At 38.1% G+C, this 70,046-nt stretch overlaps 6 protein-coding genes and 2 pseudogenes across 16 annotated transcripts; 3 read left to right on the plus strand and 5 right to left on the minus strand.

Moving 5' to 3' along the window:
• Positions 1 to 4,079: 4,079 nt before the first annotated feature.
• Positions 4,080 to 7,630, minus strand: LOC125203759 (putative pectin methyltransferase QUA3). The gene is made up of 7 exons (XM_048102196.2): positions 7,095 to 7,630; positions 6,417 to 6,620; positions 6,128 to 6,338; positions 5,788 to 6,049; positions 5,260 to 5,634; positions 4,951 to 5,046; positions 4,080 to 4,605 (listed from the first exon to the last, which is right to left on the minus strand). The coding sequence occupies exons 1-7, from the start codon at positions 7,515 to 7,517 to the stop codon at positions 4,383 to 4,385; spliced, it is 1,794 nt and encodes a 597-aa protein (XP_047958153.1). The 5' UTR covers positions 7,518 to 7,630; the 3' UTR covers positions 4,080 to 4,382.
• A 406-nt stretch (positions 7,631 to 8,036) lies between these two features.
• On the minus strand, positions 8,037 to 11,710 carry LOC125203760 (COP9 signalosome complex subunit 1-like). Its single transcript, XM_048102198.2, has 6 exons — positions 11,194 to 11,710; positions 9,989 to 10,309; positions 9,496 to 9,612; positions 9,304 to 9,389; positions 8,685 to 8,919; positions 8,037 to 8,613 (listed from the first exon to the last, which is right to left on the minus strand). Exons 1-6 carry the CDS (start codon positions 11,578 to 11,580, stop codon positions 8,437 to 8,439), a joined length of 1,323 nt encoding a protein of 440 aa, XP_047958155.1. The 5' UTR covers positions 11,581 to 11,710; the 3' UTR covers positions 8,037 to 8,436.
• A 9,057-nt stretch (positions 11,711 to 20,767) lies between these two features.
• Positions 20,768 to 22,701, plus strand: LOC125203767 (uncharacterized; annotated as a pseudogene).
• Positions 22,702 to 23,296: 595 nt separating this feature from the next.
• Positions 23,297 to 25,414, minus strand: LOC125203601 (peroxisomal membrane protein 11C-like). 3 transcript variants are annotated; one of them, XM_048101989.2, is made up of 8 exons: positions 25,247 to 25,414; positions 24,648 to 24,853; positions 24,396 to 24,470; positions 24,238 to 24,312; positions 24,085 to 24,165; positions 23,921 to 23,995; positions 23,641 to 23,814; positions 23,297 to 23,552 (listed from the first exon to the last, which is right to left on the minus strand). In XM_048101989.2, exons 2-8 carry the CDS (start codon positions 24,834 to 24,836, stop codon positions 23,517 to 23,519), a joined length of 705 nt encoding a protein of 234 aa, XP_047957946.2. In that variant the 5' UTR covers positions 24,837 to 24,853; positions 25,247 to 25,414; the 3' UTR covers positions 23,297 to 23,516. The 3 variants fall into 3 exon arrangements, with proteins under 3 accessions (XP_047957946.2, XP_088916402.1, XP_088916401.1); XM_089060276.1 differs by having other exon boundaries at positions 25,376 to 25,399; XM_089060275.1 differs by having other exon boundaries at positions 25,357 to 25,377.
• Positions 25,415 to 28,081: 2,667 nt separating this feature from the next.
• LOC125207083 (uncharacterized) lies at positions 28,082 to 32,074 on the minus strand. Of its 4 annotated transcripts, XM_048106287.2 has the most exons (3): positions 31,664 to 32,074; positions 31,106 to 31,191; positions 28,082 to 30,038 (listed from the first exon to the last, which is right to left on the minus strand). In XM_048106287.2, exon 3 carries the CDS (start codon positions 30,009 to 30,011, stop codon positions 28,329 to 28,331), a length of 1,683 nt encoding a protein of 560 aa, XP_047962244.1. In that variant the 5' UTR covers positions 30,012 to 30,038; positions 31,106 to 31,191; positions 31,664 to 32,074; the 3' UTR covers positions 28,082 to 28,328. The 4 variants fall into 4 exon arrangements, with proteins under 4 accessions (XP_047962244.1, XP_047962247.1, XP_047962246.1 ...); XM_048106290.2 differs by lacking the exons at positions 31,106 to 31,191; positions 31,664 to 32,074 and adding an exon at positions 30,844 to 30,978; XM_048106289.2 differs by lacking the exons at positions 31,106 to 31,191; positions 31,664 to 32,074 and adding an exon at positions 30,709 to 30,848.
• Positions 32,075 to 36,621: 4,547 nt separating this feature from the next.
• On the minus strand, positions 36,622 to 37,975 carry LOC125208355 (uncharacterized; annotated as a pseudogene). Its single transcript, XR_016133067.1, has 4 exons — positions 37,903 to 37,975; positions 37,457 to 37,689; positions 37,285 to 37,373; positions 36,622 to 37,219 (listed from the first exon to the last, which is right to left on the minus strand). The product of XR_016133067.1 is annotated as an uncharacterized LOC125208355 (transcript).
• A 12,762-nt stretch (positions 37,976 to 50,737) lies between these two features.
• Positions 50,738 to 55,434, plus strand: LOC125204621 (N-acetyltransferase). Of its 2 annotated transcripts, XM_048103329.2 has the most exons (14): positions 50,738 to 50,845; positions 50,922 to 51,023; positions 51,095 to 51,151; positions 51,274 to 51,338; positions 51,439 to 51,536; positions 51,687 to 51,738; positions 51,849 to 51,941; positions 52,195 to 52,305; positions 52,644 to 52,962; positions 53,574 to 54,040; positions 54,132 to 54,241; positions 54,520 to 54,578; positions 54,658 to 54,845; positions 54,956 to 55,434. In XM_048103329.2, exons 1-14 carry the CDS (start codon positions 50,791 to 50,793, stop codon positions 55,142 to 55,144), a joined length of 1,965 nt encoding a protein of 654 aa, XP_047959286.1. In that variant the 5' UTR covers positions 50,738 to 50,790; the 3' UTR covers positions 55,145 to 55,434. The 2 variants fall into 2 exon arrangements, with proteins under 2 accessions (XP_047959286.1, XP_088916502.1); XM_089060376.1 differs by lacking the exons at positions 50,738 to 50,845; positions 50,922 to 51,023 and having other exon boundaries at positions 51,110 to 51,151; positions 51,263 to 51,338.
• A 231-nt stretch (positions 55,435 to 55,665) lies between these two features.
• PRFB3 (peptide chain release factor) lies at positions 55,666 to 58,360 on the plus strand. 4 transcript variants are annotated; one of them, XM_089060469.1, is made up of 7 exons: positions 55,839 to 55,962; positions 56,095 to 56,172; positions 56,372 to 56,589; positions 56,744 to 57,013; positions 57,122 to 57,334; positions 57,714 to 57,897; positions 57,975 to 58,360. In XM_089060469.1, exons 3-7 carry the CDS (start codon positions 56,374 to 56,376, stop codon positions 58,262 to 58,264), a joined length of 1,173 nt encoding a protein of 390 aa, XP_088916595.1. In that variant the 5' UTR covers positions 55,839 to 55,962; positions 56,095 to 56,172; positions 56,372 to 56,373; the 3' UTR covers positions 58,265 to 58,360. The 4 variants fall into 4 exon arrangements, with proteins under 4 accessions (XP_047958801.1, XP_047958800.1, XP_047958802.1 ...); XM_048102844.2 differs by lacking the exon at positions 56,095 to 56,172 and having other exon boundaries at positions 55,666 to 55,962; positions 56,372 to 56,556; XM_048102843.2 differs by lacking the exon at positions 56,095 to 56,172 and having other exon boundaries at positions 55,667 to 55,962.
• Positions 58,361 to 70,046: the final 11,686 nt, after the last annotated feature.

The raw sequence follows: 70,046 nt of genomic DNA on the forward strand, positions 1-70,046 counted from the left end.
ACACAAACACAAGGAACAATAAAACAGGTAGCTGATGTAATAATGATGCTTAACAAAAATTTTGCAAGAACATACGCACACAATAAGAAACCATTGAACTACACACATTAGATTAGTAAAGAAGCAATTTTGAAAAGATTTTCGAGCAGTAAAAGCAAAGAGTTACGAACCGTGAGTGTGAGCAAGAGCAGAATCAGAGTGATTGTTGGACTGATTTTGATTTTCCTTCTTCTTGGCAGATTTTCGCTTCTTCGCACCTGATGGCATAATGATCGGATTAGATGAAATCTACCAGCCGAATAATGACATTTTATAATTTCCAAGTATAGCTTTGCTAACGCTGTGTGTTGCTATGGTTTTGATCTGAGAAAGTTGAATAATGATGACAGTAAACAAGACAAGGTTGGAGAATATATGGGAGAGAACAAACTGTTGGGGATGATGCATTTTGGGGGTGATTCTGATCATATTGGTTGGATATAACGTAGCCCGATTCATGAACTGGTTGTTGTATCTGAATCTTACTAGCATTTTGATCACCTGATTTCAGTTCAGCTTGATTTATTAACTAAAATGTTGGTATATGAGGATATGTATGATGATAATTAATCTTTTAGTCTTTTATTTTGTTAATTTAAAAAATATCCACATGTCATTATTTTATTAGTGTAGTATGAAACGGTGTATTATTTGAATGAGGTGATCCGCTCCGGTATAATTTATAGGTTAATCTATCCGGCGGATATCATATATATAATACCCTCATTTACTTGTCCAATGTTAAACCTTCTCAACATTAAACAATTGGTCAAGTGTTATCACCGGCAGGTAATGCACGTTAATTAATCAAGGTTGTTTAGTAAAATAATCTATCTGCAAAGTACAAATTAACTCCATAGTGTGACTCTTTCATCATAGATTTGCAAACTTCATTTAAAATTATGAAATGGTTGTCAAATTTGTAAAATACTACTATTATTTACACTATTTATCTGAAATCGATGAATTAAAATGGGGTCTAAATTATTGATGTGCAAATTCGATGATTGCGTTAGCAATTTTAATGATGATGGCTATATTGCTACTCATATATCACTAGAGTCTGAAGACTAAGATTAACAATAGTAAACTACTCTGAAGTGAAATTCAGTATTTCAACATACAAGAGGTGAAAATGTATTTATAGATTTAAGAGTAAAGGCCAAAATTGGTCCCGAACATATGGTCATTTTATGATTTTGGTCCTAAATTTTATCTTTTGAATTTTTTGGTCCTGTACATTTCAAATCGGATCACAATTGGTCCTCCGTTTACAATTCCATTAATTTTATAACGGTCGACGGATTTAACTCAATTTTGGCCGATTAAAGCTCTTAATTATAATTTTTAACTCACTAATTATTTCATTAATTATTATTCTAATTTATTACTCCTAAGCATCTCTCTCCACCTCATCCCAGCTGAATCGCCACCCCAACAACGGCGGTAGTGACATAAGAACCGCCTCCGCCAGCCCCGCCACTCCCGACACCTCGCACACCCCCGAGAACTCCGCCGCGCCCTTCCCCGCAAAACCCCCCCTCAGCTGGAACGCCTCAGCGGCGGCCTTCCTGAGGTCCTTGGCGTCTTTCGTCAAGGGGACGGAGCCCCGTGCGGTATTTCACATTCACATTTCACAATTCAATTACACACAACAAAAAGTACAATTTCCATTTTTTTACGGCGCTTCAATCGCAATTTGGAATTCAGCAAAAAGGAATTGAAATTACAAGAAGCAAAAAACACTGAATCAAAAGAAAGAAAAAAACAAAATCCTACTAATTCCTAAACTATTGGATTCAATTATTTAGTTTTTCTTTGTTGTTGACACTCCAGGCTGAGGAAATCCTGATCGTTATCTGATTTCTGTTGCTTAGCCGAATTGGGAGTAGATACCTCATCGGCATGAACAAATTGTGCTTGGTTATGGAGTTTCACCTTTATAGCGTCGGATTTGGGGGTAGGGCTGCCCACGCTTCCCGCCGTACCAACAGGCGGCCGCCACTTCTCGGAAGTGTTCCGCTTGAGGACTCCAGAAGGCGTGCTCGACAGCGTTGGCGTTACACCGTCGTTGGACTTGGATTTACCCTCCTGTCATCAAATTCAATTTAATTTTAACAGAAAATAATTTTGATTATTAAATAATTAAAATGCTTAAATCGGTCAAAATTGAGTTAAATCCGTTGACCGTTATAAAATTAACGGAATTGTAAACAAAGGACCAATTATGATTCGATTTGAAATGTACAGGACCAAAAAATCCAAAAGATAAAATTTAGGATCAAAATCGTAAAATGGTCATATGTTCAGGATCGGTTTTAGCCTTTACTCTAGGTTTAATAAGACATATATTATCGCTGATAAATTATGTAGAAGATGACTCAATTTCATTTTTATAGCATCTTAATCAATAACTATCCGTTTATAGATGTAGCCTCATCAATATGTTGGAATGGACGCTGCTATGTCACGCCATTAGGTAGACATGGTGAAAATGATTTAAATGTTATTAATTACAATTTATTAGTTATAAATTAATACACTAATCATTTCAAGGTGCTATACAATATCTATGTCCCATTTGAATTATGGTTTAATCAGGAAGGATTAATTTAACTACTTATTCAGAACTATCTACTATAGTATTATGGCGCAGATGTAATACCTCTTTTCAAATCAATGCCATTCATGAAACTCTTTAAAGAGCCATTAAAATGAGGAAATGGATTATTTTATACGCATTTAAATTTCCCAATTTAATGGTAACTTTAAGTTGTAAAACCAGTACCCTATTATTGCCACTAATTTTGATCAGAGTGGTTCACAAAAGTGACATCCCATCATTTCCACCGTATAACATTAAAGTAGAAAATCAAACCGATAATCCAATTTCTTAAAATCAGATAAATTACCTTAGATAAACAATATTGTTTGTCAATGAAATGACCTTATATTTGTTGAGTGACAGGAATGAATGAAGCTTCTCCTAGAAAAGCTTGATATTGTAGATCTCAACACAAGAAAATTGATCCTTTTCACACTTTTGACAAAAAAAAATTTCCAATTTCAGGGCTTGAAGATTCTCACAAGGAGGTAATAGTACTTATTCAAGTCTGCTTATTTCGTAAATCGAAGCGAGTTCAAAGCTGGATTAATCAAAATGAAGTCGAGAATAACACGAGTTTTTATTTTACTATTGATCTGTAGGCGATGACGATCATGATCATAATCACCCAGGCCATACCATCAAAGTGGAATCATAATGAAGCTACGATGCAAATTTTAAGAAAACATTAAAAAAAATTATTAGTAGTAGTAGCATGTTTCGAAATCCCAAGCAAGCAAAGTATAGGTCGAAGTTGAATTAAATGTAGGTCATAGTCTGGGCAGAGGAGCCTACCATGGAGGTGGGGGCTGTTTCATTTCAATGAGAAAGAGATAACTTGAGATTTAAATAAATAGCTTTAATAAGTTATCATTAAATATGCAGTTCATCTAAGATAGATCTGCCTACTCTTATTCTAAACTCAAATATCAAACTTCAATCTTTATATTTCAAATAAACCAACAGAAATTTAATCTAATTTTCAACAAAATATGAACAATGTTGTCAAACATAAACAAACTCTATATATTTTGACTAAAATGGTGCAAATTCATTATATTGATCTAAACATGTAGTAACAAAATGGGATTGTTATGAGGTTATCCTAGGAAGCAACCTTGTCAAGTTCCATAAACAAACTAGGGACCCCCACCTCTCTCTCTCTCTCTCTCACACACACACACAAACACACACTCCAATAATGTTTTTAACAAGTAGTCAAGTGTAATCACATATTGACTCTAGTGTTGACATCATATGATGCAAGAGAGCTTTAAAATAGTCAATCCAAGCAAAATAAAAATATCTAAATTTTTCCATCTATATCTACAAGATCTAACTAGCCTCATCTAGCTCAATAATATATAGGACCAGTAGTAGCAAAGGCAAAATGGTTCAGAATGTGGAGTAGCATTTTATGTAAATGAGTGTACCATTGAACAACAAATATCTTGAATTGACTATCAATCTATCATCATACATTTAAAGCCATCTAGGCAATCTGCAGTCGCAATGTAATGAGACATAAATTTGAAATTCCAACTATTAACAGACTTCCTAATGTAAAAGGGCCATCATAGACATTCGTATTTTACATTTTGCATCGTTCTATAGGTGCAAGTGAAATATGTGAGAGCATCAAAAAAGTCCTTGCCAAGAATAGTCATTGTAATGTATTTTTGGAACCAAAGCTGCACAAGAGTACCTACCTTACAATGGGACTAGCACGGTTTTAGCTTCACTGGGATCCAGAAGGTAACTTCCACAATTTCTTCGTTGCTACCAGGACTTTCTCCCTCTGAAGTGAGTCGGGTTCTTTGTCGTGTATGGAGGCCCTCCATCTTATGGCACGAGAAATCCATTCAATTTTGTCAATCACTTCAGGTGAATCTCTAATGATAACCGTGCCTTCAGGACGCAGCATTCTATCAATTTCCACCATCAGATCGACAAGGTTACACCTGCAAATACGATGATGGTGGGGATCAAATGTTATGGATGGAACAGGTTTTAATAAAATTGTTGGTCGTGTGTGAATGGAATAAGATTCCCACTTAATATGTGTGGTAATGGTGGTGAGTCGTGTGGATCCTTTTACTGTAAATGGAAAGTGGAGATTTTGTGGACTGAGCGAAAAGGAAATTGTGGCAAACTTTTCGTGGATGGGGGAAGTTTTATTCAACTCAAACTTCGAGCCAAGCAACTCAATTGCATTATAGATACTTAAACAGATGAGTTCCTCAAAAACAATGGAGCGGCTTGAATGGTCACAAGTTTGACAGAAATAAGAACAAAAAATAGTATACCTGTTTTTTCCCGAACTGGGATCTTTAACAAGAGACTCGATATCAGCAACATGTATCAAATCGTAAGTACGAGGATATGTTGAGAAAGGCTCACACCTACAAGCATCAGAAAGAAAATATATCCAATATCAATTAAATACATAATACTTTGGGACATATAATAAGGATATGGAGAATCTGAACTAAATCACAAGCCACATTGAACACTAGATAAACAAATGTATAAGCACAAGTTCTATGCAAAAAGACTGCACATAGGATAAATGCTAAAGAAATAATGAGTAAAGGGAGCATGTAACTTCCACGCACCAATCATGGAAAACTCCTATTAGTCCTCGGTCATAAATGACATCAAGGGTTGACGGCTTGCGAGCGGGAACGACATTCATTACCCAAACAGGATCAGATATTATGGCCGCTGCAAAACCTCCGAAGAATGCATTCATATCCATGACATTTCGGATGGATGGAGTTCCCAGTTTTATGTTTAAAGAATTCTTGTAGTAAGCAACCCTCCTTGCCCATCTTCGCTTGTCAGCTTCAAACACATCGATTCCATTTTTAATAATACTAACCCTCGAAGGAGCTATTGTCAATCTCTCAGGCCACTTTGGAATTGCTCCGAGTGCGTATTCTCCCTTAACAGAGGATGTCCTGCTAATACATTTCTTCAACTTGGTGTACCTGCAAATTAATAATATTAAATCCTTTTCTCAACGAGAATGCAACAATAATATAGTCACTGAGTCCACCTTGGAATACATGTTATAAGTTTATACCAAAATATGATCAAAGGTGATGCAAGATATGAACAAACAGCTTCTGATGCATATTTACCACGAAAAACTAGGATCATCAGACTCATCGCACAAGTTGAGCCCAAATTCATTAAGGTTGGGATGGCATGAATCCCCAATCGGCTTCTTCCAGATGGCAGTGTTCCCATCTACGACAATCAGCTCGTAACACAAAGATCTGGCAACGGCCTGGAGCTCAGCCCATTCCTTATCTTGTTTAGGCCACTGTACAGGAGGTCCAGATATGACTAGGTAGCCTCCTGGCCGAAGTAACCGATCAACTTCAAGAAAATATGTAGCATCTGCACAGGTATAATACGCGTTAGGAACAGTATTATATACTTACGAGGTAGTGGTAAACTATTTGGAAGAGGACTTACTATATGCAGCGAAAGGTATCAGACATCGAGAACAGTGGACCAAATCGAAAGAAAACCCAGAAAACGGAAGTCTACGTGTGCCAAGCATGGCAACAAAGGTCGGTACTCCTCTCTCCAGAGCGAACTGTATCTGAGCTTTATGTGAATCTCTTGGGGCAAAGGAAAGAGTTAATATGCCTTCAGAGAGCATGTATCCACCGAAACTAGCAACCTAGAAAATGAGATAGAGATTTTTCAAGACCTGTATTCAGTAATAGCTGTTACAAGGAAACAGGGAAGGAATCCCTACCCCGCATCCCATATCGAGAGCTGTCCTCAAAGCTCCCCCAGCTATAGGAATATACTGTTTAAGCTTTTCGATATATTGTTCAGCTCCATCTGGGAACATTGTACCACCACCAGGAAATATGAAATACGGACCTTCTCTCTTCATCCATCCCTGGTGGCCTTTCCTATCTGCTATTTTATTATAAGGCATGTTATCATGCCATATCTGCAGTAGAAAACACAAAACTAATGATCATTTGAGACGAATCAAGCTTTCAATTGCTTATAGCAGACTGAGTTGTAAAGATATTCCTCAATAGTTTGAAAACATAGTACATACTATTAAAGTACTTCATTACCAAAAAAAAGGCAGCAGTCGCTGCAGAATACCTTTGGCACTAGATGCAAAAATGCATATACTAATCAACGCTATATAGAAGCACCAATCAAAACAATTAAGAGAATTGCATATATATACAACAATTCAGATTGCAGATTCCCAACAAGCAAGACCAAAGATTCAACTTCAATTTGTTCCAACAACTACTAAACAAACATTCTGTCCATAAGTAGAACCTCAAACACATAGGTTCACAGCCACATATTCAAATCTTCAAGCTAAAGTAAACTTGTAAAACCAATGCCAACACGTCCAAACTAATTAAGAAGAGAAAAATAGTAAGAATGAAACTGAGTTGACCTTATGCAAACTGTCGGGCCAGGGCACGGGAACCTTGTAGCCGTCCGGCGGCGGGATCAAACAGAGAGGCGTGTCGTCGGGGCGAGGGCAATGCCTCTCCCTGTAGAAATTCATATCCCTGCTGAGCTGGCTGTTAATTCTGGGATCCTCACAGGGCATGTGATCCACCATATCGGCGGGGCAAGCGTCGATGGCCACCGCCTGACGCCCCTGCTCCACCAGCGCCACCAGACGCCCCCGGTGCCGCGGATCCGAGCGGAGCAGCGTCTGCCGCCCCGATGCCGCCAGCGAGTCGCCCAGTGGAGTGAAGACGAGGAGGAAGAAGAGCAGAACCGCCGCGAAGAAGCACCCCATAATAGCATCCAGCACCCGCCATTGGCGCGCGTGCCGGTTCTTGGAAGACGGAAGATTCAACAGCCCCATTTTCTCTCCCAACTTCAAGATCTCATTTTTACACTCAGCGACAGTGTTGAGCTTCAAGATCTGAGTTTAAGATTGCACTACTGTTTAATTAGCTAATTAGAATGGATATGGTACAAGCTGTGCTGCTTAATGTACAACGCCATAATTAACTAGGAAGGTCGGTGTGAATGTGACATTGAAGCTAAAGTAAATGGCCTCAGTTACTTAGTCCACTTGCGTGGACTACGTGTTCCAGATTCAGTTATCTATCTCCAAGAGCATTTAACAAATAATGTTTCCATAATATTTAATAAATATAAACTAAAATTATGTTATTCACGGCATAATCATAGTCTCACTTACTATAATTTGTTTTCTTCTGTAGCTATTACAAAGTTATGCATACATCATTGTTTCATCATCTGGTCCAATAAGTAAAGAAACAGATAAATAAAGGGGTGTGAAAGAGGGAATATATGTAAAAGGTATACATCATTGTTTCATATTCTATTCCATTAACAATAATAAGCCGGGTCACAGTAAAAACGAAGACTACTTTTTTGAATGGAAATTTCAGATTATTGTTTATATAGTAGTACCACCTAACCATGATTTAAATATTTTTGCACCAAGTAGCCTGGAAGAAAAGGACAAAGCAACATTTCAGACTATGAACAAGAATCTACAGGGATTACAAATCAAAGGCTCTGAACTTGAAGTTGAAAATCTTCAAGAATCATTTTGATTTGCATTTTTTGCTGACAAGCTCCCATGGCCTTTTCATTCCCCTTATCCAAAAGCTTAACTTGATTGAAGCAATAACCAGCTACAGAAGATTCAACGCTGTCAACACTCCTCTTCCATAGCCTGTTAATCTTCCAGACTTTGAATTTTCATTCCACCAAAGTAGCAATATTTTTCATACACACCAACCCCCCACTTAATGTTTCCGTGCTGCCTTAAGGTTGTAATCATGTTTGATGAGATTTGCTCTCAAAAGCATTCCTCTGAGTTCACGATCAAATTCATTGCCAGTCTGCAAGACGCGCTGGAACGTCCCATTCCTCTGATCAGCATGCCGGGCATAAAGAATCTTGTTATGGGAGTCAATTCGAGCCTGCAGGATCATCCCATTAGTTACATGTTATCCCGAGTGTATTTACACAAGCAGCGGATGCAAATGATTACCTGTATTTGGTCATTAGTGATCAGGGCTTCAAGTTCTTTCTCCAGGCCTGTAACACTTGTATTAAAAGCATTTGCCATCATATTAAGGTCTACAGATACGAACGGAAGTGTGTACTGGATCAGAGCCTTGCTGCGTATTTGCTCGTATAGAGTTTCCACATGATCATGTAAATGGATATCAAGCAACAAGTTTGTCTTGAGATTTCCTAGATATTCCAGGCAAGAAGCATAATGGCTGCATAGTAAAACATACTATCTCAAGTCAATTAAGGAACTGGAGATGCAAGTTTAGGCGGATTATTCTTTCTATTTGGTTCTTTCATTATGAATCAGCACAGAGCTGGGGGATTTTTCAAAATTGATTTGTAGTAGTAGTTAATTCTTTTAAACTTTCTGGCTCGGCTTTCTTATCAAAAGAGTTCTAGAGTGGTAAGAGTGGTTAATGCCCGAGGCCAAAGGCCTCGAGTTCGAGTCCATCGTGACACGGCCTTTAACAATTTCTGTTTATTTATCCATAAAAGAGAGTGTTCTATCTACTTGTCTATGGCGGTAATCACTATGTAAGAGAATCTAGTATATAGTTCTCATAGCGTGAAGTGAACAACATAAACTCAGTTACCTGGTATGGAAATCATTAATGAGTTCCCTTATCTCAGGTACCAATTCTAAGAAGTTTCGGAAATTAGTGTTATCGATGACTTTGCTCTGGAAAATTGAAACAATTCAAAGGGTAAGAATTTACAAGGTCATAAAATCCCTGAATCATAGAAAATGACCATTTAAGAACAATATAAACAAGGTAAGGGTTTGCCTTCAGTTCTGAACGGTCAAAGCTTGCGAGTGCACAGAGACTGCCATATGTTGCAACATCTTGGGGTGAAATTACTTCAGTGTAGTTGTTCCCAAGTTCTGGGCCAACTTCCAGGAACTGCAAATATCAATATAAAAAGTCAAGGGAAAATATATGAAGCAAAGACAATAAAAATCTTACATCTCAAGCACCATAGAGGGTGTATATATCAATGAACTTGTTAAGATATGAATTTCAATCATGCATGATATATTATACTCACATTGCGACCACCCATGGTAAGTCTCTGTAAACTATAAAGCATTCTACCTTTAAAAAAGTCTGTATATACCACCCAAAAGCATCAGAACTATAAGAGCAGTCCTATACATGTATAAAATTTCAGCAGCCAACTCCAATTTTCTGCTCTTTCTACATGGCATGCTTAACCACAACAAACAATATATTCTCTGGCAGGCAATTACTTTATGAGGAAAGGATTTTCTAGACAAACCTTTCGAGCAGCAAGCTTATATTTTTTCCCTTCAAGGTGAGACAATCCAGCAGCACAACGCAGTTTTGCAATTGTAACAGGTTCCAAGCCGTCTGCAGTTTGCTCAGCCTTGCCAACGTAACTTGTAACATGAGTAAATTGACCCATCTCAATGCTAAGAAGAATTGCATTTAGACACATATGAATTATATGCTTCGAGGTTGTGCAGTAGTCACGTGTGCGGACATAATTTTTAAATGCTTCACCAAGCTGACCATGTGCATAGTAGAAATCCCCAAAATCATTGTACCCCATCCGAATGCTCTCTTTGATCAAATTTGTCTGCAAAAGATAGTATTAAAGTGAGGGTGCTAAGTAGAACAAGAAAAAGACAGCCAAATATTAAGCTACTAAGAGTTGGAAATTTTGAGATCATGCTCATTGGATTTTACTATCAAGAGTTTCAGGAAATCGAATATTTAAGTGTTACAACCAACACCAACCAAATTAATTGTTATAATTAATTCACACTGCATAATTTAATAATCAATGAATCAGAAACATGCGGCAATAACAAGAGTTGGGAGCAGTTTCTGCAGGCCTAACACAGATCTCTCAACTTCATGCAAAATAAACTAGTGAAGAATTCAAAGAATGGATCTATTTAATAAGAAGCGACTTAACAGATTCTTCGTCTAACAGACACACAAGGTATTACCTTATAGTATATGTTGAGAAGATGAACAAAATAACAACAATCGTTAGCAAATTCCATATTCCTAAGCCAGACAATGTTACCTTTTCTTTTTTATCTTTTCAAATTTCCTTATAACCAGTTTTCCAACAAGTGGCCAAGAACCGACCCTAAATCCTACTCTCCCATCCCCAAACAATAGTCTTTTTTTTTTCATTTGGTTTATCCCAAATTAGTCCACTTCTTTGGCAAAGTTTTCTCTCTATGAGGTCTCATTCTCCACTGACAAAACTCTAATCAATTTTTTTCTTTCTACTCACCAATTTCGCATTAAAACTCATGTTGTCCCCAAAGTCCCTATTTTTATGGGTCGGAGGGAGCATAAATCCTTATTCTACAGTTCCCAAATAAAACCAGCGTTCACAACTTATAGCTTAAAATCATGGTAGACTTCACACAAGACTATGAAATTCAACTGACATTTCAGTAAAAATAAAAGTATAATAGAGTGTATAGAGGGGAAACACCATACCCTGTAAGCATTGAGTTCATTTTCAAGCTTCTCCTTTCTCAACTCGGCCCGTCGATCCACAGCATCGGCCCAGGCATTATCCAGGTCGTAATTGGGGCCCAATCGGCCATTGATCTTCCCGACAACCTCTCTGAAGAGCTGCGTGTTCTCGCCCTTCTTGATCTCGTCGTACGCCATCCGCAGAGCCTCCAGCTCCATGGAAGGGGCGCCGCATTTATCGGCGATGAAAAGGAGGCGCGTAGTCCTCGTGCGACCAGTGTAGAGTGCGGCGTAGGCCTCGATGTCGAGCTGCTCGCCGCTGATGATGGGGCGGTGGCGCTGCGAATCGGTTTCGTCCCGGCCATTGGCGTAGATCTCTTCGTCCCCGATAATAGCGTCTGCTTCCATTTTGAGAGTAGTAGTAGAAGTAGTTGGATCAGTAGGAGAAGTAATCTAGGGTTTCTGTTGATTCTCTTCTTCCCTCTTCGTTTGCGATTGCCGTTTTGAACGTGTAGACACTAGAGAGTATGATACAATCTGGGCTTCGCACGTGTCATGAGTTAGCTTCTGCAATCTGGCCCGTATATTAGTTTTCAATCCGGGGGAATTTTTTTATTTTTTTTTCGTAAACCCGAGCTACAGTACAGTAGTAAAGAGAATATCTCCTCAATAAGGAAAGCCTTCCCCACTATTCAATAAATGCGAGATCTCTTACTGAAAGGGGGAGCGCGGGAGCAGCGTAAAAGCACTATCTTCCAAGGGTTACAATTACAATATTTTTTTATGAAGAAAGAAATAAGGATCGAAGTTTAGACCGCTCACAGGAGTTCTACCTATAGAAAGGATCATGAAAGAGGCGATCAGAATGGTACTCGAATCCATTTACGATCCCGAGTTTCCAGGAACCGGAAAAAAGAAGTGGTTTTTCGGGCCTCAAACGCAAGGAAGCTTTTTCATGTATCCACCTATTGCCGGAAAAAGGACAACCCTTTACGGAGAGGAAGGTTATCGTGTCTTCTGGTGTATCGTATCTTGTAAACGTTCATGATTGTTCAAAAGGACCGGTCGAAGGTTAAGGTTAAGCCGGAGAGTTGGGAGATAAGGAAGGGCGATCTCTTAGGAAAATACTTGAATTGCAGTAAGAGGAAGGCGGATTTGGATTCATCATAGGGTGGTTTCAAGTATAGTTTGAGCGAACCAAGCTGACCTAAGGCTATCACTAAACTCCAAATATGTGCGTCTCATTCCAGGATGGCCAGCCCATTTAGAGTCGTGACACTCCTTAATGATCTCCTTCCTCAAGCCTTCCCACTTCGGGGGCCGACAATTTTTCTGGATAGGTCGAACTATTGGAAGAAAATGGAAAAGGAAGACCGAGTGGACCTCGTTACCGCAGCGCTCGTTCGCCCCTTCGGCTTTTTCAATTCCAAAAAAAAAGGTAGTGTCTTTTTCCTGGTAAATAGCGTCTTGAAGCAAAGGCACCACCCGCCTTTTTTTTTTCTTTTCTCTTTCTTTTTTGAATCTGTAATGGACTATTGAAGCGGTATTAATCAGATATTAAAGGACAGGGAAACGTGGCAACTGCACCTAAGATGACTGAGAACAAGGCAAGGTACCAAATGAGAAGGAGCACTTCCACTGCAAGGACTCTTCACACTATAGCAGCCTTTCCGAGCGAGCCTCTGGGATCTCCTGTAAACCCCCATGATGTGGTAAAGGGAGGATATTAGGGGAAGCAGTGAGTGGAGATTCCCCTGCAGAGAGCCGGATGAGGTCCGCATCGACAGTTACGAAAGCGCTCGTAACTCCTATCTATGGAATGCCAATTCATCTCTCCAGTACGTCGGGAAGGCTGTCCCTTACAACGAAAGGGAATCGTTGGTTCAAGAAGAGAAGGCCATCATTAATGCGAACAAGGCGCCCCGCCCCACTATTGCTTTGAAGCTCTTTTCTTGCTTGTACGTGTTTGCTTGAACTGACTTCCTTTCTCTCTTAAGTCCTAGGAAGTGAATCAAGGGAAACGACCCGACCATGAGTGAGAATGCAGCAAAAGAACCTGGTTAGGAAGTGAAGACCCGTACCCCTCGTTACCGTACGTGCGATTCTCACCGCATACGGCAGACGGAGAAACTTCAATTCCGCACTGCTGCTGAGTCGTCGGACTTATCCAATCCAATCCGAGGTGACAAAGAAAAAAGAGGATAGTACTAAATTCACAGACGCTTTACGCCCAATCATTCCGGATAACGCTTGCATCCTCTGTCTTACCGCGCTTGATCACTGCTAAAACGAAAAGCGGAAGCAGATATTCCAACCTTGGACCGCGATTTGACTATTAAAGGGCGTGACATTCGTTGGGCTTCTCGGGAGCCTGCGTCCCGGCGTTTTTGTGCAATAAACGGGATTTCATATTTCATTTTCCTTTCCTCCATCTTTCTTTCTATCCATAGGTCGGCTTCGTGCAGACCCTCCCAGTTATATGATCAATATAGGATCAAGGGGATCAGTCGGCTAGAGAGCGCCAGTGCTCCTAAGATCATAGAAGCAATGCTGCAGAAAAAGAAGATTTGTTGCAATGTAGCTCCATAAGAACCATAAATAGAAAGACGTTCGCCTCCGACCCGAGAAAAGACACGGTCAAGCCAAGCCCTTACCCGCCTGAATGTCCATTTCCAAAACAAAAAAAGAAAAGCAGAGATTTATCTTCTGAAAGAATTTGAACTACTAATTGTGTTACACATATGGATAAAGCTATAAAGCTTCAGCACATTCTTTTAAGAATGTATCTATTTCTATTTTTTTTTCTTTAGTTAATTGTCCTTTTAAGCCTTATCACGCCACACATGGAGATTTTTCCATTGATAGATAAGAGGCCCCCCTTGAACAAATTCTTATCTTAAAGGTTAGGTTACTACCTGCTTCTACGGAAGAGGTTTACTTTGTACCACCCGGAGGTCATATAGCTCCCCAATATGAGATAGATTGCAGCTATAGTCAGAACTCCAACTGGGCCTGAACCAAGGACGCTCCGCCTTATCTATCTATAGAAGGAGTCAACTGAGTTCTGAACGAATTAGCTCCTTGGTAATGGCTCAATCTATAGATAGAAAGCGTCCAAGTCCAGCACAGAAGCCGAGTACCTTCTGTTGAGTCATTTCTTTTTGCTTATTTATAAGAGTAGTCGCAGACTCAGTCCCAGTTTCGTCCCTGTTGTTCGAGCCCGAAACCATTGCTCCATTTTCTTTTCCCATTGAGGCCGAAATTCTTGAAGGAATCCTTTAGCTACTAATCTAGCTTTCTATCTCTCTACCCTTAGCCGACCAAAGCTGAGGGAAGCCCATGGATCATGGACCTTTGTACGAACTTTCTGTAGTTCAAAAGCGAGGAAAGAGAGACATGACAGCCTGACTTAGAGAGTAATGACTTCTCCGACGCGAGGAAGGCAGGGAGTGTGACAACGTACACGCTTCCATAGGGCCTTTTCATCAGTTGCAGGGTTTGGTGGCCCGAAATTGACTTGGCTTTGCCAAAAGGCCCTCTTCGTCTCGAATGAATACGTTTCACTCTTCCTTCTCACCGCCCTCCTTAATCCGCTTCGCGTCTGACGTCGGCTGTGCCAAAATTGATCCTAAACACATGGTCATTTTACGATTTTTATCCTAAATTTTATCTTTTAGATTTTTTGGTCTTAAATATATGAAAATTTGATCATTTTGGTCCTCCGTCAATATACATTTCCGTTAATATTTAACGGTCAACGATTTTAATCACAATTTTGACCAATTAAAGCTATTAATTATGATTACTTACACCCTAATTATATCCTTGATTATTTTAATAAATTTCATTTAAAATATATAACAAATAATATAAAAAACAAAAATGAAATATACAACCCAATTTAATTAATCAATATTCTCCTTAATTAATCCTGGTAATGCTCACCAACATTGATCCCTCTGCTGCGCCGGAGCCCCCTTTCTCCTATTGCCGCACTGCCGCCGCCACCAAACGCAAGCACCGCCCTGCCGGAACCCTTGGTTGCAGATCTCACACACGTACCGATCCGACTCCAGCAGCGTCTTCGGCGACAACAACACCACCTCCACATCCGGATCTGCTAGTTTCAGTTAATTTTTGGAAATAATTACATCTAGGGTTCCGTCCTCACAGCACCGCCACCACCATCATCACATACATTATCCCTTTTTTCGGACTTCTCTCCTTCTCTCCATCTCCTCCCTCCAATCCGTCCTCCACAGCACCGCCAGCAGCCCCCTCCACAGCCTCCTGAACCCCATCCCCATCCAAAACCCCATCAAAAACGCCGTCGGCATCCCCACTAAGTAGAACGACCCTAGATTATTTTTGGATATAATTACAATTGGGGTTCCGGCAGGGCGGCGCTTGCGTTTGGTGGCGGCGGCGGGGTGGCAGTAGGAGAAAGGGGGTTCCGGCGCGGCAGAGGGATCAATGTTGGTGAGCATTACCGGGATTAGTTAAGGAGATGATTGATTAATTAAATTGGGTTGTATATTTCATTTTTGTTTTTTTATATTATTTGTTATATATTTTAAATGAAATTTATTAAAATAATAAGGATATAATTAGGGTGTACGCAATCATAATTAACAACTTTAATTGGTCAAAATTATAATTAAAATCGTTGACCGTTAAATATTAACGAAAATGTATGTTGACGGAGGACCAAAATGATCAAATTTTCATATATTTTGGACCAAAAATATCCAAAAGATAAAGTTTAGGACTAAAATTATAAAATGATCATATGTTGGGCTAATTGCATAGCACATACAAAATGTTTCATCAATATTTCAAATTAGTACAAAAAGTTTTAAGTTAGCATATATCATACAAAATATTTTATTAGTGATTCAAATTAGTACATTCCGTCAAATAACACTAACACCGTTAACTTTTTCTTATTTTTCATCCTTCACTCCCCTCCAAACCACATATACGTACGATATACGGATGTATGTATAGGTCGACATGTATAACAAATTATACGAGTGTTAAGTGTAGGAGTATTAATTTATTTTATACTCCTTTATCTATAGAGTAAGAGGAGGAGAAAGAGAGGAGGAAATATTAGGACAGATTGTGTAATCTGTATTTTTGTAGAGAGAGAAATATTTAGGAGAGAGAGGGAGAGGAAATTGCTGAAACTCGGCAACACTGCCAAAACCATCAAAAGCCTATGCAGTAGTAAACTCTCCTCATATATTTCCCTTTGATTTCCGGCAAACATTCTCGCTGCAGCAAATCCCACGAGTTTCTCTATTGGGGATTTTTGGAGCGGAGTGATAGGATGGAAAATAAGAAAAATACTTTGGACTAGAATGAAGAATGAAAAATAAGAAAAGTTAACGGCGTTAGTTTTATTTGACGGAATGTATTAATTTGAAACACTAATCAAATTTTTTGTATGATATATGCTAATTTAAAATTTTTTGTACTAATTTAAAACATTGATGAAACATTTTGTATGTGTAGTGTAATTTTCCCTCATATGTTCAGATCCAATTTTGGCTTTTACTCTTATTTTTATGTATCCGACATTTTACAAGTATCAATTTTAGTTTATATATTTAAAACTATATTTTAAAATTCATAGTTTTTAATGTAATATCAGTCTATTTACTTTTTCTTCTTTGTTGAACGAGAGAATATCTTCTTTGTCGTCAACTTTGGCAAAATATTAAGTTGACAAAATATTATTTTTAGTTGTTCTTTCATTCCTTATTTAAGCGGGATTTTTTATAAACATCAAGGTTTAATCTATTCATTTTTGCTATAACTTCAAATAAATAAATCAAATAATAAATCAAGTTTTGATTTTTACTCTATAAAAATTGTAAAATTAAAATATCAATATCAATTTTTATGTATAAAATTAAACTAAATTTATAAATCAAAACAAACAATACAAAACGTGCATTAAATGAGCGTGTTGCTCATAAATGGTACTCACATAAATACTAGTTTATCATTTCTCATGATATGATATATCTACATATTTAATGGAGTACTTATTATTAAAAATCCACAAATCCTTATTGATAAATTATATACGTAAATATTTATTTTACAAACTAATCAATACAATATAAAAGTACTTATTTTACCACAATATAAAATTTTGTAACTAAACATAATTAGCAGAAAATAGAATATATAAAATTGAAAATACAATTACAAAAATAAAAATAAAAACTGAAATTTTATAAATAAACATAACTGGCGGAAAATAGAATATATAAAATTGGAAATACAATTACAGAAAATAAAAATAAAAATAAAAACTGAAATTTTGTAAATAAACATAATTAGCAAAAAATAGAATATTAATTGAAAATACAATCACAAAATATTTTGAAAACACAGTCTATCTCACACCAACTACGCCAAGTAGGGGTAGCAAATCGTGCGTGTTGAGTCGTTATCGGATCAACATATTAACGACCTAACCCAATAAAGACAAATTTGAACACGACCTTTTAAGAAAACTTTAAACCCAATCACGAACCCGACCTGTTACCCTCAAACCCGAACACGGACGAACCCGACACGAACCATATTGGGTCATCACGACACGATAAAAACACGTACAAGGCACGACACTATAACAACACAGCCTAATAACATGGTTAAAACCTGATAAAAACTGCCTTTGATTAACAAAAGTTACAAAACCTTGACTCTAATCATTAAGAGTGTAATTAAAAATCTAAAATCCGATTACATAATATGATATGATAAACATTAACATAAAATCATTCGCAGCAACAAAATCCTACAAAAATATAGTATTATTTTTAAAATACTAAAAATTAATAATATTATACTATTATTTCTTAACGGGTAACACGAACACGACATGAAAATTTCATGTTCTTAACGAATCGACCCGATAAGAACACGAATTCAATAAGCTTTGCCCCAAATCTATTAATTTCGTGCGGATTCGTGGGATTATCATGTCATCGTGACAAAAATTGTTAGCCGTAACTCCAAGTGATATAAAATAAATATTTTATTCTTCTAGTAATGGTTACAGTCATAGAATATTTATATCTTCGATCTTAATTTTCTAAGAGTTCACGTATTATTCTTCATGGGGAATTGGGGATCCTCTTTTCTTAAAGATTAGAGTTTCCGCAGCGGTGCTCAAAACGCCGTCCGTCCGTTCATGCCAGCGGCAAGGACGAGCTCATCCGCCGCTGCGAGCCGTCCGTCCGTGCCAGCGGCTGCTCTTAGCTAAGAGTACGTCCGTGCCGCTAAGCACCCTTACGTGGCGTGTTCTGATTGGCCAACGGCATAGCCGTTAGCATATTCAAAATTTTAATTTTTTTACAAAAATCGAAATTAATTTTAAAAAAAGTTTTTTTTAAAAAATTCCACTTCCCAAAAAATTATATTCGTTTTCTACCCACATTTAATTTATATTTCAATTTTTTTTCTCCAAAATTCACATTTTCATCTATAAATACCCTCACTTAACACAAAAAAAAATCACATTCTCATCTATTCAATCATCTACATTCTCTCATTTTTTTTCTCATATTATCTCATCTAAATTCCCATCACACTACACAATGTTCGGCTCCGGCGATCACCCCTCCGGCATTCGCAGTTGGAACCACGATTGATCGACTCCGACTCATTCCCTCGTCCGGAAACGCAATTTACGGCCCCTCCTCAAACCTAAGGTTCGCAAGTTTCGGGTGGCTACCGTCCTTACCCGGTGCACGACCAAAATGCCTCTGGGTTCGGGTGGGCACCCGAATCAGGATCGGGAGGGAGCAGCAGCTCTACTCCTACTCCTACTTCTATTCCTACTCCTACTCTTCCTACTCGTGGCACCCGCACCCCGTACACTCCGGGTGAGATGATGGCAATGTTCAAAGTCTACTTGGCAGTCTCCGAAGATCCGAAAGTTGGCACAAACCAAACCGGGGAAACGTATTGGTGGCGCATCACTCGTCTTTACAATGAAACCCGACCGGGGGAAACCATCTATCGCAATGATAGTATGGTGCGCAATTGCATCTTCAGATACAACGACGCAATCGGTAAGTTCCATGGGTATTACCTCCAGGAAGAACGGTTGGCGGGAAGCGGCACGAGCAAGCTCGACATCATCACTGCCGCCTTGGTGACCTACCAAAGCATGGAGTTCAAAGCGTTCAAGTACCTCGATTGTTGGCAGGAGGGGCGCCAACATCCGAAGTATAGGGGCGGCGTAGTAGCATCCTCCTCCAACTCCTCCAGCAAACGGTCGAGATCAGTAGCCCTATCCGACGGTGCTTCCGATGATGTGGCTACCCAGTTTGCCGGAACTAACTTGGGTAGCCCCGACGCTGGCCCGAGCAATTCCCGCCGGCCGCAAGGAAAGAAGAAGCGACGGCCATCCGCCGTCGCGCCTCGACTCCATCCGCCCCGCCCCCGCTCTTGCTCCCGCTCCCGCTCCCTTTGTGCCTCCTCCACCCCCGAACAACATGTTGTGGACCCTCTTGGGTCAACTCTATTTGAACGATACGTCTAAGATGACTCCGGAGCAACTTGCAACACATGAGCAAATGATCTGAGGTCTCAAAAGGCAATTGGGGATAGAGGACTACTCTTCCACATGTGTAATTTTTAATTTGTAGGATTTTAATTATGTATTTTTTTATTTTCTATGATTTTAATTATGTATTTTTATTTTTTGAGATTTTAATTATGTAATTTTTATTTTTTAGGATTTTAATTATGTAATTTTTATTTTTTAATATATTTTTATAATGTAGAAATATTTTTAGTAATTGAATTATTTAAATTGAATAATTGAATGATGGGACCCTTGAGCTTGTCCTTAGCTAAGAGCACGGATGTGGGTGTTGTGCTCTTAGCTAAGGACATGAAGTAAAAGTGGATCCAGATCCACTTCTATGCTTTTAGCTAAGAACACGGATGTGGATGCTCATATATTTTACGTTATTACGGAATACTAAAAAATACTTACAATGATAGTCCTCTTTTGTTGTGTATTGGAGTTAAAACTAGATATTATACGTATATTATTAACTGGTCAAATATATCGCTATGTCCTGTAAAAAAAATAGATACTCCTATATTTTCTCTTTTTATTTATTCTATAAATATAATTCACTTTTATGTATGGTAATTTTTCTTATTAGTAATATTTATTCACCTTTTTTTCTATCTCTTTCCTATTTTATTAATTGTATATTTAAACCCAAATTCTTATTTTTATGGTACATAGAGTAAAAAAACAATATACTAACGAGTAATTTTTTAATATTCCACGCATGATGAAAGTAAACCAGTCGACTTGATTTATAGTCCATGTAAACTTGTGGAATTGTAGGTTATGTTGAGTGGCAAAGTTATCGCGTGTGAATCAATAACTTATTCTCGTGCTTCTACGTGTTTCCCTCCCTCTGCGATCATTCTCGCTTTGTTTCTCTCTCTAGGGTTTTTTGCCGGAATTGAACTGCGATTCGATTTATCCGGTGATTCGGCGGCCTGATCGTTTGGATTCCGGTTGCTTGGACTGACTGGAACTTGAATGATTGCCTGCATGGACGTGAATGCCTTCCCTGAACCAGAAAAAGATGAGGAAGATAGTGCGCAGAGTGGTGCTTCAATTGCACGGCGTGTGCGTGAGGGAAGGACCCTAAGGATGCGCATACAGCGTCACGACGACATACCATCTTATGAATATCAATCTAAAAGGAGGAAACCTAACAGTAGACTTCCTCCAGGTTGGATAGGCTGCCCTGCTTATGGACATGAAATTGCAGGCTTTCTCATCCCTTCAAAAGTTCCTCTTGATGAATCATTCAATGATGAAATTCCACCTGGTAAAAGATACTCATCTAAGCAGCTGCTCGATCAACCCAAATTTTTAATAGAAAGATAGGCTTGGTCATTGATTTGACCAACTCAGATAGATACTATAATGCCGAGGACTGGACTAATGCATCTATCAAGCATGTCAAGATTAAATGCACGGGGCGTGATTCTGTGCCTAACAATGAGTATGTGAATACGTTTGTTTATGAGGTCCTACAGTTTCTGTATCAGCCTAGGCAACCGAAAAGGCATATTCTCGTTCATTGCACGCACGGGCATAATCGTACTGGATACATGATCGTCCACTTTCTCGTGCGTGCAATGCCTGCTATGTCCGTTACTCAGGCAATCAAGACATTTTCCGAAGCACGTCCACCGGGAATTTACAAACCGGACTACATTGATGCATTGTATGATTTTTATCATGAGAAGAAACCAGAGGTGGCTGTTTGCCCTCCAATCCCAGAGTGGAAAAGATCTTCTGAACTTGATGACGACGGTGATGAAGGTCCTACAGCTCCTCCGGATAAGACTAATGAGACACGGGCAACACTGACAAATGATGACCTTTTGGGAGATAAAATTCCTGATGGCCAAGTAGCGGTGATGCAGCAGTCGGTCTACCAGGCTATGAAGATGATGCCTAAAGTGGTTAAAGGAACTCTGCAGTTTCCTGGTTCACATCCAGTTTCTCTCGCCAGGTCGAATTTGCAGAAGTTAAGGCAATGTTACTACTACGCGACATGGAAAGCTGACCGTACAAGATACATGATGCTTATCACTATGGATGGATGCTACTTGATAGATAGGCGTTTCAAATTTCGCAGAGTCCAAATGCGATTCCCTTGCAGGGACGGGAAACCATACCATCGTTTTACTTTACTTGATGGGGAGATGGTGATCGATACGATGCCTGATACACACAAGCAAGAAAGAAGATACCTTATCTATGATATGATGGCCTACAATCATGAATCCCTGGTAGAGCGACCGTTTCATGAGCGTTGGAAAATGGTCGAGAAGGAAATCATCCAGCCTCGGAATTTTGAGAGACAACACATACATAAGAGCCAAAACCCCTACTATAGATATGAATTGGAGCCTTTCAGGGTAAGGAGGAAAGATTTTTGGCTTCTCTCTACTGTGACAAAGCTGTTGAAGGGGTTTATTCCGAATCTTTCTCACAATGCAGATGGTCTTATATTCCAGGGTTGGGATGATCCTTATGTGAAGCTGACAGACAAGGGTCTCTTAAAGTGGAAGTATCCTGAAATGAATTCAGTGGACTTTCTCTTTGAGATGGTTGAAAGTCGCCAGCTACTCTATCTCCATGAGTGTGGGAAGAAGAAATTGATGGATGATAGGGTTGTCTTTCCTGATGATGGGCCTGATGCATCGGTATACAATGGTAAAATTATTGAGTGTTCATGGAAGTCTGAGGAAAAGGTGTGGGTTTGTATGAGGGTCAGGGTGGACAAAGGGACCCCGAATGATATCAAAACATACACGAACATCATGAAAAGTATCACAGACAACATCACCGAAGAAGTATTGTTGAATGAGATCCATGAGATCATCCGCCTTCCAATGTACTATGAGAGGATACAGAAGCATCACGTCGTAGGCAGGGGCGGACCCATGTGGTAGAGAGGAAGGGCCTAAGCCCTCAATGAATTCTTTTTTAACACTACTTTCTTTTATAATTTTTTTGAAATATATCTGAATTTAGTGTACATTATTGTGTATTACCAATGATTTAAACCTCCCAAAAATATACTTTGAAACAAAATTTATAAATTTCAGCCCTTATCGATATTTTTTTCTGCACCCGCCCTTGGTCGTAGGTGAACAAGTTGTTCGATGAACGAAGTGCAACTTGGAGAAAAAAGCTACTCCAGCAGCACCTAATACGAAATGGGGCCCTGGGAAGAATCAGCCAACGGGGATTGTTGGATATAAATCGGTCTGTGGGTGCACCATCTCATGGTTGCATCGAAAATCATCTCCTGTTTTCTTTATTCTCTTAGCATAGTCTTTTTAGGTGATAGAAATCCATAAGGTTATTGGTAATAGGAGTGGTTCATTGAATTGAATGGTTTCAATTCTCTTTATATTTATTTTTCTTTCATTTGCAACAGATTTTTAACACAGCAACATAATATAGGAAGTAGTAGTAAAAGAAAACTGCACTAATTCGAAGGAACAAATAGAAGCTGAAAAACCAAGTTTCAATAGAAAGTAGTAGTAAAAGAAAACTGCACTAGTTTGAAGTAAAACACTATCGTTTTCAACACAGCAACATAATATAGGAAGCTATATATATTATTGGTATAAATGTTTACAGACAAACAATTCACAACCAGAACTGAGAGTAAACCCCTCAGCGAATTGCTCCAATTCGTGTAACAGCTTTTCAAATACCTTCATTGTTTCGTGACATCCTGGTTTTGTTTACCATCACTTTAGCTTGTCTTTGTCTTCGGCGGAGATGGGAGCAGCTGTGGTGGCGCAAACCATTAATCATGAAGTACAGACTTTATATATGAGGCTCATAAACATGGTGTGAACGAAAAAACTGAGGGTTACCTGGTAGCAGGATATGAGCGATGTCACAAATCCGAGGGCTCCGGTGACACGAGGGGTGATCTTCTTAGGAGCCAGTTGTAGCAAACCAATGGCCACCCCAATATCAAGGATGGTTTTAACAAGGGCCAGAGATCTCTGATTTGATTTTTGAACCTTGCTCTGATACTGCTCGTTCTGGAATAATAAAATAACATTGGAGTAGCACGACAAGCTTATTAACTAGAACTGAGGTTGAAATTTTGCAGATATATTTACTATTCCAGGCTCTAGAGATGCAAACCTTATGTTTGTCGGTGTTTTTCAGTTCCTTTTCTAACTTCTTTATTGATGCAGAAAGCCTTCCAATTTCACCAGTCTTAAGAAACAAGGAAGTTAAAATAAAAGGTTCAGTTTAATAAGAACACATTGCTGCCAAAAAGGATAGAACAAGATCAGCACAGATACCTCAACCAGAGTGGTGCAAACAGAAGACCCCAACCAACAGAAAAGAGATATCCTTCCGATCAGTTCAGTACGTTCTTTGTTCTGCTCAGAAAAAAAAAACTTGTGGTCAGCATACAAATTCCAATGAACAACTAAAGATGTTTATAGATATACCTTGTATACACCTGTCCTACCCAGCCACACAATTTGATCCAGAAACAAGAAAGTGGACAGGAGAGCATTTTTGGACTGCGAGAGAAATCAACTCAAAGGGTAAGATACGAGTGAGGATGGGGTAAAAGATATACTAGTACAAATTAATTAGATATTACCTTTCCCAACAAGATGAGAGGAAGTGGAGTTCCGGGAGCTGGTGGGCTAATGAGGCCATGGAGATCATTGATAAACTGAAACATTATGAGATACAGAAACCTGGTCACGACAAAAAAGGAAATCAAAGCGCTCTGATGTTAAAGCAATTGTGCATACCATACAGTAGTACTCATTAGATTGAACACACTTGACCTAAAAAGGTTACTGCAGCATATCTTAAAAACAGGCTGAAACTGGTTAAAAAGTGAAACCTTGAACAAACGGAAGACTTTGCGGGCCAAGCTGGTTGATTTGTCCACGTTCTGTGCTGTGCCGGGCTGTCCGGCACTCAAAAACTTGGAGCCATATTGAATCGCCCTGCATATCTTATCCCTGGCTTCAGCTTTGTTGAGATACACAATAGCAAGTGCAAGCTCAGCTCTGGCAACATCCAACGACATGTTGTGTGTAACTAGACCTGGAAAAGTAAGCAAACAACAAATTCCTTTTCTTGATCATACAAGAATCCATCCCTGTACACTGTTTCAGCCCAATTCTAATTCCTTCTATACGGGCACAAACACAAATATAAGTTCATGTAGCAATCAAACACACTGACTCTAATTAGTCAACGTTATGGAATTTGATTCAATTGCTGGAGAGGTGATTTGTCAATTGTTCAAGTTCCCAGGGGCATTGCTACTCACAATCTTCTTATAGATGTATATATAACAATAACGAAAGGCCTCAATCTAACATTTCAGTAAGGCAGAAAAGATCATGTTTTCACTCATCAAAATCACTGATATACTGAATCAAAAATTGGTAAAAGCAACCTAATCAAACCCAAAAGAAATCACAAATCATGTACCTGGATAACAAGATAGAAAGCAGCAAGCAACAATCAAGCGTATAGAGAAATTAGGGATTGTTAGGTTTGTATATAAGTAATTAAGAGGTGATAAGAGTGTAGATAGATACACCGGGAGTCGTGCCTCACCCCATCTAGTCTTGAATTTCACAATACGGAATCTTTTTTTTTTTTCCGAATACTGGAGTAGTACTCCTATTAAATTGGATAATTTTTCAATTTTTGGAATTTAATTGGATGATTTACAAAATATAGAATGGATATGCGAATTTTTTGTTTTAGTACATTATTGTCTTTTTCTCTTATTTTCTAAGGTATCTTATTAATTTTCTCAAAAGAATTAACTAAATTATCATAAGATTTCTTTCTTAATTGTTCTTTTTTCTCTATTCTGCAACTTTGATTTCATGGACTGGAATCTTGTTCCAGGACCCCCTTTCCTTTTGTCCTGAATGATGACAAACATTGTATTCACAAATTTATATAAAATGTTGAAAATCTCATTTTTCTAATAACTTGATTCATAACATCCACAAAGTTAGAAAACTGGAGAACTACTAATAGTCTAATACAGTATATCAACTCCAAAATGCCAATCCCCTTCTTAGAGCATCCGCAATGGTAGGCTAGCCATCGGCTAGCCGATTGACGTGGCTAGCCGATCGGCTAGCCGAACCATTGGAGTAGGCTAGCGGGAAATCGGCCAAAATTTCGGCGTGGGCTAGCCGATCGCGTTGCGCTGGCCGATGCGCTAGCCGATGCGCTGGCCGCCATTGTGGCGTGCCGATCGGCCAGCGATCGGCCAGCGATCGGCCAACGCTATTTTTTAATTTTTTAAATTTAAAAAAAAAAAAATATATATAATGTATTTTTTAAATGTTTTTTTATGAATTTTTTTTAATTATGTAATTTTTAAATAGGCACATAGACGACGGGCTAGACCCAATACAAATTTAAGACCTAAAACAGAAACATGTCATACCGTCGGCTAGCGGCAAACTATAATGGATTCAAAGCATACTAACATTTGTTAATGTATTTTTTAATAAATTAGTGAGGAGTAGAGTGGGGCGGTGGCTCGTGTGTGGAAGCCCGGATTTTATTTTATTATGTAATTTTTTTTATTTTTGGTTAATGTACTTTTTTTATTTAAATAAAATTAACGAATTTTTTCAGTATATGTGTCGTAAATTTAATTCCGTAAATGTAGTATATTTTGAATTATTTTTATTGCGGCTGGCCTATGGCTAGCCTATGGCTGGCCTAAATCTGATGTGGCAGGTGGTTTTTTTAGTGTTGCTGGCAGGGGAGAGAATGGCTGGCCTATGGCTGGCCTACCGACTATTGCGGATGCTCTTAGAAACTTGGCTTGTGGAGTAGTTTTTGTTGAATAGTTAATTCATGTATATTGTGAGCTAAATTAATCCCAAAAATTAAGATAAAAAGCAACAATCTCACAAACTTCGTGTGCCCCTGACATCTAGTTTAATCCAAAAATTAAAAGAATATCAATCCTATATTTTGAAAAGTCATCCAATATTCGAATTTAATTAAAAAAACTAAAAAGTAATCCAATTTAATGAAATTTATAGGACGGTATGACTATATGAGTGAGAGCCATTTGTTTACATTAATTAGTTTGGCAAGTGAAGTATATTTACAAAAAAGTAAACTCCATCAATACTCAATAGTTAATTAATTGCAATTGCATGGACGCGGGCTATGAATAGAAAAAAATGGCAAATGGTAGTTGAATTTAGAATATAATTTACTTTTGTATTTTTAAAGGTTAAAATACTCCAAACTTCTTAATATTTTAGGTTTTTTTTATAAAGAGGATGTCTGATTTATGATATGTTTTTATTAACTAACTGTTATAGGAGTATATTTTTTTTAATTATTTGAATTTATTTTTTCTCTTATTCCTTTTTCTCTGTACATTAAATAGCTGTTTTACACTGTGTGAGTCCTGTGACGGTGGACCGTTTTGATCATTTTCTTATGCAAGCAATTATTGATTCAAATAATTACTTCTTTATAGCATGTTTATATTAGTATTGGGTTTATCTTCATGAATATAAAAATGAATTGTGTGGAAAATGCATGTCGGTTTAGAATATTTCTTGGATCGATAACCTCCGTATAACAAAACAAATACTACTCCATAAATTTTATAATCGCATTCTTTTTCGTTTAGCTTTCTATATAAAATTCGAAAGGGAAAAAGAATATAATAGTGACAAAATAAAGTACTTAATTAATATACGTAGGATCCCACTGAATATATTATGATTCAAATATCTTATTATAATTTAATGTTGGGGACCGAAGTACTTAAGCCAGATAGCAATTACAAATTTCCTAATGTAAGCATATATTGTATGGTGACAGCTAAAACTTTCATACCGTTTTAATTAAATAAAAAACAGTTAAAATAAATTTTCAGGTGATAGCTTTGATTACAGAATTCAGAAAATGATTAGATAGGAATTCCAAATTAAAATAAATAAATGCGACAAATACTATAAAGCACCATTACTCTTGTCCTGGTTTAAAATAAATGTGCATGTGAAATTGTGAATTTGATTGACAAGAACCTTGAAATTAGCCACTGCAAGAATTAAAAAACAGTCCCAACTGCCTGTACAACCAAACTATAAATTCACTGATGTCAAATTCACATGTGGTCCTTTCCAATTTAGGCAACACACAACCACAGCAACACCAAAAGACTTGATCACTGTAACCATTTTGGTTGAGGAATCCCACAAACCAGCATGTGAGCAACACGAACACAAACACGAACACAAACACGAAGCACAACGCAAAAACAAGTGATGGTAATATATGTTTCATTAAGCCAAATAGGAGTATTATTGTGCGTACAGAGATGGTGGCACCATTTCATTTCAAATCACTGAATATATTAAAAGATGGCTGAATTTGTTTCATTTAGAGAATGAAACATACAACATGACAAGTTTTTCAAAAATATACTTCCATTTTACAACAACAAGAATCATTGGGAGGGAGAGAGGACTCTTTGATTTTAGTACTATATCCATGATCACCCACCCTCCTTTTACTTCCTGCTGAACAGAGTTTTGAGTTTACCTCGCTCTAGACGTTCTAGAAGCTTCTTCGCGCCTGCCAAATCCATCTCCGAAAGCTTCTTGAGGTATCCGATAGCTCCATACGAGATCATCAGTTTCTTGCACTTTTTACTCGAGGAGAGTAGGGTAAGGCATGAGATCGCGTATTTCTTGGCTGTATTGTGAGGGCTGGGATCGAGCAATGCCACCATGTTTGGCACGCTCTTGTCGTCTCTCTTAACCAGACGGCAATTGTGGGATAGAGTCATCAAGCTAGCAACCGCCTGCGCTGCAACCTCCCTCGCGCTGTTGGCCTTGGACTCCATCATTTTCACGAGCAACGGGATGCACCCGGCCTCACCCACCGATCTTTTCATCTCTGCTGAGGTGCAGATTCGACAGATTGCTGCTGCTGCCGCCTGCTGAGCCCCGATGGATCCGGACTTGAGCACGTGGAGCAGTCGGGGGAGAAGCCCTAACGAGATCAACACCTCCGGTGACACTAAACCAACCAAGTTTCTAAGTGCACCAACTGCGGATTCTTGAGGCAGCGGGCCGTCTAGATAGACAAGCAGGCTACGCAACCCGCCTTCTGAGATGACCGATCTTTTCAAATCATCGTTGCTCGAGGTGAGATTCTGCAGGCACTCAGCTGCATACTCCTTTGATCCTAAAAGGATCCCACAATCAAGAAGATTGATCATCACCTTCACAATCCCTTCCTCTGCGAGTGCTTGCCTCGCCTCAGGCACAGCGGATATGTTCTTAAGCGTGCAGGCTGCAGCAGATTGTGAAACAGAATCACCACTGTGACATATGTCAGTCAATGGCCTAACCCCGCCATGCCCAACAATTGAACGAGCCGTCTCAGACGACATTGACAGCCTCTGCAGGGCGATGGTCGCCTTCTCCTTCCCCACACTGCTCCCGGACTCCACGAGCCTTATCAGAGGTGGGAGGACACCTTCTGAGACGAGCCAGTTCTCGCAGCTGCCTGACTCCGCAAGCGAGCAGATAACAGTGACCGTCTTCTCCCTTATCCGAGGCGAAGTGGCGGTCAGCAAATGAACCAATGCTCCAATATTGCTCCTTCCGATCACAGCCAACACATTCTTCTCATCCTCCTTCATCTCCTCCACGAGGCTGTCAAGCGCTTTGTGCTTCGCCTCCAAATGGCCAATCTGGAGGCGGGCAAGCAGCTCCTTCAAGTTTCCATGAACTGCAGCCTCCGGCTCAGCACAACTACTTGTTGCAGCAGACGAGAACGACACCTCACCTAGCACCCCTGTCTTGATCAACAGCCCACAATCGCGCAGATTCAAGTCCAGTTTCCCAGCAAGCGCATCCAGATCACTCTGCATCTGAAGCTTACCCTCATATTTCTCCTTCACACACAAATCTGCGAACTGAATTACATCATTCAACGTCTTAGACACAGCCTGCAGCTGCTCCTTGCATAGAGCATTCCTCGAGAAGCAAGGATGGCTGGATAAATCAGATAGCCGTGACGGCACCTGCTCAAGTTTCGAGATGATCATCTTCCACCTACCTGGGAACCCCTTCACCTCCCTTGCCTTCCCCAACGCCCTCGGGACTAGTCCCTGAGCGCAAGAGAGCCATTCTTCAGTCGACAAACCATCAGCAGCAGAGCTCTCACCACCACCATCAACCATGATTGCTACTCAAGCTATTACCAAGCACTGAAACACAAAAAAAACAGCCGATGCATATCAAGAAAACATCGATATTCGAAGAAACACAAATTGTTGGATGCAAATTGTTAACCAGATCTTTCTAGATAGCTTCTCAAATGAGCAAAAATGTTATAAGACACACAGTTTTGTTGCATTAAAAAAAGAGAGATGTGGAGTAGTTGCAATCATATAACATTATATTATACATCATTCATTATAATAATGTAAAGAAAACAGCAATAAATTAATGGGAAAAAGTGGGTCTAGATTAGGGGGCTTCAAGAATCTTGCATGATCACAAAATGCTCGTTTGCTGAAAATGAGAGACAAAGTACCTACTGAAGCCCACACGAGAGACCACTCACAAAAAGATAAGCTTTTGTTAAGGTTGGATCATTATTTTACACGAACACACATTGATTTTTTTAAGTAATACCTTAAATAAGAGGTAAGAATACAGTGAAATCAATAATGAAACTGTAGAAAGGGAAGAGAGGTGAAAGTGAAACATAAACTCTCCCAACAGCCGTCACTACCGTCCAATAAAAGCAGGTGATTTATATGACCAGTATGCCCTCAGCAAATGATGTTTGGTTAAAGAAATACAACAAGACACAGAGGAAAATAAGTCAATCATTAGGGCCAAGAGTGGTAACCATAGAAGGGGGTGAATTACCAGAAAGAATGTAGCTTTACTTTTCAACAAATAACTCCATATACTTCCTCAAGTATACTATTTTAAAACATATCGTATTTCACCTCCTAGATTAAATCTATTTTTCTGGAGATTAGGATAGCTTAAAGGGCATACAGTTGTGAGGCTAACATTGTGTGGGGAGGCCACGAACAAAACTTTACAGAATTGGGAAAATTTCGATCTTCTTCAGAGTGTATTTGATAAGGGAAAAAGACTTGGCTTTGAAGAGACGATAGGTGTCTCCATCTCCAGTTGTACATACATATATGTCTAGAGTGTATATGTGAATTTCTGATATGGGCCAACAGAGAGGAGAGAGAATTAAACAAATAAATTTGATGCAATAAATACACAATGATTTTGTAACATTGGCTACCTCAACTTGCTTTTGTCTTTTGCCAACCATTCAAGGCACTCAACACCTTTTTCAGCCACCAATACACAGTTTCCCTACTTTAATTTCTGCAAGCAAAATTCACAATCAGAAAATAATTCTTACAATGATGGATTGATATGCATCTACCACACTCTCAATCTAGAACCATGGAGCAGAATTTGGTGTCTAGATTGTGAAGGAAACCCCAAATAAGTATACTCAAAGAAAATAAAAAAATCTCTTTTTTTTCAGTGTGTTTCCTTTCAAATGGATCCTTCCAAATACCGGTTAAAGAACAAAACTTTATTTTCCTCCTCTTTTTCTCTCCAGAAGAGAGAGAGAGAGATAGAGGACTCAATATTAAGCCAAGAATGTGGATTGGTCCCAGATCTCTTTACAATTTTGTCTGAAACCGGAATCTATAATTTCTCAAATTTCACTTTGAAGCTAAAAGGAAAAGAATCTCACAACCACCTGACCCACAGCATCAAAACACATACACACACACACACACACACTCAAGCAGAAAAGAAAACAAGAATTTGAGAAAGTTTATACCTTTGTTGTATGCAGAAAGCATCAGAGACGTAAGCTCTAGTAAGTAGAAGCTGAAACGGTCGACTACACAAGTTTTAGTAGGAAGGAGGAGAGAGAGAATCTGAAGTTAAATTAATTTTGAAATAGAGGAGGAGAAGGAAGCCAGTAAAGCGCAATGCAGTAACGCAATTTGAAAACAGCTGCGTTTGTTAAAGAATTTGGGCTTTTAAGGGAAACTGACAAAAAACGCCGAAGAAGAGAACAACGACTAGAGTTCAAAATTCCAAACAATATTTCAAAATCAAAACACTCGCTCCTCTCATGGAAGAAGATGTTGTCAGAAGTGTCTCCCACCGTTTCTCTCTACTCTATTTTATGTGTAGGGGCGATGCGGTGATCGGATGGTGAGGATCGAGGGCCGAAACAGTGGATCTGACCGTTGTGGGGTATTTTTTGGATTGAAATTTGAAAGCGCTACGGCGATATCGAGGTTGAGCCGCTAACGTGGTGTGCCATGTAGGCGTCGGGGCGTGCTAAAACACGTTGGCTTTTTCTTCCTCACGTGTAGCGAGGTAACATTGTCTGAATCCTATCCCATCCCATGAGAAGTCTATTTTGCCCTTCACATGGTTGATTTACTTTTTCGGCAATTGACTCTCTTGTCCTAGGCCAGGTACATCAATATTGGATTTTAAAACTTCGCTTTCATTTTTGTCATAAATATAAGAGTGGACTATATAAATGGTACTTGATCTTTCCTTTTTACACGTAAATAGTATTTGATCTTTATTTTATATCATTTTTTAAACTTACAAATCACATTTTTTATACCTGATGCAATTTTATTCCCAAAAGTGATATTATAATATCTTCTTTCATTCTCCCAATTATTTATACTATTATTCTTTATCAATTAATATTATTATTTTGATATTATAAATTAATAATTAATTCATTTTTAATATCATTCAAATATATTTAAATATAATATTATTATAATACTAAAAACTAATAGTAATTAATAAATAATTTTAGTATAATTATATAAATTATGAATCACATAATATTATGTAGTAATAATAATAATAATAATAATAATAATTAATTATTATTATTATTATTATTATTAACTAATCAATATAGCCTTAATAAAAATTTAACATTGTGAACTATAATGATATAAAAGTTGAATATTATTAGTTAGGTGTTTCAACCTTAAAATGAGTATAAAATACTTTAATAAAAAAATATTCAATTAATTTAATTACTTTAAATAATTAATTTAATTAGGTATTTTATTTTTTATTTATATAATGCAATAAGATGTATGTATAAAACACTAAAAAGAAAGAAGAAAAAGAATAAAAAAGAAAAAAAAGAAGGAAGAAGAAGAAACATAAATAAGGAGAAAAAAAAGAAAAAAATAAAGGAAGATAAAATACTAAAAAGAAAGAAGAAAATGAGAAAAAAGAAAGAATAAGGAACTAAATAAGAAAAGGAGAAATAAGAAAGGAAGAAAAAATAATCACACATTTGGTACCATTTAATTGAAATTTCCAAAAATATCCTCCATGAAAAAAAATCACATATTTGGTACCTAGGGTTATTTTCGTCAATGGGTACAAAAAACGATATAAAATAAAGATCAAGTACCATTTATGTGCGAGAGTGGAAGATCAGGTACCATGTATGTAGTTCACTCTAAATATAAATAGGTCTCACAATTTAATAACTCATTCTACTCACACTTTATTATAAAATTAATATTTCATCCGTCTTAAAAAAATAGACTAATTTTACCATTTTGGATCATCCCCCAAAATTAAACCAAGTCTAAATACGAATTTTTTTTAACCATTTATACACAAATAATAATGTAGACCGCACAATCCAATAACACTAGTTCCACTGTCTTTTCCTTCCCTCCTCTTACTCTTTCCCATCCCTATCTTACTTTAACAACACACACTAGATATCCACTACATCACACACAATACACAGTAGATATACAAATTACACCACACACAATACACATACTACTTTGACAATCCTATTTATTTGATCAAATACCTAGCAACAAACTCCTATGTTCCTTTCATTACGGTATTTTTGAACAAGTTCCTGGATAACAAGCCTAATGGTTTTCTTATTGATGCTAGTGACAATATTGATCGTGACCTTGATACGAAGCTGAAACTGCTAACTATGATTAATGCGCTAACTATGGATATGATGCCGGAAATAGGCGAATTTATATCATTCTTCAATTCAAATTGGCAAAAGCAATGTCTCCTGCATAATATGGATTCCAAACATTCATGGTCTGGATGAGAATGTGTCGAATTACTTATCCCTTGGTCTATTAGCGAACCATCTCTGCGAAAGATGTTCCACTAGAAATATTCTTGTTATTGCTTCGACTCATATTCCCCAAAAAGTGGATCTCGCTCTAGTAGCTCCGAATAAATTAAATACGTGCATTAAGATACGAAGGCTTCTTATTCCACAACAACGAAAGCACTTTTTCACTATTTCATATATTAGGGGATTTCACTTGGAAAATAAAATGTTCCATACTAACGGACACACACAACACACTCATTGAATACACACACACAATTGTGTGAAGTGTTTTTATTTTGTGTGTGTGTACAGTGTACTGCATCTGAGGTGTGTGTTTTATGTGCAGTGTTTGTATGTGTGTCAGTTGTATATGTATGCATTGTGTGAAAGAAAATGGGCTAGATTAGATTAATAGGAAATAATTATATTGGGCCTGACCCAATGTTACAATTATTCTATTATATATATGCTCTATTGTAGAGAATAGAAAAGATAGAAAACCCAATTCTCCAAGAGAGAAAGCGGCGCAAGAATACGTACGTTCAACAAGAGATTTCCTAGCTTTCTCTATAGAACGATTGTACCGAGAAATTGTTCCTGCATCGGATCAGAATACACGTGGACCTCGATAGTGGTGGATTCATCTTGCAGGATTCGTACAATCAATGGAAGATAACGACACAACAAGTAAGATTTAATTCCGTTGTGTTTTACATGCTCAACTTGCAATACGATTATGAATCTAGATCTGTTATTCTTGTATGCAATTTTCGCTGCGCTCATTAGATGATTACAAGAATTCCTTACATTGTGTGCATGGGCAGACACAATATAGGAAATAGGAGGACTCAAGCCATTTTTCATTTTCTTTATTCTATATTTTTTCTATTTCTAAAATTTCCAAATATTTTGAATTGGGTCAGTATTGGGTGTGTTGTGGATATATAGTGAAGTAATCTATGTTTGAAATGAAATTCCAACTGTGAAATTGAGAAATTTGAAATTATAATTCAATTTCAAATCAAAATATTTTTTTTTATCATACTACTGAACATTAGATTTAGAATTGAAGATTCTAATTCCCCATTTTCAACTGGGGCCTTATAGTAGATTTTTGGAATAACAAAAGGCGACATCACATATAAATTCTAGAATTATGAGTAATAGATATGTTCTTAATGCAAACAACATTATATTCTCCCTGGATCCTGTAGATGTTGGTTGGCAATCACCAATAGTAGCACACAAAAGGAACCCAAAAAAAAGGAAGAAAAGAAAACATGTATTGCAAAGAGTGCTAAGTACTATTCCCTCCGTCCCAATATAGTGGATGCATTTTTTTTTAGCACACGATTTAAGAAAAATTGTATTAAGTGGGTTAAGTAAAGGAAGAATAAAGTATGAAATGAAAAAAGTAGAGAGATGATGAGAGAATAAAGTAAGAGAGATTAAAATAAGTGAGAAAAAATGTGTTGACTTTTACAAAAACGGAAAATGACTCCACTACTATGGAACGTACCAAAATAACAAAATGACTCAACTACTATGAAACGAAATGAGTATAAAGAAAAGTGTGACATCTACCTTAAAGCAAAGAGAGATTAAGAGCCTACATATATTTTTAAAGACATACCATGCATCAAAAAATAATAATACATACAAATGATTTATTATAAATTTTCCAAGAACACGTGTGAAAAAAAAAATGTGTCACTTGTAATTGGACATAAGGAGTATTATTCATTGATTCACCATACAAGTATAAAAAATAAATACAAGCATATTAGTATAACTCTATTTAATTATTTGGTTACTAAAATAAATAACTATCATATAAGCTTAATTGTTTTACAATAAATTATTTTCTTAATCCTTGTGAAAATATCAATAAACCCTATAATTAAAATACTGTGTATGCATATTTCATGTTGTGATAGTTATTGACCGTTAAAAGAATAATAATACATGGACACCAAACACAAAATCCATTTTTTTATATTTCAACGTGCAGAGTTTTTTTTTTTTCCAATTTCCATCTACCAAATTTGACTCGATTAAGTTGTGGATGAAAAGAACCTCCACTTTCATTTTATACTTTCATGATTTTATAAGGGTCCCCGAATACTTGAAAAAGCCCAAAATTAGCTTATCGAATTTGTGAATTTCAGCCCAATTGTTATGAAATCAACTGGACATATATATGGGCCTAAATAATAACCTTGAGGCCTCTAGATTCATCTTAGAAATGTGAGACTGTGATGTTTTTTTATGAGTATGGAGACAAAGAAAGCGAGGACTTGGACTACAAACCCCTTATTCGATTTAATCTTTCACAACAATTTCATAGATAAAGATTTTATATTATCCTCAATTTTTCTAATGGCCAAACTATTTTCTTTGACATGTTTGTTCAAGAGTAATCTACTAAGGAGTATCTTAAAATAACAAATTGTGTCATTTACTTAACCATGTCACCATATTGTTATAAGAGCATTCACTATAGGATGAATGCTCTCACAATTCTTCCAAAAATTCCTCATGCCAAATCATCACAGCCCTCACACAACCCTCCCGAAAATCCCTCTAGTTTAATTCATTTTAATTGTTGGTATTTATCAAATATTAAAAAAATGAAATACAATGAATTGTATACTTGTATATATAGAGTTTGAAATAAAAAATAAGAAAAATAAAAAATAAGAAAAATTAAAAATTCGGGATGGCTCCCGCTCAGCGCGCAATAGGTGCCGAGAGAGCGCCGTCCGCCCACGGCCAAGCCCGTCCCTCGGCGCACGCAACCGCCCTCCCACGGCTCGGCTGCCACAATAGGAGCAGTACCGATCGCCAGTGGGACGACTCCCTATTGTGACTGTGAATGCTCTAGATACAAGGGATGCAGGACATTTTTTTTCCGACAAAATAAAGAAGGTAAATTAAACAGTTAGCACACACATTTGCTTCTAGACAGCAAGCAAAAACCAGAACGAACATCTCTAGCGATTCAAGAAACCATATCGACCAACCGCAACTTCAAAGGCTTGCAACCGCTGTCCCACACTCAGCCCATTCCGATCATACGATGATATCTCCGTTACAAGGATCCTTTCGCGCTGTTTTCTGCAGAGTGCTTCCATAAAACAAACACTTCTTATTCTGATCATCAACCAGCATTGCATACAGCTGCTTCTCCGAACAGAATACCGATAGCCTCGGCCGCGCTGCTGTTCCGTTAAACTGTCCAAAAACATATCAACAACGCATACATATATCCCAATATCAAGAGTGATGAATTGTTTTACCTTTTTCCTTGTTCTTCTGTTGCGAATTTTTGGGCTCTCCGTTCGTTGATTCGCTCTTGCTTCAATCGCCAGAGGCTTCATCGCAACATCTGGAATGAAACTTCATCACTTTATCTCTCACGCGAATTAACACAAACACGTTCCTTGCAAAGTAAATAAAAAACACACTCACTTGCAGGGGCGACAGGAAGAATACTGGAGCTATGAAGACGAGCTCCAAATATCTCACATCCATGGAATTTCAATGGATTAAAACAAGAAGCAATCGCCATGATTTATTCTCTTTTTTTTGCATCAGGCATTCAATCATCAAACATTCCAGCTGCAGAAGAGGTGAGTGCGTTGCGTTTTGAACTTCAATTTTTTCTTTAAGAAATAGAGAGAGCCTACTTGAGAAAATATCTCCTGTGACATGAATAAACATAAACGAACTTTTTAATAAGCCAACCTGAAATCGAGACACAGTATCTGTGAAACAATAAGAGAGATTTATAAAAAAGGGATTAAAATCGTGAGGGGGATTGAGAAAATCAGATGTACAAAACACGCTAGTGCGTACATATACTGATATACACAAACTTCTCGAGCTCAATAGAAAGAGAGGAGAAGAAAAGCAACCTTCTCGACCTCGTTTTTAACTTCTGATAAAATTGAAATGCACAGTAGAAAGTAGAAACCCTTAGGGTGTCCACTATACATGGCCGGGCCAAGCCACAAAGTGTGGCCAGGCCATAAAATCGTGGCCGGGCCACCAATGCCCATGTTTCCCACTATAGTGGACATGGCCAAGCTATCAAAAATTTAATTTTTTCCATTTTGTTTATTTTTTAATTCTAATACAATAATAATTGAAAAAATGCATACGAACTAAAATTAAAACAAAATCTTCGTTGTATTATACAAAGGGGTAAAATTATACAACGAAAATTCTCGACTTCTAATAAACTACTTTCCCAACGCATATCACGCTCTACGCCCTCCTCCCCTACGATTCCAAACCTCTTCTACCATATCAGCCTGCAGTGTCGTATGTGATGTTTCCCTCCGCATATCGGCGAACCGTTGGATCAAGTATGCATCACTACACGGTACACCCATCTGCAGTGGGGCGGTTGCAACACCGTGACTCGTACTTGCACCCTCTTCCGGTGCCCAGTTCTCTGCAGAATGTCCTTCGTCCTCTATTATCATATTGTGCAATATGATACATGCATACATGATGGAGGCGACATCATTTTCGTGCCATTGTCGAACCGGGCACCGAAGAATGCCCCATCGCGATTGGAGGACACCAAAAGCACGCTCAACGTCCTTCCGAGCACTCTCTTGTTTGGCCGCAAAATAGGATTGTTTCGGCCCAACCGGCTGCCGGATCGTCTTGACAAACACGGGCCAACGAGGGTATATCCCATCGGCTAAGTAGTATGCCCTGTTGTATAGCGTCCCGTTGGCCATGAATCTGACCGTCGGACCCTCACCCCGGCACTCATTATTGAAGAGATGGGACGAATCTAGTACGTTGATGTCGTTGTTCGACCCCGCAACACCAAAATAGGCATGCCAGATTCGCAGTCGGTAGTCAGCAACAGCTTCCAGTATCATTGTTGGGTGTCTTCCTTTGAATCCAGATGTGAACTGCCCCTTCCAAGCAACCGGGCAGTTCCTCCACTCCCAGTGCATGCAATCGATGCTGCCCATCATCCCCGGAAAATTATGCACTCGCCCGTGCATATCTATCAATCTCTGGCACTCATCGGCATTTGGCTTCCGTAGATACTCCGGACCGAAGATGGTTTGGATACAATTACAAAACTGCCTCAGCGCCGTCAGAGCAGTTGTTTCACCCAACTGTAGGTATTCGTTGAACATATCAGCGGGTCCGGCATAGGCAAGCTGTCTAATTGCAGCGGTACACTTCTGATATGTCGACAACCCGGGTCGGCCGGTAGCATCATTGCGCAATGTGAAGCACCTGTACCGCTGCGCCAATGTATTCGCTATATGGATGAATAGCCGTTGCGACATTCTGAAGCGGCGACGGAAAATCTCTGCTGGGTAACGGGGGTTATCGCCAAAGTAGTCTTCTACCAACCGATGGTGTGCCCCGACATGGTCACGCCAGATGATCCGCCGATGATAGAACGGGCGAACGAACGAACGCCGCCTCCTCCTCTTCTGCTTCCCGTTGCACCTCCTGAACGAGTTCATCGAACTCCCTATCCACCAATTGTTGGAACTCATCGCCGGAACTCATTTTTCAAAAGTATAATTGGTGATAAAATGAAAAGAGTGGAGATTGGAATGGTGTAAAAAATTGGGGAAAAATGGGTATATTTGTAGAAGAAATTAAAAAAAAAAAAAAAAAAAAATTCGGAAAAGGGGAGCCGCGGCTCGTGGCCGGCACTATAGGAGGGCCGCGGCTCGCGCCCAAGCGCCGCGGCCAGGCCACGAACGTGGCGCGCCCACGTCCACCCCCTCCCCCCCCCAGTATAGTGGACACTCTTAGAGCATCATCCAAAATGGCAGTTTCTCCTCCTGCCACATCATCCAACACTAAAATTCATCTTGCCACATCATTAAGACAAGTAATTGGACGAGTAATAGGCTAGCCACATCATCAGCACTATTAAAAAAATAACTAAATTTACAGAATTAAACACAAAATACGGAATTAAATTTACGACACATATACGGAAAAAATTCGTTAATTTTATTTAAATAAAAAAAGTACATTAACTAAAAATAAAAAAATTAGATAATAAAAAAATATTCCGGGCTTCCACACACGAGCCACCGCCCCACTCTACTCCTCACCGCCATCCCCGCTGCCACCGGCTGCACCCCCGGCATCTGAGCCCGCACCTGATCCCCCCAACTATGCCGCGAAGGTATCCAAATCGACCCGCATACTCTCGAGCATTGAGTGAATAAACTTCTTTTCCTCGGGGTCAGTTGCCTCCTTCCATTCGTAGAAGATCTTGTGCATCTGTTTTGCGTGTTTGTTGACGCGCGTAGAAGACGAGCTCGGCTGCCGACTTGCCAACGGGGGGGATGTCGACTGGACCTCCTGGGACCCCTGGGCGACTCCCCAGCGCCCTCGCTGCCCGTTGCGCCCTCCTCTGACCAATCGGGACGACTCCTCTGGAACATCCTCGGGGAGGTCATGGGAACCGCCGCTGTTGCCGCTGTAATCACCGGCATAGCTCAGTCGTTGCTTCTTTGGCCAGCCAGCATCGACACCAGCTCAGAACTTCTCGGAATCCATCAGCACCAGATAGCAGTTCCAGTAGGTGAATTCCTTATACAGCCCCGGCATGGGGAAGGCTTTCTCCGCTATCCTCCTGCAATCCTCGTCAGTCTGGCCACCGGGTTTCATACGGAGGGCGTTGGTGTACAAGCCCGCAAATCGGGAGACCGCAACCCTGATTCGCTCTCACCCCTTCCGGCACTCCTCCCTGGTGTATGCCTTCCCATGCGGGCAATTCCTCCGGTAGGCTGCTGCAATTTTAGCCCACATGTTGACGATCCTCTGATTGTTCGAAACGAGTGGATCGTCATAAACAGATACCCAAGCCTTGGACAGCGCGGCGTTCTCATCATCCGTCCACTTCCTTCGTGCATTGTCGTCATCAGCCGGCTGCGACGACTCGCCTACTACCTTTTTCCCCTTCTTCTTCTTCTTCTTCTTCTTCTTCGGTGCGCCCTGACCCTGCCCCCACCCCTTACCTACCCCCTCTGTCTGAATGGGAGTGTCTCCGAATCAAACGCCCGGTAACAAATCCTCTATGGAGAAAGTATCATCTCCAGTGAATTGAGTCTCCACTGGGGTCGATGTGTGGGAAGACGCAGTCAAAAATCAAGAGTGGGGCGATAGACATTGTCCCCCCGGCATCACGGGCTGCACATGCTGCACCCCTGCCTGCCACCCCGACATCATCTGTGGCATCATCTGCATCTCGGCTCCCCAACCGGGCATCATCTGCATACCGGGTTGCATGCCCGGTACCCCCTGCCCACCGCCCTGCGGCATCATTTTGAGTCCCGCTCATCGCTGGAGTAGACTCGTTGTTATGATCCATTTTGTGTTATTGCTCTTGTACAGAAATTAAGAGAGAGAGAAAACTTGTTAAAACAAGTGGTGCAAATGAAAATGACGTAAAAATCGCGTATATATAGTGTTTTGAAAATTTAATAAATAAAAAAATTTGCGCTGGCCGATCACTCGCCGATCGCCAGCCTACAATGGCGGCGAGCGGAACGGCTAGCCGGTCGCTCGCCGGTTAATGTGGATGCTCTTAGGGTGTCCACAATGGTGGCCCCCTTGGACATGCTCAAGCCCAAGCTACCAAAACTTGGACATGCCAAAGAAACTTAGGCCCTTCCCAACAAACTTGGCCACAACAAAAATGGAAGCCCAAGCCCCAAATAAAAATTAATTTTTTATATATTTTTTTATATTTTAATTTAACTAGAATAAAAATTATTGGACTATAATAATTAAAAAAATTGCATAAATTAATTATGACTATTGAAACTGTTCATCGTCGGAATCCATATTTTGAAAGTTGAATTGAAATAAATTGAAAAGAGTGTGGTTTGGATTGAGGTAGAAAAATGGAGGAAAAATGGTGTATTTATAAAAAAATTAGAAAAAAAATAAAAATAAAAATCGGAAATGCCCAAGGGCCACGGCTGGGCCGAGCTCGCGCCTCTCCCCGGGCACCCTTCAAAAGAAAGGACGTCGTCTAAAACTTGGGCTCGGAGTTGGGCCTTCAGGTTTAGGCTGTGACAGCTATGTAATGGGCTGAGACCTGTAATTCGGGCCTCTAATTTCTTGTTGCTCGTGAAATTCATATCCATACAAAAAGTAGTTTTAGCCTTTTAGTAGTTAATAATGAGAATTTTAACGAAAAATAAAAAATAAAATTATTAAAATATTGTTAATAGAATATGAAACTCATATTATTAATTATTAAACAATATAGAAGCATTTTTTTTGGACGACCTGGAACATAGAAACTTAACTATTTTTAGTGGACAAAATAAATTTTTGTCAAACTTTTATAAAATTAGAATTTGTTTTAATTAAACTTTTTTTCTTATTAGATCATAGGTATTGGCAGATTCAGTAACTATTTGTCATGCTAATTTATAGGCGTATCGAAGGATGAGACAATTAGCTTCATACTCAAATGCATGGATCGATCGTCTGACCGTTTAATTAAAGATGAATGAGTTTCATGCCACTTGACATAATTAATTCTTTTAACACTTTAATCATGTATATTTGACTAGCGTTGCATAGTTTTTTACTTCTTACGTCTTCATTTTCGTTGATACATCTTCTACTAAGTATTTCAGTTATATTTGTAGTACTGCTCGTTTGTTGAACCATCAAGAAGTCACTAGGGGCTTAGGCTCCTATTTTTCGAAAAAATATGCAGTAGTATAAATTATCTCTGTCTTTAACCTTTGAGAAATTAATGTCTACAAAATTATACAAGTAATTAAATTCATATAAAAAATTAAAGAGTTTCTTCAATCATTCGATGCTGAATATGCGTTAAAATTTCTGGTACAAGTTCATTTATCTTGTATACATTTGTACATATAAAACAAAGTGCTTTGGAGAAAAATTATGCTATAGTGGTACTACAAAATAGCGTTTCCAAATAATAATTATTTGACAAACGAAATTATAAAAGGGTCTATATATCCAATTAGATACATAAACTAACGTTCTCTCTCCGTTTCTCATTAATTGTTCATTTTTGTCATTTTCGTTCGTCGTCCATTAATTATTCACTTTCACTTTTCACTCACATTTTATTATAAAATTAATACTCCCTCCGTCCCCGATTAATTGTCACTCTTTGACCGGACACGGGTTTCAAGAAATGTAAAAAAAGTTAGTTGAAAAAATTAGTGGAACGTGAGACCCACTTTTTTATATTAGTTTTATAATAAAATGTGAGTAAAGTGAGATAGTTGAATGTGAGACCTACTACCATTTATGATAAAAATGAAGTGTGACAATTATTGAGGGGCGAATCGAAATGGAAAAGAGTGACAATTAATCAGGGACAAAGGAGTAGTACCTAAAAGTGGACTCATATTCCACTAACTTTTTCAACCCACTTTTCTTTATAAAATTTTAAAATTCATGTCGAAATCAAAGTGGACAATTATTGGGAGACATATGAAGTACTCCCTCCGTTCCACACTAACAGAGGCGTTTCGTTTTGAGCACTCATTTTGAAAAAATAATAATAAATAGTTAAAGTGGAGAAATTGTAAAGTAAGAGAGAGAATATTGTAGATAAGACTCTTCACTACATTATTCTCTCTCTTACTTTACTCTCTCTCCACTTTAACTATTTATTATCATTTTTTCAAAACGATAGCTTAAAACGAAATGTCTCTATGGAACGGAGGGAGTATTATTTATGTAATATTAATCAGTATACCACTTTTATGAAAAATTGTGTATAATTATATAAACTAGTGTTAACACCTGTGCTATGCACATGACAAAAGATTTTTAAAATAATGAAGATATAGTAACTTAAAATAAAGAATATAGAGTAAATATGTATAAAAATATATTTACAGATAAGAACTAATTAAAATAAGTATTTCTAATATTATAAACAATTAAAAATATATTAAACAACAACAAAAAGATATCCGTACTTCTTTCAACCTACTCTCAATATAACATTTCATATTTTAGCAGATGATTATATGTTATTTTAATATTTAATATGAGTGTAGTAGTATAAAATAAAATACTTTAAATAAAAAAGAGGAGATGTGTGGATGAAATATAATAAAACATACAAATAAAGAAAAATGTAATACTACGATTTACAAAAGAAAAAAAAAAGTAAACTATTTGAACAAATAGATAGTAGTAGTTAAATAAAAAACATATCATATAAAATTTAAGAAATAGTAGTAGTCAAATAAAAACCAAACTTTATAATACGGAAGTCCCGTTATAAACTTCACAGTAACATAACTTACATCAAATAATTGTTAAAAGGTAAAAAGATTCAGGTAAAGAGGAGATGGCATATGACAGTTACACAATCAATAAGATGAAGATCACATGTAGCTATATGCAGAGAAAAGTTGGAATTGATCCTTGAATGATTTGATTAAATAAACCAGTTGATATAAGACAACACTAATCAAGAAAACTATAAATCCATATCAGTACCTATCGATCTTCCAATAGCAACCACAAGTTCATCTCAACACCTATTGTTATTGTAGCAAATTATCAATAAGCATAAATTGATCGCACCATCTCAATAAAACAAAATAACAATCAATAAAACAACACCTACATTATTGAATTTAATCATTGACTGAGATAAAAATCTAAACACGTATACAATACAGAAAAAAAAAATATAGGAGTACAATGCATAACCTCTAATATTACTGCAATTCGCAACACCAATTCAAGACTATTAGCAGAACTAAAGCAATGAGAGATTATAATCGAATTAGTACCATTTTTCGCTGATACCCTAAATTCCTTGATGCGCGTGTATGTGATATTGGACTGAAGATTACGGAAGAGGCAGCGGTTAAAATAGAATGATGAAACTAAAAATTAAAAAGGTTACATGTTTATAATACGTGGAATAAATCAAATCAAATCAAATTAAAACCTCCCACTTCTCCACTTAATCCCATATTTTTAGGCCTTTAATTATATATTTAATATAATTTTTTAAATTAAATGGCAATTTTATAAATTTCTCCAAAACTCTCCTTTTATATATTGTATAGATTGTCAGACTAAATTACAGTTCAGTATTATATTTACATACAAGTTTATGTTTTCCAAATCTGACTTTATCTTACAAATTTTGACACATTAAATAATGTCATGCAAATTTTCGTGAATAGGCAAACCATAAGAGCATCCGCAATGGTGCTTAGGCCAGTCATAGGCCAGCCATAGGCCAACCATTCTCTCCCCTGCCAAGTCAGCAACACTAAAAAAATCACCTGCCACATCAGATTTAGGCCAGCCGCAATAAAAATAATTCAAAAAATACTACATTAACGGAATTAAAATTACGATTAAAATACGAAATTAAATTTACGACACATATACGGGAAAAATAATCCATTCCATTAAAAAAAAAGTACAAAGATTTTTAAAAAAAAGTACATGATTTTTTTTTTAAAAAAAAGGGCTTCAACACACGAGCCCCGCCACTCTCTACTCCTCATCGCCGTCGCCGTCGTCCTCGTCGTCGCCGCCGCCGCTGCCGCCACCCGTGGTATCTGAGCCCACGTCGGAACCCCCTAGCCGTGTCCTCGCGATCTCTAAATCAGCACGCATGCTCTCGAGCATCTCGTGAAGAAACCTCTTCTCCGTGGGGTCAGTGGCGTTCTTCCACTCTCGGAAGACCTGTAACATCTGAGCCCGCGTTTGGTTACGCGAATGGAGAGTGTACTCGAGTGGGGCGGGTGGGAGGGCGGAGGACTGGACCTCGCGGGGCGATAGGGGGGATCCGCCCCTCGCAGCCCGCTGCGCCCGCTTCTGTCCAACCGGGCGGGGGCGACCAGTAAATGAAGGAGGGGATGGAAACTCCTCAGCATCCGGGGGGATGTCGTGGGATCCGCCGCTGCTGCCGCTGTAGTCGCCGCTATAGTTCAGTCGCTGCTTCTTCGGCCACCCAGCGTCGCACCCCGCCCGGAACTTCTCGGAGTCCTTCAACAACAAGAAGCACTCCCAGAAGGTGAACTCCTTATACTTCCCCTCCAAGGGGAACTGACTCGCGGCTATCCTCCGGGCGTCGTCCTCATTCTGCCCACTTCTGAGCTGACGGAGGGCGTTGGCGTACAAATTCGCAAAACGGCCCACCGCGGCCCTGGTGCGCTCCCACCCCTTCCGGACCTCCTCATTGCTGAAGTCCTTCCCGTGCGGGCAGTGCCTCCTATAGGCAGCTCTGATCTTCGCCCACATGTTGACGACCCGCTGGTTGTTCGCAACCAGCGGATCGTCGCACACCTCCAACCACCCCGGCATACTCATCCTCCGTCCACTTCCTCCGGCCAGTGGCAGCGGGCTGCGATGACTCGCCGACCGCCTTGCCCTTCCCCTTCCCCCTCGTCTTCTTCTTCGGCGCGACCGGCGTCGCTGGAACGGGAGTATCATCTTCCCCGAGATCGATCCCCATATCATGCAATGACAGAAGGTCATCGCCAGAGAACTGCGTCTCCACCGGGGTCGACGTGTGAGACGAAGCCATCAAAAAATCAAGCGAGGGCCGATATACCGCGTCCCCTCCCGGTGACCCCTGCACCCCCCCGGCATCCCGGGATGCATACCGTGCTGCATCCCCCCCTGCCACATCATCCCCATCATCTGCTGCTGCAGCTGGGGCATACCCCCCCCACCCGGGCGCTGACTGCCCGCCGCCCGGCATACCCCCCTGGTTCCCCCCCCATCGCACCAGCCATCATCCCCATCATCTGATTCCAAGGGATGTTAAACCCCGGGCCCATCTGCCCCCATCCAGATCCCACAGGTACCGTGGGAGTCTGAGATCCACTCGTCGCTGGACTGGACTCGTTGTTGTGATCCATCGCTCGATGATGCTCTTGTACAGAAAGTTAGAGAGAGAGAAAACTCGTTAAAACAAGTGGTGCAAATGAAAATGAAACGAAAATCGCGTTTATATATGATTTTAAAAAAAAAATCAAAAATCGCCGCTGGCCGATCGGGCCGCCACAATGGCGGCTAGCCGATCGGCCAGCGCTTCGGCCAGCGATGAGCGATCGGCCAGCCCACGCCGATCCGCTCGCCGATTTCGTCCTCGCCGATTGCAATGGTTCGGCTAGCCGATCGGCTAGCGCGACGAATCGGCTAGCCGGTCGCTAGCCGACCATTGCGGATGCTCTAATGCATCGAAACTCTTGGTATAATAGGATTATTTATTTTTTATCTTAAAAATACTTAACTCTAGACTTAGTAATATGGAAAAATAGGGCTGGCAATTTTTGACACGACACGATAATCCGACACGAATCTGCACGAAATTATTGGGTTTGGATCAAGTCTTATTGGATGCGGGTCATTATTGGGTCGACCCACTAAGAACACGAAAAAATCGGGTCGGATGCGGGTTGGATGCGGGTCGGGTCGGGTAACCCGTTAAAAATTAATATTATTATTTTTATTTTGAGTAAAGATAAATTTGCAAAAATTGTATACACAAAATGCCCTTCAAATTTTAAAAAGGACAATATTAATTTATTTTGATTAGGTAGCATCATTAATTACATATTTTTGTGACTAATTTGACCTTATTTATAATTTTTCATTTTTCATTTGTATTGTTGTACAATATGTACCAAGACCCTTATTAAAAGATAAAATTTTAGAGAGAATAACCATCCATAGTATTTTAATGGAATAATAATGGAATAATTTTTTATTCATTTTATTTAAACTATCACAATGATATAAAGATAAATAAATTGCTTTTTTTTACAAAGTATAAATTAGGAAAACACTCTTTTGTTAGGAAATTCTCTCATATTATTTTTGAAACCATTGATATTTTATCATTAATATCTAACTTTTAATTTTGAAAATAATATTATACATATTGGTTGATTATTCTATCTAAAATTATTAACATTATAATATGGGTCATTCAATGATGAGACATTGTTGGACTCAACACATATAATAGTAATACAACATTCAAATGTATAGCACTTGCTCCAAAAATTGATAAGATCATGAAAAATTATTAGTATTACTATATGATAAATCACAATATTTTCAATATTTCATTTACTGTATTATTTTAATATTACTTTTATAATTATTTTCATAGTGCGGAATAATATCATAATAGAGATGGTATGATGATAACATGTGGAACCCAACATGTAAGTTGTAACGTATCCTTTAATTATATGACTGCTATATAAATTGATATATTTAAATATTATGATAAACCACAACAAATTTTAGACCCATATTATAAAATTAATTTATGATTAATAATCTGTTATATATTATAGTGCATCAAATGATACATAAGAGCTAGTTCAACGATAGAAGGTTGTTGCTATCAACGTCTAGGCGTGTGACACTTCAAGTATATTAGTTAATATATTCAAAATATATAATTATGTCTTCATTCATGTAATTTTGGATAATAATATTAAATGACCATGTGATGACCCTACTTTGCATATTTCTTCATGTGGTATAATATATAGAAAATATTTGAAATTACAAGCTTCAAATTATATTTCAAATTACAAAAATTAAAGTAGTCGAAAGAAATGAAATAATACAATGTACGTGAGAGATCCAAGTGAAAAATAATACTAAATCAATTAGTGTTTAGAATAAAAGGATAATTTGAATAAATTTATGAAAAATAAGTTTATACTTATAGATACAAAACGTTAATTCAGATATTATGTACTAGCAAAACTAATCAACAAATAATTTTATAATATAATTTATTTTACTATTATATTCTTTTTATTTTGATTCAATAAATTTAATTTAATTTTTAGTATTTTCACTCTTTTTGTTTTGTTCTTTTTACTTCTTTAGTTCTTTTATCTTGTTTCAAATTTTTTTGTTGGGTTTTGGAACAAAAGTTATGTATTTTGTTGGGTTTTTTTGGATTTTGTTGGAGTTTTGTTGTTTAAAATGGAACATCTTCATGCTATATGGCTTTTTAAAGTCTTGATCATTTTTTGAACCAATATGTAATCGTGTTGTTATCGTGCTTAGGTTGTTGTTGTGTTGTTATCGTGTCGGGTCAACCCAAAGTGGTTCGTGTCGGTATCGTGTTCAGGTCGATATCGTGTTCTTATCGTGTCCAGGTCGATATCGTGTTCTTATCGTGTCGGGTCAACCCAAAGTGGTTCGTGTCGTTATCGTGTTCGGGTCGTGTCCAGGTCGTGTCCGGGTTTGAAGGTGGCGGGTTGGGTTCGTGTTCGGGTTTGGGGTTTCCTTAACAGGTTGGGTTTGGGTTTGGCCTTATTGGGTTGGGTCGTTATCGGGTTGACCCGATAACGACCCAATCCGCACGATTTGCCAGCCCTATGGAAAAAGATATGAATCGTCTCAAGTCATAGTAATAATTATTCATAAAGTCATACCCATAAAATAATTGTATGGTTACTAGTGTTATTATTCTAAGTAGGAGTATCATGCAATACCATATCCATCTCTAAAAATAGTAGACTAGTTTTTACTATTCTAAGTAGGAGTATCATGCAATACCATATCTAGGGATGTTAATGTAGCCCGCAACCTGTGGCTCGGTCCGAATAGCCCGCCAAATTTATAGGGTTAGGGCTAAAAATTTATAGCTCGATAAAATTACAGCCCGATTAGTCCGCACCCGATCAACCCGCAACCCGTTAGGGCCAGACCCGAAAACCCGATGGGTTGGCCCGGAAACCCGATAAAATTTCTATCGTTCTATTTGTTTGACTCTAATTCGACACTTCAATGGTTATTTTATAATGAAGATTACTAAAAAAATAACTTTCAATTTTATATATTAAATATATAAATTAAATTTAAAATTTTTATTAACATAATAATAGATAAATAAATTAGAAACTTCAAATTCACTAAAAAAATATATTTATATTTCTAAATCATACTTTGAAATTTCTTGATGTTTATGTTATATTTTGCATAAATCTCAAATATTAGTATTTGATCATGTTTACGTTTGAGTTTAATCATATTATTCAAATTTATCATAATTAAATATTTTACATTTTATAAATACAACTAATTTTCACCATTATTTATTGGATTGATCGCATGTTAATTTTATCGGTAGCAACTCGGTTAACCCGAAACCCGAGCTTTTAGGGTTTGGGTTGAATTTTTATAACCCGAAAAAATCACAACCCGATTAGCCCGCACCCGATTGACCCGCAACCCGAATAGGGTTGGCCCGAAACCCGGTGAGCTGGCCCGATTGACATCCCCAACCATATCCATCTCTAAAAATAGTAGACTAGTTTTTTCATTTAGAACTATCTCTCATGATTATAAAAAGTCTAAATAAGAAAAATTTTGAACAAACACACACCACTAAGAATGTGGACCATATAATCCATTAACACTACTTCGACTTTGACTAACTTTTTCCCATCTCTCTTATAATAAATGATTCCTAAATAACTCTATTAGTTTCCACGTGTAATTAAATATAAATCCTTTTATATTTGTATTTGTAAAATATCTCTCTTATAATAAATGATTCCTAAATAACTCTATTAGTTTCCACGTGTAATTAAATATAAATCCTTTTATATTTGTATTTGTAAAATAATTATTGGTTAACCCTTTACCTCATCATTCTATTATTGTTAAATGTTTTCTTTACATTTCCCGCCATCAGCGTAATTTTCATTTCCCTCTTTAAGCTTCTATTAAACCCCCATCCTCACCCCTCCCATTTTTACACTCCCATTCCAATGGCGCCGAGAAAAAGAAACTTTTCGCCTCCATCGTCACTTCCTATCTCCGTTGGTAAATAAAATTCCTATCTTCATCTTTTAACCCACCCGTTTTTTATAGTCCGTTTATAGATTTTATTGATTCGCAGGAAATTGTGAAGTGATTGTGCAAGCGAAGAATTTCACTTCCGAATCAAATGGTGATACTCTCCAGATCTCTCTCCCCAAAGCTGCCAAAGTCAGTATTTCAGGTAAATATATGTGGTTCGCAATAGTATTGTTTTTTCTTTTTATTTAGTGATCAATTTGTTTTTGGTGGCAGTGGTCGCAAAAGCAAGTGAACCTGACAACGGTGAGGGCGAAGGACTTGTGAAGTCTGGTAAGTATTTGTTTTTGTTCCATATGTTTTTTTGGGAGGGGGATATTTGGTTTAGTTTCGTTAACAATCTGTTTTAAGGTGACATGGGATGTTAATGATGATAATGATTAGTTAACCCGTAGGTAATTGCTATTTTGTACTTGCTCATCCGAAAGATTTAACTGGCCAAACTAAGTCCCTCCTGCAGGTATATCTATTGTATCTAGCCACTTCCATTTATGTTCTTCTGCCCAACATTTTGAGTGAAAACCAATAAATTACCTATTATGTTTCATTTGCCGCTTCAGGAGGTGTTAGCTCTTTACACAAAAGAGCTACCTGCGATGAACTTTGCTGCCAATACTGGAAAAGAATCAATGTTCCTTCAAAGATGTGTTACCAATGGGTAAGAGACACCTGCATGTTCTTTAGTTGTTGGCTGGGCTGGCTAACCTGGCATTCATTGGCTGAATTCTGCCACACTACGGCTATATCGACCATAATTGTATTAATATTGAATATCATGCTATCTATTTTTGATAATATGTATTTACAGGAAATACTGCACTTTACTTCTCAAGTCCAAGGATGAAAGACTATCTGGAGAGGTATGATAATAATAGTAGCTGCAATCCTTGGGATTATAGTTTTCAGTTTGTTAGTCCGTGTTCATGATCTATTATGGATGCGTTTTGCAACTCTCTTTCCCTGTCAACAGGTCATTGCAGCAATTACTTATCAAATCATCCCAGCTGATACACAGTATGCTGAAGTTCCTCTTGCTGCTGTTAACTCAATCTTTCAGCGCAAGGTTCTTTTTCTCTGCCGCTTGCCTACTTAAGATCTTGATACGGCTACTAATTATATATACTTTTAGTTAGAAAATGCATTTAGACTAACATTGGTGAGGGTCCGTGTCATTTAAGGGGGCTCTGGGCATACTCTTTAACCTTTTCTCAATAAGCCTGTGGATACTGTTGCTGAATCATGGTCTATCATTACCATATCATTATGAACTTCAGGATCGTATTGGAGCTTACTGTGTTCTAAGCAAATAATTTCAGGGAATTGGTGGCTTGTTGTACTCAGAATTGAGAGAAAGGCTGCATAGTGTAGGTGTTCAGACCATACTATGCTGGGGAGACAAAGAATCAGAAGGATTTTGGATCAGACAGGTAACCGACTCAAACTATAATAGTTGGCATTTCATTTGTTGTACTCATGGATATAGTTTTCTGCTAGCCCAAGTTCATCAACATAAAAACAAGTTTTGGTAGATGCGTGGTTTTTTTGCAAATATAATAATTCTTGACATTTATAAGTAATATTAAAATAGTACTCCGTATTTTATTTGAGAGTACATTACAGATGCTTTGTACGGAGTAATTGTGATTGAGCAATGGCAGGTCTTAGGAGATGGCTGGTTAAGATAATCTAGCAATAAGTTTGACACTTGTTCTACTCGTACTCCCCTTGGAAGCTCATAAAACTGAAATGTGTAAAATGAACACAGGGGTTTACAGTAATTGGTGAGGTTGCAAAAAATGGTAGAGCTCGCAAACTCCCAATCAAGGCTGATATACGAAAAGCACTGTGCTTTCCTGGTGGTTCAACATTAATGTCGTCTCATCTTCTCAAAGAGAGCTCATCTGGATCAGCAGAGCTACCAAATCTATGTTTACCAGTGAAACCTATTCAACTGTCTCTTGGAACCCAAGAACTGATTCATGTTGCTGAGGGCCAAGGGCCTCTTTCTAAAGAAAATAACCAGATAGTTGAAAGTGGGTATTACGAGTCTGATATATTAGGGACTGGAAAGCTTCCTATCGATGGTAAGTACATTAGTTTGGGTTTTGATTCTTGAATATTTCAATCTTTGACATTTCTTTATCTGTGGAGTGTGGACATTGATAATTGTATTCAGAACACCAGAAAAACAAATAATCAGTGCTGGATCAGTTATCAAGATATTAGTTAAGTTAGGGGCAGTTTGGTAGGGAAGATAAATAAACAAAATACTATGATAAGAATAGACATTTTTGGTCATATAACTCCATGATAGATGAGTTATCTACCCTACCAAGTATATTTTCAGTGGCTATTGTGTTTGACCCACCACTAGTTTGGATTTGGCTTATGTGGGATCACCCTTGAGGATCCAAGTTGAGCCCTTTTCATGGCCAACATAGCAGGAGAGGTGCCGGCTAAGTTGCCTAAAGAAATGATAGGCTAGTAAGAGCTTATGCATGTTCGTTTAAGCTATTCTCAGTGGCTTTTCCCATCAATAAATAGTTTTGCATATAAAAATGATATTTGTATTTCATTTTTATTTTCTAGACTAGAGCTAGGACTCGAGCATTTTTCTAACGGATATTACTATAAGTTTCCAGTTTTTCTCTTTCATAGCATTAATTTGAAGTGATGTGCATTTTTCTTCTGATAGGGTGTCAAGATGTAGGCATTCTGCCAGCTGCAAAAATTTGCAATGTGGCTAATGCTTCTGGAAAACTGGAAGGTCTAAGGGAAGATGATGAGGATAATTTCTCTTGTTCAGTGGATGGAAATAAGAAAAGGGTGTGGGAAACCTCCTGCACCTCATTGATGTCAAAGAAAGTAAAGGGCACTCATTCGGAGGACCATCAATCATCTTCTTACTCACCTAGTTGGACACGTGATGACGGAGTTGCTAATTCTCTTGATAGAAACTGCTTGTCAACTATTGGAAATAATTTTTATCCTGATATTTCACTAGCAAATGAGAGTAATAGCATGCATGAAAAAGTGGATCTTGGAGTCGGTAATATCACAAGGAAAGATTTTGACATCCCAGAAATCCCATTTACAGCAAAATCTCATAGAATTATGCTGATGAATATTGCTGATGCTGATAAGAAATCATATCTTACCAAGGTATAAATTTTGTACACAGCTATAGAATCATTCTCTCAGCACTTATGCTTTGATAAATTTCTGCATGTGTAATGACAAATTGTTTATATAGATAATTGAAGATCTGGGAGGAATTGTCACTTCTGATGGAAGCTTAAGTACGCATATTGTCACTGGGAAAGTGAGGAAGACACTAAATTTCTGCACTGCTCTCTGTTCAGGGTCAGTTCTTTCTGATAACACTTTCTAAGATTCTAAGGAAATAGTGCAATGTTTTTCATACAAAATGAATTAGTGTAGAAGTGAAGCAACTTGACTGCATCTTAAGATTTTAATCATTGCAGCATTCATGCTTAGATCCATGAAAAGTGTGTAGTTGTAGCATTGATGAGTAGTAACAGTGATGATTTTTTTTTCCCTGTAAGTTTTTTTTTTGCCATTGGCAAATGAAGTTACAAAATTTTCTTAGCCAATCTGATGAAAATGCTTATCATATGCAGAGCCTGGGTCATCTCACCTGCCTGGTTGAAAGAAAGCTTCAAGAAGGGCAGATTTGTAGGTAGGTTACATTCTTTTCACTTGTAATATCTACTTGGACATCCTATCCGCCTGCTGAACCATTATCTCCTTAAATATAGATGAGACACCCTTCATTCTGAATGACGAAGATTACAAAACTAAGTACAGAGTTGAGCTCAAGAGTGCAGTCGTCAGAGCAAGAGCAAATCCATGTTCATTGCTTAAAGGTTTCGATATATGGCTGGCAACTCATGTGCAACCTCCCATCCAGACTCTGTCAGCTATTGTCAAGTCAGCTGGAGCAAATGTAAGTCAATCAAAAGGCAAACACTGTCATTCGTTAGTAAAGAAACAAAAATGAGATTTAAAGTTTACAGTCCCATTATAACCAGAGTGTTTCCATTTCTCACATTGTAGGCCATCAGAACACAGAATGAGACACACGAGGTATCAAAAACCATCTTTGTGGCTTGTGAGGAAGACATGGAAGAAGCTGTATCAGCTCTGAATTTGGGGATTCGGACATTCAGCAGTGATTGGCTTATGAACTGTATCATGAAGCAAGAACTTGATCTCGATGCCCCTCAGTTTGCAGAATCCCTTTAGATTTGAATAAGCTGACAGCATGCTGCATGGAAATATATGTATATACTATGTCCGAGAGTAAGTAAGGGTAGCCAAAAAAATTAAATTAGGTATTTTTCTCTCCAAATTCGTCGGATGAAGAAATCAAGATACGAGATTTCAGTTTCCTCTCATTTCCTATTGAGAGCGTAACTTGTTTTTGTGTGTAAGTAACTACTTTTGTGAGACGTAACTTTGTGGCAAAATGAGTTGGGACTCGTTTTTTGGACAAAGATATCCTAGAAAAAGTTGGTGAAAACTTATTCATTTCATTAATGTGCTTAGCGTCATTTATTAATTTTTCTGTTCCAAAATGCAAATTATTTTTTGTTTATTGTTTGAATAAACGGTGCTAATAAAAATAAAATCGGATTACTCTCTTAAGTCACAATTAAGTTGAATGATTTTCCTTTGGAAATACAAAACATCCATTTTAACTCTATCACTGTTAATTTTCTGTCTTCTACTATAAACTGCATTTTGGATGAGAAAAGGAGGAGTATTAAAAAATTCAATAATGTGTAGAAAATACCAATCCAGAAGAAATAGTTATGGGAACAAAATTGTAGGTGCACGTGCGCGAGCCTGGCGCCACTAGCAAGTTCTAAAAAAGCGTGCTTTCCGGCAGCCGGCAGAAACCTTAGAAATGGCGGCCGAGCTTCTCCCGACAGCATATTTTAATGAAACCCAATTCAGGAGTGGTCGGAACTTGCCGAAAACTCGCGCTTCTTCAAATTTCAGTTTAAGAGCTTCTCAAGAACCCCTCGGCGATGACAAGAGCAAGTTCTACAAACAACTCGGTTTGCTCATTCTCTCCTGTTATTATCATTGTCTGCTAATATTGTTCAAGAATTCTGAGTTTATGGGATTGTTTCAGTCAAATGGATGATTGTTTACTAGTGTTGGAGCCTTGTATGTGTGATTTTTTGTAGATTTAGCTTCAAAAGAGGCGTTATTACTTTCTTCACGCTTCTCCCGAAGAAGCAACGGATGGATTGGAGCTAGTAATTGTGAGTGTGTGCATAGATGTGGTTTTTGGTAAAAAAAATTAGCTTCAATTAGATACTTACTAGTGATTTTGAAAGATGAAATTGTGAATATTTTTAACTAGTGTACCAGATTTCATAATTGAAGCTCATGTCACCTTGCTTCAACTCCATGTATGCTTACAATGATTCAGACTGGTTGTATTGCTTTTTTGTCGCACAGGAATGTTTTCTTTGAGAAAGAGAATAGAAGATTCTGTTCTTCGTGCAGAGATGCTGGCACCAACGGCATTGGAATTTGAAGAAGGGAAGCATGTTGACCAAGAAGGAGTTGTCCGCGACTATGACTTGTGGGACGACCTCAACAAATCAAACGAAGTCCTTGCCAAACTGGCTGACAGTGCCAAGGTGGTTGACACACTCAGGGATCTTACATTTAAGGTTACTTATGCTCATTTAAGTCTAATATTATATTGCTTCATTTATTTGCTTCGTTTTCTGTCTTGGTTACACTGCTGTATCTCGATAGGTCAAGTGTAAGTTGAAAAGATTTGAAGTTACTGTGTTTTGGAATTTAAGCTTTTGCACGATGCAGGCCGAGGAAGCTAAGCTTATCACCGAGCTTGCAGAGATGGATGCTATCAATTATGAGCTTTTCAAGCAGGCATATGCTTCTTCTTTAGATGTAAACAAGTTTTTGGATAAGTATGAGATGTCGAAGCTTCTAAAGGAGCCATACGACATGGAGGGAGCGTGCATCATCATCGAGTCGAGATGTGGAGATACACTCTCGGAGGTTTGCAGCTTTTCTTTTCTCAACCCTTGCTGCTGGCGAGGTGAAGTTAGAAATTGCTATGGCCATGAAGTTAGCGAATTCGGGATTTTGGTTTCTTTCTATGGATTGGTTACAGAATCTTGTTTTGGCACTGTACCTCATTTTCATGTGATTTTTTTTATTGTAATGTTTATTCAGAGATGGGCATTGCAACTCGCACAGATGTACATGAAATGGGCTGAAAGGCAGGGCTATGCTGGGAGGATAGTAGAGAGATATCGTTCATGCAATGGTGAACTGAAATATGCTTCTATCGAACTAGAATTTAAATTTGCCTATGGATATCTATCAGGAGAAAGAGGCGTACACTCTCTGATAAGGTGTTCGGACAGTACTTCTGCTCTTCCTAAGGTAGGAAAATGGATTTACCAAAAGTTTGTTTTGTTAGTGTACATACGAAGGTCCTTGTCCTTTGACTTGCTGAGTGACAGAAACCTGTATAACATGTTTTCAAGCGCACACACACTCTCTCCTTTGCTTCACGTTGCATTCTCAGCGTGACTTGGTTTCTTTCCTTTTTAACTCACATAGCATGATTGAGATAATGTGAAGAACCTCTGATTTTTCCTTTGAAGTTCTATTAGAGACCAAACGCTATGCTCTCTTCATGTCATTCGCCTTTGAAAGAAGCTACATGAATGCTTTGAAGTTCATTAGGCCTTCCCATAAAAACAAATCTGTTGTGTGTTCGATTATGTGCCTCATAAGGTTCGTTCTGCCTACTTCTCAGGCTAGCTTGGCCTCCGTGGATGTGATTCCCCTATTCATCAACTCATCTGCTGACCTGTCAATTGAGGACGAGGATATACAAGTTTCATACCCATCCTACTGTGAGGGCAATCCACAAATGAGTAGGGCTTCATCAGCTGTTCACATCCACCACATACCAACAGGTGTAGAAGTTCAGTCTACAGGTATAAGTATCATCAAACTTATCATAACTGATGAATTTTTGAAATGGTATGAAATGATTAGATTGGTTCATTCACAGGTGAGAGGAGTCTCTTTGCCAACAAGATCAAAGCCCTCAACCGTTTGAAGGCTAAACTTCTCGTTCTTCTGAGGGACCATGGCGTGTCTGGTGTGGGGAGCATCAAGAGAGGCGCTGCAACGGACAGGTGGAGTCAAGAAACACGAAAATATGTCCTCCATCCAACGAAGATGGTGCACGATCTCAGGTCTGGTGCTCAGTTTCCAGATGTAAGCCCCGTTTTGAATGGCAATCTCGACCCTCTCATTGCTGCTCACATCAGTTCCAGACAATCTAGTACTGCTGTGTAAAATTTTTAGTTAAATCGATAGCTTAAAACTAGAATATGATGTCAAACTGTTATGTGATAATGAACTGAGGGAATGTGACTCGCCTAATTTTAGACACGAGCTATACCTGCAAATGCACGTGGCTAGTTGTATCCATTGAGACTATAATACCAAGACCTAAATATGAATATCTTGAGTAGAACGGAGAGAACAATAAATAGTTAAAATTGAAGAACAAGTAAAATAAGAGAGAATAATATAAAGGAGAGTTGTGTAAAATAAATGTTTTATTTACAATAGAACAGATGGAGTATATAAAGTAGAATTCATAATTAACTTTTTAAATCAATTTTAATTATATTTTATAAAACCCATATAAGATGAAAACTCTTTTTTTATTGATGGACGGAAAAGGTACGACATAAAGTTTCATACTGAAATTTAAGTATCACATCTAGTGGACCTAACAGTCGACCAACACTTGTCACAGCATGCTAATAAGAGCCTTATGGTTATATTAATCCGCAACAATTAAAAGTTAAAATCATCACTCTGTTTCCTTATTCTTCCCTCTATGGTTGGATATATCCAAAGAGAAGTTTTTTCCATATAATAGTTGTTCATTTTTTGCCATTTCAGTCCGTTTTGAAATATTGTCCAATTTGCTTCTTTTCTATTTTTGATAAATAAAGTTCACTCTCCACTAACTCGTTGCACTCATATTTTATATAAAACTAATATTCCATCCGTCCCACTCTAAGTGAAGCATTTCTATTCCGGCATGAGATTTTATGTAGTGTTGTTTTGTGAGTTAAGTGGAGAGAGTAAAGTAAGAGAGGGGAAAAATTAGAGAGAGTGATGTTTTTAATTTTTGAAATGTGTCATTTTAAAGTGAGACATTCCAAAAAAGAAAATGGTTCACTTAGAATGAGACGAAGGTAGTATATAATTACGAAACTCACGTTTCTTAAATTCACACTAAATCAAATATGGATAACATTTCATTGACGAAGGAATATTACTTTTGGGAATGTTAGAAACAAAATATTTATGAACCATCACTTTAGATATTTATGATTTTCATATATCCAATTATATTTACATGAAAATGGCCTCCATTGTGTTAAGAACGGCGTTGTTTTAAAGGTTGTTGAAAGTTGGCATTTTCAACGACACGTCGGTTTCAATTTGCATAAAAATGACCACAACTTTTATCATCTAATTTAATTTATTTAGAATTTAATATTTTTTCAATCATATTAAATGTTTGATAAGTTAGTAATGCTAAGATAGAGAATTATATATGGACATTTCTAATTGTTTGATATCATAGTTAAGCTTAACTCAAAGCCCAATATAAGACCAGGGCCCTATCTAATCTTACCAAAATTATAACATTAACCTTGTTTATGTATCTCACCAATTTGTCAAGTTAAGTCATGTTATTTAATATACAATACAAATTTAGATAATTTCTTTTCTATCAAACAACAATAGAAAAAAGTCATATCTTTGCATATCTTGACATGAAGCCCGTATTTCTTATCTTGTTTTACATATCTTCTCATATCTCATCTTTTTTATCAAACGAGTCCTAAAGGGCATTTGTAGGGCGAGCGCCGCGGAGAATTTTATGAGTTGATTACCCCTGACAACCTCGATTGGGAACAAGCAGTCTTCTGTTGAAATTGTTGGTTTCTGGAATTACAAGATATAAAACCGGCGTAATATAACCTAAAAGAGGGAATACAGAAGATGAACTGAAACGGAATTACAAAGACAAATTCGAAACAGTAAACCGTAAAGTAGGAAATATCCGAGTCGTGGAGGCCTCTTTCCGCAAAACGAGATACGCCCCGATAGTGCTCTCGGATTGGTGTTTCATCCCCAAAGATAAAACGAATACATCTCTGGTGAAGCAGCACCACTATCAGCAGAGCTCCGACGAACTGCATGGAGGAGATGGCAGAGCTTCGACAGAAGGACAATGCAAGACACAAAGAGAGAGCTTATGATGCAAAATGCTTGTGATTTTTGGCGTGTAGAATGCATGGAATGACTAGACTATTTATAGGCTCAGTCCACTGCAGGGGGTCAACAGCCATGATGGCTGTCATCATTGTGAGTTTGTAACCGCCGAGCGTTACAAGACGTTACAACCTTTACAGAGCTGGAGAGGTTGATCCTAGACGTGTCTAGGTTCGTTCACGACGTGGAATTCATCACGTGTCAGCCACGTTGGCTTTATCGCGTCACACTGACGAGGTGTCATCCCGCTTGGCTCGCTGACGTGGAAAAAATGGTGGTCTAAAAAGAACTAGACCAACCTAGGGTCGAAACCAAGCACCGACCCCACGACCAAACCCAAAGAACAGTCCAAAGACCTATTTCCAAGATCCAAGTCCAAGTTCACGGGCATTTGCACAAGCACAAGCACGAGCACGGGCTCGAGGCGGGGTGGGCGGCGGCGGCGGCGGGCGCGCGCGCGTGTGGGTTCTATAGCCCATCTCCACTAGAATGATTACATGGAATAATCCTTCTTATTAAATACTTGATTAATAAGTTTGTAACTTCCAATGTGGAATAATTATCTCTCTTAATTAATCTCATAGCTTCTCTCATAGCTCATTTAAATAGCTTGCAATTTTGCACAACTTTAATCCATTATTTTTCACTCACTGGGAATCGAATTTGAGAAATTGAATATACCATGGTGATAAGACTAATTTCATGCATTGGTTATGGGGTTAAATTTTGTAATTTCTTGGGTCTAACACGGTTTGTAAGCCAAGTGTGTAGAGAAAAATGCCAGATCCAGGAAGAAGGAAGGAGATTGCCTGGAGAAGGAGTCTGGCAGAGAAAATGAGCAGAAGGAAGAAGAAAATCACCAGACGGAGGAGAATTATAGACGAAGGGCAGAATGGAGAATTCAAATAAGGATCTAGAAGCTCAACTCCACTCTTATAAATAAGAGCACGCAACACGCCTGAGGGCATCGTTCCATCATCTTTTTAGCTCTTAGCTCATTTCTCACACTCTACACACATATTAGGGGTACCAATTTGGGGTTCGGAGTTTGGAATTAGCATCAGTGTTGTGTACCACCGTCTCTACGAGAGGCGAAGAAACAATTTACCGTTTTCTGTTTTTAAATTTCTGTTTTGGATTTCCCGAGTCTTCGCTGTTCGAAGCTCGGCTTTGTTTTGTTGAATCTCTGTTGAATTCGTACTTGTTTAGCTATGGAAATCTTTGCTATGTTTTCGTTTCATGTATATGTTGCTTTTCGTTTTACTTTGGATGCTTTTCGCACTTGATCTGAGTTGTTTGAGTTGAACGGTGTTGGATTGTAGTTGATCGGTTGAGTTTGGTTGAATCGGTGTGATCGGAGATGGGAATTGCTGTGGTTTGTTGTGGATGGCTTGGATCCGGAGCGGATGAAGCGTCCGATGCTTAGATCTATTAAATTCTGCATGGGTTTTGAAGTTTAGTTTCTGCCTTCTCATTTACCTCGTCTAGCAGTAGTAGATCTATTAGTTAATCGTAATTTAATAGTTTAATTCGACTTGTCTGTTTCGATTTGTTGTTTACTCTGTTTTCTGCATTTTGTGATCGAAAATCGTTGTTGAAGATGAAGATAGTTGTTAGTTAAATCCTTAGTTAGTTATTTGCAGCTTTTCATTCGTACCTTTACTATTTTAGGAAATGGTCCCCATGGTCTGTTCTTCATCTCACTAGGCATTTTAAGAAAACTAATTCACTAGGTCTGATAAAGTTTCGTCGCTGGAGTCTTGTTATGTTTGCATCTCTGTTTTCGTCATGCATGCTTTCAGATGTTTTCCTCGGTGTAGCTGGTAGAATAGATCGTTTACATTTCCCGAGTCTAGTAGTAAGTTCTCAACCCAAAATTATGTGGCAGCAGCCAAAAACTTGTCCAAAGTCTCTTGAATGCTTTCTTACGCTTCAATCTCTATGGGATTCAATCCCTACTTCCTTATACTAGTTTTTAGTATCGTGGGTTGAGGTTTTTGAAAAGCAGATCAGATTGTGTGCCCAACGACTGACGGTTTTGAAGGTTCTCTGAGTTCCTAGACCTTGTGATCTAGTGGATTCCCTGGATCTGAGAAAGCCGACCATTATTTCGAGTACATCATTATCTGCAGCTCTTCAAATGACGCCGTTGCCGGGGATGGATGGCGTAGTTTGTGTGAGTGTTTAGAGACTTTGGAGCATATAGTTTTAATTTTCTTTTGTTTGTCTTTCTTTTCAGTTTATGAGCAGATGCTCACGGTTTAGAAACTGGAGTACTCATCTGGGTCAAGGAACGCTCAATTCAGGTGGCAGGTCAAGGAGTCAACATCCACAGTCACCACCAGATCGGGGTTAACAACCGGAGATCCATTTCCGTTTGGTTCAGACAGTGACGACGATTGGAATTCGTCAGGCAGAGAGGATCATAAGTCGTCATCAGAAACAGAGTACTCAGAAACAGAGGATGAAGTAGTCAGTGACATGGCAAACTTAGTGGATCCAGATCCTGAGATCGGTTCGCTTACTGCACATCTAGATGGCGAACCAGCCCATGCTATTGTCTCAAATAAGTGTTAGGCGTTCTGCCCACTTTTTCAGGGCGGAGGAATGAGTGTCCATATGAGTTCCTGAATGAGTTCAGCAAGTTATGCAGCATCTAGAAGAGGCCAAACGATGCTACGGAGGAAGACTATCGCCTACGCACAGTCCCGTTCGCTTTGAAGGGAGAGGCCAATACATGGTTGTTGAGGCTGCCACCAGACTCAATTCATACCTGGAAGGATTTTAAGTTGGAATTTCTGAAGGGGTTAGCCGCGGAAGCGCTCACATAAATCGATTACATAATAATCCTGATCTATTTAGCAGATTATTTAGACAAATTCTATTCGTGTAATTATCACATGTATCATGCTCATTACTCAAATAAATCATGTTTTAAATTAATTAAAACCTAAAACATGCTTTTCTACGGTTTAGCTATTTTACCTTGATGATTCTCCAAAGAATCGAAGATAGCTAGCGCCTTCTCCACGTGAAGATCTTTAGTACTAAACCACGGATCTTCTGTCTGGTTCCCGGACTGTAAACTGATATAAGGGTGGGCTGATCCCACCAGTATACTAGGACTTAAATAAAGAAGACAAAAAACCTATTCCACGAAGGAGAAAAATCATCCCTCTTCTATGTAGAGAGGGGGACGAAAATTTTGAATAAAAACAAGTGCCTTTCTGTCTCCTTTATTCTCCTATTTATATTAAGTCACATATTGGGCCCATACAGGGATCTATGGAAGGTTTTGGATATGAGCTCCTCCAATTAGCTTTTTACTAATTAAATTAAACCCAATTTAATATAAGCTTATAATTGGAATATTATGAGCAGCCACTACAGAAGTAATATTGCACTCCCCATCCAAATCCGAAATTATAAGTACTCCGGGTTTCCATTGCTTGATATTTATTTTCCGCGCTTAAGATAGAAACATCCATTAATTAATTATTGTATGCTATGGACTTAATTAATTAATATCTTATTTATTCCAAGAGTGGACTCAGCAAGAAAAACTTATTTATTATTCATAGAGTAATCAAACTCCAACTAGCTAGGTTCCGAATAATAAAACCTTATTTCAAGCTCCTCTTGAGGATGTTATCAAACGAGACTCACCTCGTGCACGATTCAACATAATAGCAATCCTAACACCGCTAGATATTAATCACCACTACCCAATATACCAGGCTTATTGGGTTGTGAAAAACCCGCACCATTTGGTAAGTCAAAGTAGTGCATAATCAATACCGTATGCTCAATGCTAACGTACATTGGTTAAGAAAAAATAATTTACGAGACCTCGTCTTTCAGTAGATAGCATAAAGACATGTCTCGTTGTTAGATCCAATTCAGTGCTATACCACACCAACGTCATCTTATTTCAGTAAGGCTTAGAAATAATCGGACTGACATTGCAACCTTTCACGATAGATAGTCTAGGCCTATCTAGGTTGTGAAATTCTTCTTTTTCTTTGTTCAGAACTGACCATGTTACCTTAAAGAGAATGACGCCCACAACCGGTCTACTAAAACAAAGACTTAGACTTTGTTAAGTTATTTATACATTTAAACATGTAATAAACATCCATTAAATATAAAACATAACAACATTATGACAATAATAATCTGTTTATTCCTTTGAAAAATAAAATAAGAGGTTTAACAGTATTCAATCACTCGAAAGGTGATTTCTAGTACACAAACTCTAACAATCTCCCACTTATACTCAAAACAGCTTTCGAGTATACAAAAAAAATTGTGCACTACGTCTAATTCTCCCACTTATACTGAAAGCGAGTTGAGGTCTCGAGCGAGTCTAACTCCCATTCCTTCAACATGGAGTTCGAACGGTTTCACCGCCAATGCCTTTGTAAAGGGATCTACCAGGTTGTTCTCTGATGCAATCTTGACCACTTGTATGTCTCCTCTCTTCACTATATCTCTAATGATATGATACTTCCTCTCGATGTGTTTGCTCGCTTTGTCAGCTCTTGGTTCCTTCGAATTAGCCACAACACCAAAATTATCACAATGAATGGTGATGATCTTGGGCAGATTCGTAACCACACCTAAGTCCATAAGAAAGTTCTTGAGCCATACAGCCTCCTTTGCAGCCTCCGAAACGGTCACATATTCGGCTTCCATGGTAGAGTCTGCAATGCATTTATGCTTTACACTCTTCCAAATTACGGCTCCACCTCCTAAGGTAAACACATAACCAGAAGTAGATTTCCTCGAGTCTTGATCAGCTTGAAAGTCTGAATCAGTATATCCCAAAGGACAGAGCTCGCCTACTTTGTAAACTAGAACATAGTCCTTAATCCGTTTAAGGTACTTGAGTATGTTCTTTACTGCAGTCCAATGTCCTTGGCCCGGATTCGACTGATATCTTGCTACCATGCCAACAACAAAGCAAATATCAGGCCTTGTACAAAGCATAGCATACATGAGACTACCAACTGCCGAAGCGTATGGTATCCTTCTCATCTCTGCTATCTCAGATCCTGTCTTAGGACACATCTCTTGAGATAAATGGATGCCATGTCTAAAAGGTAAGAAACCTTTCTTAGCATCTTGCATGCTAAAACGACTAAGTACAATGTCGATGTAAGGCCCTTGAGATAAGCACAACATTCTTTTCTCATGGTCCCTTAGGACCTTGATACCTAGAATGTGTCCCACGTCTCCCATATCCTTCATCTCGAACTGGTTTGACAACCACGTTCGTACTGATGATAACATCTTTTTATTGTTTCCAATTAGAAGGATGTCATTTACATATAACACTAAGAACACCACATTCCCTTTCTCTACCTTCTAGTACACACAGCTCTCGTTATGGCACTTTTCGAATCCAAACTTATGAACAGTTTGGTCGAAGCACTGATTCAATGATCTAGATGCTTGTTTGAGACCATAAATGGCCTTCTTTAGCTTCTATACCATTTGCTCTTTGCCCTTAACGACATAACCGTCGGGTTGTTCCATGTAGATGGTCTCCTCAAGACTACCGTTCAAGAACGTAGTCTTAACGTCCATCTGCCACACATCCCAATCCATGTAAGCTGCTATAGACAATAGAATCCAGATCGATTTGAGCATGGTCACCGGGGAGAAGGTCTCGTCGTAATCAACACCTTCCTTTTGGGTATACCCCTTAGCCAGTAGTCTTGCCTTAAAGACTTTAACTCATCCATCGGGTCCACATTTACGTTTGTATATCCACTTGCTCCCAATGGCAGTACAGCCTTCGGGTAGGACAGATAAATCGTATGATGGGGTTAGGAGCCCCTTGCACAGCGGAAGACTTGTACAAAATAAATAAATCAGACATGGATCTATTTGACATGTTAAACAGATAATTGCATGCTAGAACGCAAATAATTCATGCTTAGAAAATATAAATCCTAAACATGATTTCTACGGTTTAGGGTTACCTATTTAGATTCTCCAAAGAATCGACGATTACTCGCGCCTTCTCCACGATGATCTTCAATACTAGACCACAGAGTAATCACAACCAAACGTAATACTCATAGGCATACTCAAACTTACGATTAAAGCTATTAGGAGGATACTCCTATGGTAAACACATTTTCAGAGTATGACTTACTCGATCACTGATTAGTCATAAAACTAGAATATAGCAATTAGTCTTTCTCAAGCACTATGGTATACTCTTTACCTCAATCAAAGTCCTTTGCCATGGTTAATATGATATATACTTGTCATGCATAAGCACAACTAGTATCAAACTTAGTACACATTATAGCATACATGAGACAACTATCTCCGAAACTAGTCTCATAATTCTTAATCTCACTAAGCGTCAAACGACACTTGACTAGAGACAAGACAATTCCATCTTGAAAGGTATAAACCTTTTCATGGAATATCTAATGCTAAAATGTTCCAAGCAATGTGTAGATATAGGATTCCTAAGAGAATCTCAACATTCTTTCTAGCAATCTTAAAAAGACTTAGATGCTCAGAATGTAATTAGTTTCTCTTAAATCCTTTATCTTAAACTGGGTAGACAACCAGTTTCCTACGCCAGATTCTAATCTTAGTTGTTTGCAACTTTTGTAGATTTTATCATCGTAGAGTACCAGTAATACCATATTTAATGCACTTTCAACTTCCTTGTGTTTACAGCACTGCTATGGGCAAAAGTCAAATTCCAAATATTTGACAATTTTAATAAAACACATATACTCTGATTTAGATGCTTGCCTAAGACCACGAAGATCTATATTAGCTTCCAATCATGCGTTTCTTGCCCTTAATTACATATCCATTAGAATGTTCTAGTAGATGATTTCCTCAAGACTTCTATTCATAGAAGGCTGTCTTGACAATCATAATACATACATTCTAATTTATGTAAGTTCTAATAGACAATATGATCGAATAAATCATGGCACAACGATAGCGAGAAGAAAATTCTCTTTGGGCATAACCCATTGTAATTGTCTAGACATTTGAGATCCACATTTACACTTGCAAAGATACTTGCTCCCACTGACTGACACAACCTGTTGGTAGTATTGCAAGTCTTGTAAAATATGTTGTCTATCTTAGATTGTAATATGGAATCTATCACCTTTTCAAAGATGATTATCCAAATTAACCAATACTACATTGTAGTTAAAGGGATTATGTTCAAGTTAATCTAAGACTGAGTCTTACGACACTCTTAGACCCATGAACTTGTTGTGTTCCAGTGGAACGCTCCCACTACGACATGGTTCTTACAATCTTAGGTACTGAAGTTGATTTTATTAGTGCAAAAGTTTCTAATGGTATGACTTTTTGGTAATGTGGAAAATCTGACATCTCTCTCTTTATTTTGAGAGTTATCACACTGTTAGGCTTGTAGTTCATCTCTTGATCTTCATACAAGAATTATATCTTTGAAGATTATAAAACTTATGACCTTACATCATTTGGGACAAACCTTAAAACATGCCTCAGTACACAACTCCAATTTCTTGGACACTTTTCCAACACGTGTTGGAACAACATTACACCTTGAGATGTGCTAGACTAGAGACACTCTAGTCCACAACTCGTGTTTTGTAGAAGGTACTGATGTTGGTAGTTTATTTAATGTTTATCCCATCAATGATAAGATTTTAATGAGTACAACTCATCACTTAATCAAACTTGTCTTAGAAAGACTTCGATTCCTTCTTACATAACTATCCCATTCATTAGATGAATGATTGGATTCGTTAATGGATATTAGACTCCCACTACTGATCATAACCCTTCGCTCGTCTCCTTATGGTGTAAACCATTTAGACTTGCTAGTCTTTCTATGTTGCACTTCTATAAGTATTCTGAATCTCTTGAATAATCAAATGATTCTAACTCATAGTGCATCAAACAGACTTTCTCAACTCTCAAGCTATTTAGCGAAATGTTAAAATCTTGATAGTGTAGATCAGTTCGAACAATTGCTAAGTATTTTCTTGGCCTTAAGATTAAGAGCCATAAACACTTTATCATTCAATGATTAAGAAGTTGATGTGTTGTTGAATACTCAACCTTGTCGCACTTATATTATTTTAATACTGCATCAACCAGAAAACAATAGTTGAGCATAATAGCTCCCACTGCAACAAAAACCTAACTGGATCAAGATCTCTTACTTAGAGGTTGCATTGTCATATAAGTCATTGTCCTTCTGTAAAATAGGTCAATCCAACTCACAAAGCATCTTTTCTCGCTTTAAACAAACTTTGATGACAATTCAGGCTCTCCCATTTTCATATCTAGTCTTTTGTTCAAATGAACTAGGACTTAAGAAAAATGCAGCCTTTATGAATTCGTCATCTATCATGTTACTTTCCTCTAACAGTAGTATAACGACTAGTAGTCTGAAAAATTTTCTACTTTTCAGTTAAACCTTCTTGTAGTCATTTCTTATTACTTTAGGCGATGACTTGTGTGTCAGAAACTATTTGAGTGATCAAAAGATCCTCAAAACATTCTGTCACTCTAGGATATTCCAATCGAATAATCTTGACAGATTCTATTTATATCCATCTTTCATCGTCATTAACCAAGACTTGTCGAGCTACTTAAAGGAAAATAGCTTGACCTTATTCCTCAAAGAGCTTGTCAAGTACATGCGTTATGCATTCTCGAACATTCTTCGTGGAATTATGTCAAGGAAATGGAGGACATGAATCATTGAGTATAAACTCCAAGCTTTTAGCGATAAGAATCTTATCCATTTTCGTTTCCGGTCTACATAATTTAGGCATTCGAGTTTACTTTCTTTAAAGATCGCAGACAAATATTAAATGACATAATGAAGATATGGCAAATAAACTTATTATCACATACTCATGCTCAATACATAATCGCAAATAACCACAAAACAATTATGTATCTTGCAACTGTAAAATTAAAATATTGTACCCTCAAGCAGAGGTCAATACGCATTAAAATTTTAGCAATTTTACTGGTCACAACACCGACGAATAGTCCAGAGACCGCAACACGACATGGCCGCCAAATGTTGCCTAAGCACGACCATCAGATTTAGCATAACAGAATCTTGTTTCTACAACACACTCCCATAACAATGCTCATGTGCTGATAACAAAACCAAGCTATCTCATACATTCAGTTTGAACTTCAGAAACTTGTAATTTCGTAGGATTATTGTCCCCACAGCATAGGTGACGATAATATTAGAAACTACTTTCTAGTTCACACTATTTATATTTGAGAAGTCTACCCTTATGAACTTGCTATTTCTTAGGATTATTGTCCCCACAGCATGGGTGGCGATAATATTAGAAAATGGCTTCATAAATTTGCAAACCAATCGATGGAGACCATATACAACGCGCTTGTTGTAATCATCACTTAGATATTTTTATATGGTTTTTGCATAATTATCACATAAGAAGATAAAACAGATAATCCACTTATAATAGATAAACACCAAATAAACAGATAAATCCATTTAATGTATGGCATTTAAACACACAGGATAATTATCGAAAATTATTTAATCTAGTCAAGGGAAAATCAATTAAATAATTCAGTTTTATCTTGGATAATGTTTATCCAAATTCATTTAGGATTTATCAAGATAGTATTAACTATCTAAACCCACTTAGGATTATTCTAAATTTTATTTCGATAAAATCACTACAATTCAAGATAACGTTGATCAAGGATTATCATTATTTAAATCGTACTAGGA

This window comes from Salvia hispanica, chromosome 6 (genome assembly GCF_029641045.1).
Source record: "Salvia hispanica isolate PSC_SH4W2 chromosome 6, Shi_PSC_v1, whole genome shotgun sequence".
In the NCBI taxonomy this organism is placed as follows: Eukaryota; Viridiplantae; Streptophyta; class Magnoliopsida; order Lamiales; family Lamiaceae; genus Salvia; species Salvia hispanica.

What these genes read in the sequence shown, in the direction of transcription:
- LOC125203759 (XM_048102196.2), bottom strand. Translation starts at nt 7,517, where the DNA reads ATGGGGCTGTTGAATCTTCCGTCTTCCAAGAACCGGCACGCGCGCCAA. An exon ending in GGCCCGACAGTTTGCATAAG is followed by an intron (nt 6,621 to 7,094) that starts GTCAACTCAGTT and finishes TTTCTACTGCAG; the next exon opens with ATATGGCATGATAACATGCC. An exon ending in CTCTCGATATGGGATGCGGG is followed by an intron (nt 6,339 to 6,416) that starts GTAGGGATTCCT and finishes CTCATTTTCTAG; the next exon opens with GTTGCTAGTTTCGGTGGATA.
- LOC125203760 (XM_048102198.2), bottom strand. Translation starts at nt 11,580, where the DNA reads ATGGAAGCAGACGCTATTATCGGGGACGAAGAGATCTACGCCAATGGC. An exon ending in ATGAACTCAATGCTTACAGG is followed by an intron (nt 10,310 to 11,193) that starts GTATGGTGTTTC and finishes TATCTTTTGCAG; the next exon opens with ACAAATTTGATCAAAGAGAG. An exon ending in ATTAATGATTTCCATACCAG is followed by an intron (nt 8,920 to 9,303) that starts GTAACTGAGTTT and finishes TTTACTATGCAG; the next exon opens with CCATTATGCTTCTTGCCTGG.
- LOC125203601 (XM_048101989.2), bottom strand. Translation starts at nt 24,836, where the DNA reads ATGTCGTTGGATGTTGCCAGAGCTGAGCTTGCACTTGCTATTGTGTAT. An exon ending in AAAACACCGACAAACATAAG is followed by an intron (nt 23,815 to 23,920) that starts GTTTGCATCTCT and finishes TTATTATTCCAG; the next exon opens with AACGAGCAGTATCAGAGCAA. An exon ending in CGCTCATATCCTGCTACCAG is followed by an intron (nt 23,553 to 23,640) that starts GTAACCCTCAGT and finishes GCGCCACCACAG; the next exon opens with CTGCTCCCATCTCCGCCGAA.
- LOC125207083 (XM_048106287.2), bottom strand. Translation starts at nt 30,011, where the DNA reads ATGGTTGATGGTGGTGGTGAGAGCTCTGCTGCTGATGGTTTGTCGACT.
- LOC125204621 (XM_048103329.2), top strand. Translation starts at nt 50,791, where the DNA reads ATGGCGCCGAGAAAAAGAAACTTTTCGCCTCCATCGTCACTTCCTATC. An exon ending in TGCCAAAGTCAGTATTTCAG is followed by an intron (nt 51,024 to 51,094) that starts GTAAATATATGT and finishes TTTTGGTGGCAG; the next exon opens with TGGTCGCAAAAGCAAGTGAA. An exon ending in AAACTAAGTCCCTCCTGCAG is followed by an intron (nt 51,339 to 51,438) that starts GTATATCTATTG and finishes TTGCCGCTTCAG; the next exon opens with GAGGTGTTAGCTCTTTACAC.
- PRFB3 (XM_048102843.2), top strand. Translation starts at nt 55,809, where the DNA reads ATGGCGGCCGAGCTTCTCCCGACAGCATATTTTAATGAAACCCAATTC. An exon ending in TCAGGGATCTTACATTTAAG is followed by an intron (nt 56,590 to 56,743) that starts GTTACTTATGCT and finishes TGCACGATGCAG; the next exon opens with GCCGAGGAAGCTAAGCTTAT. An exon ending in GAAATTGCTATGGCCATGAA is followed by an intron (nt 57,014 to 57,121) that starts GTTAGCGAATTC and finishes ATGTTTATTCAG; the next exon opens with AGATGGGCATTGCAACTCGC.